Source organism: Thalia democratica, chromosome 2, assembly GCF_965202585.1.
Source record: "Thalia democratica chromosome 2, ktThaDemo2.hap1.1, whole genome shotgun sequence".
Classification (NCBI taxonomy): Eukaryota; Metazoa; Chordata; class Thaliacea; order Salpida; family Salpidae; genus Thalia; species Thalia democratica.
The window spans coordinates 33,761,197-33,833,285 of NC_139166.1; the positions used below are offsets into that span (position 1 = coordinate 33,761,197).

Consider the following 72,089-nt stretch of genomic DNA (forward strand, 5'->3'; position numbering starts at 1 on the left):
TTAACATGATAAAGTTTAATTTTAAATTTAGTTTTAATGATTACTTAAGTAGTTTTTAAAGTAGAACAAAGTCAAATTTTTTGCTATATGCTTAAACTGGGTCATTAATGTTAATACATTTTTAAAAATTAATGATTAAAAACTCGGCTAAATTCTATACAAAACTTTCATCGTCACTATGAATGAAACTTTGCTGCTTTTGTTTACGATAGCAGCTTCAATTCTACAACTCAATAGTTGTAACATTTTAAATTACTAGTTCACACCAAATCACTGATATTAAGTTTAATAAAATCGCTAAGGTAAACTAGATTAGTATTCATTGATATAATTTCAATACTTTTTATCAAAATTTTTTCAAACTGTATTCTTGCTTTCATTACAGTTTCGTAATTAAAAATTATAAAGTGCTTGAGTATCATGAGGTTCCACTCACTTTATGTTGCTACATATATAAAGTTGCTTTATATTGCTTTATATTGTTTATTGAACGATCAAAAATTTGCTCAAAAAGTTTGGTCTAAGGACCTGGTGTACGAAGGAACCTTTCGGTTATCGAATCGTACACCACATACTTTTGCAATTTCTTAGAAGGTAATAAAAAAATAATTTTGTAGTATAAACTTTTAAACCTTAAGAAATAAAACAATCAATAAATCTAATGTACAAATAAGTAACTCAAAAACTTATCTAATAACAAAATAATACAGTCTAAGCCTAAAACTTAAAAATAAGTAGAGAAAATTTTTATAACTGCTAGAAAACTAACTTTAACTAACTTATAAGATAAAACAAAAAATACAATAAGCAAACGAAAGAATACTTGAAAAATAGGTTAATAACTATAATGAAGGAAGAAATTTGTAAGCTGAAATATTTTTACGTTATTTTTTTCAGTATTTTGTGGTGAAAATTTGACTATTCATTTTTATTTAATAGTTTGACATTTAAATAAATTTATTTTCTGAACAAATAAAAAAATAATATATAACTTAGTTAGCATTTAATTTTTTGTTATTTTATAAAGAAGTGATTTCAACCTGAATTCAATTTAACTTTTATAAATTATAAAATAGTAATTACTGTAACATTTACACACTATTCATTTAATGAGAAAAAAAACAATAAAGAATAATAATAATGACAATAGCAATAAATTTATTTATATTTTAAAACATACTTCTTTTTTTGAAATACTTTTTTAAGCCTAAAACGGTAATTATTAAAAAGCAAGCAATGTTTGCAAAAATAAATAAAAAACATATCCTGGACAAGACGTTAAAAGGTATCCAAGAGGTATGCGACTCGACAACCGAAAGGTTCTTTGTGCACCAGGTCCTAAGTACCAATATTTTGAGCTTTTTGTCGTTCAAAAAACTTGTAATAAATTTTTAGGTTTCCTCAAAAAAGTTGATTAAGTTATTATACGTTAACTTATACCAGTGATCTCAGCTTACCATTTATATACTTTGCTCTCTGTTTAAAAAAATACATTTATAACTAAATTTTTACATGGGTATGCTAGAAAAAAAATTAAAAGAAGTTTATAAATATTTCGAAGCAAGTTCAAAAGAGTAATCTTGATAAACAATCTAAAGAATAAAACTATTGAGTTCAAAACAAATAAATAAAACACAGTAATCTATCCACAGGGGAGATTGATAATTATAATTTATTACTTTTGAGAAAAACAATTACTAAGTTTTACCGCAGAGTGGATATTAAACTGTAGATCTGTGGTAAAATAGTAATGGTAAAAATGACAAACAATTTAAAACTGGTTTGAATTAAGTTTTTTGTTAACAAAATTAAAACTAAAAAACAAAATCATTTAGAACTATATTAATTTATAAACCTTTAATTTAATAATTATTACAATAAAGGTTTATAATTAAATTATAACATTTAAACTAAAACAATTGAACCATAGTATATAGTGAGGTATTGATATCTAATTTATTTTTTCAAGGGTAGTTCCAGAGGATTTTTTTATAATTGCAAGGCCATCATTTCTATATAAGCCTATATTTGATAGACCTGTAATTGGAGATATTTCGCTTAGTATATATAAACCTATTAAATGACAGACCTCGGCGCCCTGGAATGAGCCCATAGCTATGTCAAAGTTATCGTTATTTGATTTTTTTGTTTTATTTATTTTTCAACAAACAGGAAATGGACACCCTTGTGCATACTTATTTTATGACAACATAATTCGGACCAAAAAATTAAAATTATTTAAACTGAACCACTGTTTTTTTATCCAAACAAATCAACTTTTGAACAAAAATTTTTGGGTATAAAATGAATATTTTTATTAACTCCTTAAAAAAAGTAAATAAACAAGTAGTAATGATCACTTATGACCTTGATAACCACTATTTATTAAAGGTTTTTATGTGAAGTTTAATAAGAAGTAATTAGTAAAAGAAGTATAATTAAAAGCAAGAGTTTTATTAGTTTTTAAATGCATTAGTGCTCTTATAAGTTAATAAGTAAAGTGTTTTTTATAAACTTTGGAAGTTATAAATATTAGTGATCTGAAAAGCTTTTCTTAAAATAGAAGATTTTAATTATAAAAATCACAAAAATCTTTAGGAGTTGGAAAAAAAAAAGGAATAAAGACAAATTGTTTCACTAATGAAAAATGGATCTCAAAAATATACTAAAATATCCTGTTTTACGAAAAATATACAAGCCATTTTATACAAAATTTCTTTATACGACTAACCAAGTTACAGTCAATCTTACAACAAGTTAATTTTTTTAATGGCTGATGTTCAACGAGCTATCAATAAAAAAGTTATTTTTTTATTAAAGATAATAAAATTTCAAACAGTGATAATATTAGTTGTTAATTTTAGGAAGAAAGTTTCAAGGTGCAATTTTTTTTTATTTGGAGATATAATATAAAATAAAACAACAAAACAATATAGCTATCAACTTTTGACAATTTGCTCAACTATTGAGAAACAAATGAAACAATCAACAATTTTTGAATATGCAAAATTTTAAACTTAGATTGTGTTTTGTATTTGTTTTAAAGTGTAATTCAATTAATTAATTTTTCAATGAAGTTTAAAATACAGTTAAATTCTAACTTCTGCAGTGAAACATTAATTATGTATTTAAAATTTTTTTTAGCCTTTAACATTATAAGTAATATTATTTATTAAACAACAAATAAAAGCTCTCAAAATGTTTGGTCCTAAGACCTTGTGCACAAAAAAACCTTTGGTTATCGAGTCGCACACCACTTGGATACCTTTTAACGTCCAGGACAAAACTTCGTATTTTATATTGTAGCCTTAGTTGGCCACAATAGAAATTTTTATTTTTATGCACTACACGCTATATGGAGTCCATAGCTAGGAGATAGTGTACCGCGGAAACGAAAAGTACTTAGCAAAAATTTCTGAACATACGCAAGTAGGCCAAAGATATTGGAACAAAAAATAACGCTTTGAAGTATTTGTAAATGAAAATTTATAGACATTTATCTTTTCTGAAGTTTTTCAAATCATATTTTTGTAAAAAAAAATCTATGTTATTTCCAGGAGTTACAAGGAGTTCTTATAAAACAGCATTTTATTGAAATGGTGGTGATGTGTGTTATTATCCATAAATTTGTTAGGTTTAAAAGATAAAATGAGACCGTTTCGTCCTAAGTTCGAAGATACTTATTAGCTATTGCTCATTTGTGTTCAATTATTTCTTATTTATAGTAGTTTTAGTCTAGTTTACTAAGGTACGCATATAGTTTTCATGTTTTTAGTTCATGTACATAAACAATAAAATTACTAACAAATGTTTTTATCCTCTTCTATTCCCTTTTACCCGTAGGAACTTTCGGATTGCGACAATAGTGCTAGAATAAATGTCTGTACCTAACATTTTTTAATATGATTGATACAAAATTTAAATACTTTTATTTCTTAGATTGGATAGTAATTTATTATATTAAAATTTTTTAAGTTGGTTTTTTTTAATTGAAATTTTTATTATCTTTGATTTTTTTTAATAGTGCAATTTAAGGTTTTAAAATGCATATGAAATTTTAGATTTTCTTATTTGCATCTTTTAAAGTTTCTTAACAGGTGTAAGTTGTTAGTGAACGTTAGTCCGTGCATACAAAAAAATAATTTTTTAACTAATCATTTTTTAATAGATTTTATCTAAATAAACAAAAGGGTTGATGATACCACTTTGATCATCAGACCATAAAGCCTTCGGTAGACTGAAACCGGTTTTGTCCTTATTAGAACTCATCAGTAAGTCACGACCGAAAAATCTACAGTATTGTTGCTTACACACTATGAACTAAAATGCAAGCTCAACAGCTTAATCCAAATGTAATGAAAAAAGATTAAAAAAATATTTTATTATTCATGGTTGCCACTGATCAAGCTGAGAAAAATTTCCTGACTTTTCCTGACTTTTTACCAAAATTTTCTTGACTTTTCTAAATAAGTTTTACTTATATAAATTGTTAACTTATTTTAATAAAATACTACCCAAACTATTTAATATAAAATCCTTAAATTAAAAATCAATTAAAAAAGAAATACTTAAGTAACTGTAAAAAAAAAAGACATAAAAAAGTAAACTATATATCTGTTGTATAAAATATTTCCTCTTATCATTTAGTATAAAATTTGTAACAAATTAATATAATATTTACTTTAAATACTTAAGTTACTCTACAACAAATACAAACAATAAGTAAACTTAATCTTGGCATATACCTTTCTTATAACTTAATTTATAAATTTTAACAACTTTGAAAAAATTAAAAAGAGGTAAAGTATACACATTAACCTGTTACATAAAATACTAAACTAACTGCTTAGTTATAAAGAACTCAATTATTTAATCAAAGAACACTTTGATTCTAAAATTATGCTAGATAAACTTTTGTGTATATATCACAGTTTCACTATGGAAGTGTCCGTGCTACAGATCATCAATACTAAAAAGCTTACAAAATCTGCTTGTTCAAGCAGGGTACTTAATCAATATGTAAATAGAAAATTTTTGCAGTTTTATAAAGGATATTTTACTAATTTCTACCAGGTGAAGGCATTGAAAATAAAATATCCTTTATAAAACTGCAAAAATTTTCTATTTACATATTGAACAAGTACTGAACTTTTATAAATTTAAATATTTTTGTAAATTTTTTGGAAAATTTTGGAATTTTTTCCTGACTTTAAAGGACTTTTAATTAATTTTTACCACTTAAAGGCTTTGGAAAACAAGGAATTTTGTAAATTTAAACTGACAAAATCTGAATTTTTTCAAATTTTATCAAATTTCCTGACTTTTTTTCAAAACCCCCCATTTTTTCCTGACTTTTGTCATTTTTTTAAATTTTTCCTGACTTTTCTTGACTGAGTGGCAACCCTGATTATTAATTGAAATTTTTTTTACATAAAAATTGTTCTTTTAAGTGTGGTGCTTTATGGGAAGTCTTAAAAACTTCTAAAAAGTTTTTTTTGTCATGTAGAGTTTATCAATTTGACAATTTTTAGACTTAATCGACTAACCTGTTTAACTATAATGAAATTAAACAATTTAAAAAAATTCTTATTAGCAAGGTTGCTAGGTTTTCAGAATTTTTACTCTTTATACTTTGCAACCGTTTTTTTTAGTTTTCAGTATGCGGTAAACTCAGTCGTTGACCGGCCAGAACATTTCATTTAACTCACGAAATTACTTAGCTGTATAGTTCATTTTGATTTTTTTTTCCTCACTTAAAATCTCAGATTACCTGGTATAGATTTCATACATTTGCGGGTCGCAAATTGTATTTTTCATGGGCTGCAGTTTTTCTATCCCTGATCTAGTTTAAGTTTCAAAAATTTTAAAGGGCCGGATTTACATGCTCCAGGATCGCAGTTTTACCTTACGCGGGCTGAATCCGGCCAGCACGTTACCCACTCAAACCAGTAGCGTGATTTTAACTAACTTTGACCAGAACACATTAAAAATATGTTTGGTTTATAAACATTAGCATGCAGGAAACTCTGCTTATAAATGCTAGATAAGTTTTTTCTCATATTAGACAGTACTTGTTGTTTTTTAAGTTAAACTTGTTAAAAGCAAAGCTTCATAATCAAAATTAACTTGCAATTACTTAATCGCTTTTGTTTATACTTTTATAACAAATTCTATCAGAAGAGAGTTTTTATAAAAGGCTACTAACTAATCTATACATTTGAAGAAGCTAAAAGCCGGCCAAACACTAAACATACAAATCTATTTGATCAAACTCTTGTTTTGAAAAATCTTTTTGCATAGACATTTCTTCATAACTATTATGTTAATAAATGGTATAGAACCAAAATTGGAGCAGTTTTACATTGTTTTATCAATGTATATAAAAATAAAATTTATGTAAAATCTTATTTTTAATTAAACAAAGGTTTAAATTAAAAAAGAAACACGAAAAATACTTAATTTTTTTGAATTTATTCAACTTTATCTTAATATACAATTATTTTATTTTCAATTAATAGGTCTCATAGTATTGCTTGCAACAAATTTAATTTATTTTTTTTCATATTTTTATATCATTTGTATTTTTTTTTACGAAACTTCTAAATATTATTATTGTTAGTCTATTTATTAGATTCTAGTTTTTATGATTTCTTTTATTTCGTAGTGTATAATTTAAAAAATACTAGGAATTGTTAGTAGTTAAATAAACTCAATCTAAATGTATGATCTTTTTACTTCTATGTACTTTTATATACTTCTTGTAAAAATTAAGTAAAATAGAAAATACAATAGAAAAATTTCAAAATAACATCTTAGTTAATGTTAAAAAACACAATTGAAAAGTAAAACCTTTTTCTATCCTATAAATTATATTCAAACAAAAACATTTCAAATTTATAAACAGCTAAATTAACATTATTGACTAAAATTTATTTATGTATTACAAAGGGTTGGTACATTTAAAAACCTAAAACTATTTCATAAAAAATTAAAAAGTCATACAGAATCATAAAAACTGCTTCCAAAGGCAAATTTTTACATAGGATAGTTTAACATGACATCTTGTCTAGCCAGTTCAATCAACATAGGATCATCGAAGAACTTATTGATTGATACATCTTCACTAAGACCTTTTCTTCTTCGCGTCTTCACCATAAACTCTCTGGCTAAATGAGCTGCAGGTTGAGGTTCTAAAGGTCTGATTACTACAGACTTGTCAAGTGGATCACCAGGAACAATCTTGTAAATTAAAAAAGTATTATTAACTATTTCAATACATTATTCTAAATTAAGTAGTTTATAGGAAGTAATAACTTTAAGTAAAATTTTATAACGAACTAAATAGCCTACAAAACAAAAATTTCAACAATAAAAACAATTAATGTTAATATAAACAATTTTATTCTTACTTTTAGATATATATATAAATAATAAACAATGAACTTCACCGCACGACCAACAACAACAGCAAAATACTTTTAGATAAAAAGTTAAATTTTTAAATGTTTTCTTTTATTTAATAAAACAGCAACCTTATTAATAGACTTAATTAAACTTATGTTTTCAACTAACAACTGTTTCTTAATATTTGTTTCTTACAATACACTTGGAGTTTTAATAAAACATACATGTTTAAATATGTAAAAAAAATTACTTCAAGAAATACTAAAAAAGCTTGTAACAAACTAAATAATGAAAATCTAACTTGCCAATGATGAAAGACAGACAAACAAAATGCTTGTCCTAATGTGTGAGTTCTTAAGTCAGTTTCAAAGCCAAATGAGTCAATTGCTGGGATGAATGCTTTTATTGTGTATAAAGGTGAACCCGGAACTGGTGCATCTTGTGTTACGTGACCTCTTTGATATTATTATTTTTTAATATGAAAGTATTTAATTACAATTTAATTTCAAATAAACTAGTAATGCAATAGTCTTTAAGAAAATTGTTTTTTGTGATGAAAAATTTTTCAACTTACACTGATCATCCATATAAAACTCTATGAATTTATTACAATTCATACAAATAATAAAATGTTTAAAAGTGAAAGATTTACAAAAGGGTAGCTGGTGCATAAACTGTTGTAAATCTTACAACTACCAAAACGGTTGTAATAGATAATATATAAACTCAACAAATATAAAACCTTCTTCTGCCAAGAACAGTGTATACTGATGAAACGCAATCTGCTGGAGCGATCACTTCGACAAACATGTACGGTTCCATCAAGCGGGGCGTTGCCATTAGAAACGCGGAATATGCCACCCTCCTGGCGGTGGGAATTATTTGTCCTCCACCCCTCTGTACCTGGTCATTGCTGATAACTGCGTCCAAAATCTTAAACTTCACATTCCTAATTGCTGCAATTAAATTATTAGTTATAGTAAATGCACAAAGCACATAAGTTCAGAACGTAAAACTACATTTATTCTAAATAAGTAAAAAAGTAAAATAAACAAAAAAAAAGAATCTTACTTACAAATGTATTAACAGCTTTATGTTTTTCAAACTTATTAGGGCTTTTTAAAAGGGTTTATAACTACAAAAAAAATCTAACTAATTTAAATTTAAAAGCATAAACTAGTATGTTAAAAAATGCTTTAAATAATAACACTGAATATTTTTATTCATTTTTAGCCTCTCTCATAAAGCATTGTTAAATATATAATATATATGATATATTTAAATGCACAAGAGTCACTTTTATATGGCGTCACTTAGGCGCTAATTATATTTAGGTTTATTGGTAGTGAACTTTGAATTTAGTTTAATTTTCAATTAAGTTTAGTTTTTTATTATCACTTGATTAATTTTTTATTATAATATATTCTTTTAATTATATTATAATTACATAACAATTTTAGTTTAATTATAACTTATAAAACGAAAATTCGTCTCAATACATAAACTTTTAATTAGTGAAAATGACTTAACAAAAAAAAATTAGAAAAATACGTCAATTGTTAAAACCAGAAAGAAAACCTTAATGAAATTAAAATTAAAAACCTTAATGAAATTAAAAATGACAATATAATTATTTCCAAACAAGAAACGTACGCTCATCACAGAGAGGTCCTTCCCTGGTTCCCCATTGGAATCCCTGAACAATGCTGTCTTTGACGTTAGATAGAAGAAGTTTGTCAACTTCTGAGGGCAGTGTATCATCCACTAATATGTTGGGCCCTTTAAATAAACAAATCATAAATAAGTGATCTTACTTAAGTTAAAACATTATTAAAGTACTTTGACTATGTCTTTTAAGTGACAAAGTTTTAATCAACAACAAAACTTTCTTACTTTTTCTAATAAATTAATCAACTAAAACCAATAGTATGAATATTTGAGTCTAAAAAATAAACAAGTTTTAAAATTAAGACTTACAGTGACAATACAACAAAGAGTGTATGAAACATTTAAATACAACCTGGTGTTTCTATTTTAAACCAGAGAGATTAGTTTAAGCAAGATGTAAAACTGGTATCAAGGAAAAAAAATATAGAAAATACTAATTAAGTTTAATTAATTATTAAAAAGTTAATGTGTAAATTTGAACACGTAAAAGTCTTATACACATAATTAAATTGAATTCTATTTATTTCTTTTAAGTTTAAATAAAACTAATTTTAACCGGCATTGTCAGGTCCAAAAGCCCAGATTGACCGAGCAGCAAGCAAATCCCATTGATATTTATTTTGGAAGAATTCACCAACTTCTTTTTTGTTCCAATCAATAGAAACAACACCTTGCTCGATATCCTCAGCAACTCCTTTCTCAAGTGGTTCCGCTATCATTGTTAGCTTGTTCCTGGTAAGAGAGACTTTCCATTAACTAAAATTTTACTTTAAGTGTCAATGTTCTTTTAGGTCTTCCTAACTAAATCATCAAGAAAATAGTTTTTGCCATTAAAAACACCTATAAAAGTACAAAGACTACAATGCTGCTTCAAGAGCATAAATTAAATGCATGCAATGTATTGAAACCTTACTTTATACATAAATGTTCCTAAAGTTATAATGTTAAATGATCAGAAGAAGCACTTACTTTTTATTAGGTGTTTCTGCGAAACACTTTAACGACGAAGTATCAACGACAGTTTCACAGAAGGCAACCACGGGATCTGCTACTTTGATGTCGATTTCAGCGTACATCTTACGTAGATCGTGCATCACTGAATCCAGATACAATTCTCCTGTTCCTAGAATCACGTGTTCACCTGATTCCTCTACCTATTTACAAACAATATTTTTATCCAAATTTAATGTTTTTAATTAAAAGTACATTACAAACTTTACGGTATTTTAATTTTTAAAACATTTAGTAAAAATAAACCGTAATGTGTATTTAATTTGAACTACTTTTATAGGCTTTTTTCAAAACTTGTTAGTCCATCAATATTGGATCAGCAATCCTTAAATAATTATTACCTTAAAGCAGTGGTCTTCAAAGTGTGCACCTATGCACACTTGTGTGCATAGATTTTTTTACTGTGCACAGAAATCTTATTAGATGAAAAAAATGTTTTTTAGATGACGTTTGTTTTGTCGTTTTCTATGGGAAAAAGCTATTTATAACTTAAAATAGCAGTTCAAAAACCGTTATTTATATACTTTGGCATTCAAAACACAAAAACTAGTATTTTTTAGTAATAATTACATATTTTTTATAGTCTAGTGTGCACATAATTTATTTCAAAGTAGTTTAGTGTGCACAGCTTTTGAAAAGGTTTAAGATCACTGCCTTAAAGCATTGTTAGAAGATCTTCTAAAACTTTATACTTTAAGTGACTAAACTGTATTTACACTACTTTGATAAACTATTCAAAATAAGCAGTTATTTACGATTGGTTATAACATAATAATAATTACAATACATATTTAAAGTAGCATTTAGTAAACCAAGATTTTAACAATTAGATATAACTAACAGCCGTTCGATGCTAGCTTACAAATCATTAAAAACATACTAATTTCAAAGTGTATAAATAAACCTTAATAAAACAAACTAAAATAATTTATAAGACTAACTATTCGGTATTAATTTAAACACTTTTTAAAGCAACATATTCAAGTTAAATTTTAGTTTATACTTTTGTTCTTGAAAATTCAAAACTTTAAATTTCTATTATCTGCAGCTTTCATTCATGATATTTTTAAGCTACTTGATTAGAATAATAAATAGCATCTAAAAGGTAACTTGGATAAAATCATATTTTTTTATATATAATTTTAAGAAAGTTTGTGATATCAATATTAAATTTTTATTCAATAATTTTTTCTGTTGTAAAAAAATATTTTTTGGTTCACTTTTAATTCCTTTTTATACTTATTATATATATTTAATTAATGACCTTTACCGCAAGATCAACAACAACAGCATCCGAGACAACCTACGACCGGTTTCGTCTTAATTAGGACTCACCAGGCAGGCATAATCGCGTGAAACCGCTGTTGAGATCTAACCAAGCGGGGTTAAGTACGAAGCACTGAAGCGACCGCTTGTGAGTAAAGTTGAAAAAAAAAATCATATTTATTTTTATCATTTATATTTGTTTCTTAATGATTAAAAATTTTGCTGAAAATTCTTTAATTTTATTGTAGTGTATTGTGTTATTGGTTTATTAAGTTTTGAAGCGTTTTGTTAGCTTTTTAGAAATTTAACTGCATTAATTAAATTAAAACTACTTTTGTGTTGAGAAGTGGGTAACTTTTGTTGACTTTTCTTAATCCGTCAAGCATTTTGGGTAGTTCTGATGGATTAACTGGTTCTACTGCTATCTTCACTACGGAGCTTGTACAGAATTTTAATGGCCTGAAATGATACGATTGGTTAAAAACAGTAACAATTTTTTTTAAATCCTGGCAATGAGAGTATAAAAACATTTATACGAAATAATTTAGTTGTATACTAATTTAATAGTTAGTTTAAACATAAAACCAACAACTTGAGTTTAAAATAAAGTATTTTACAATTACAGTATTCAAACTTTTTATATGTGACTCAATAGAATTTAGCTTTTATACCATATGAATAAATATTACTATTTTTTATACCATATTTAAATCTTAAAATTAAATTTAACTCATACCTAATTCTTTAAAAGCTTCGTTACAAACTTAATATAAGTTTTGGTCTAAAGTTAGTTTTCTATAAGTAATTATACAAACTTAAGGTTAAACTGTTTTCTTAAACAGAGTCTGAATGCTAAAATGTTTGGATTATGATGAGTTCACTAATGCACACTCTAAAATACATTGACTAAACGACCCTTTTATAGCTTTTTTAAAAAACGTCAAAACAACTAAAGATGATAAAACTTGAAGTTAAATAAAAATGAACAAATTAACTTGGATAATCTAAAGTTTGCTACTTAAATAAATTTTACAACTACTAAATATTGTTCAATACTGATTAAAAACATTAAAAAAACATAAAAAACAGGTAATTAAAAAATAAATCAGGTCAAACTTAAAACGATCAAGTTATTGGTACCATTTCAAAACTTTCTTGAAAAAAACTTTTTACAAAAATAACAAATATTAAAACTATAAATCAAAAAATGATATTACACTTGTGCGTTAAAAAGAACCAACAAAATATTTAACTTAAAAGTTTTTAAATTTTAGAAGTTTTAGAAGTGTTATAACTTTGTTCATAAAACAAAATACTAAAAAAAGGAATAACAGTGTAATCGATTCCACTTTCTTAGAAATAACGTTTAACAAACTTAAATATATGTGCATCTTGAACTTGTTTGGTTGTGATTGTGCTAGTTTTAACAACAGGTTCATCGACTCCTTCCATAAGAACCCAATTTCCTGCTGGTACTCTACTAACTTCAACTGTGTATCTGAGAAACGAATAAAAATGTAAAAGAGGATTATTTAAAAATCAATTCTCATTGAGATAAAATAGATAAAGATATTTTTAACTATTTTGTAAAAAATACATTTCTTAAATTTATTTACTATACCAACTAATATATTATAAGAGTTTATTTATTCTGAAGTAGTCTTTTAAAAACCACTACAAAACAAATTTAAATATGTGTTAAAATAAACATACCTGGCTTCAGAAACCCATAATCTTCCCATTGTAACAACTCTAGAATCTTCTTCGTCATCTAAACTGTAATTTTCACCAAGAACTTTTACAACTTGATCCGCTCTAATCGTTCCACTCATTACTCTTCCAAATACACGGAAGCTGACCCCGTCATCTGTTGAGTACATCTTACATGTGTGTATCATTAGAGGTCCCTGTAAAATTACACATACAACATTTAATTAAAATAAGGCAGTCAGACAAATTGTTATAAAATAATCTATTTTTTTGTGAAGTTTAGCAACTTAAAAATGTAAAAATTTCGAATTAATATTTTGAATACAAGATTAATTATTCTTATAAGAATAAATCATAGGCAGTTTTTAATAAAATCAATAACTTCTTTAGTAAAGACGAATTTAGTTTTCAGTCAGTTTTTTTTTTACTAATTCCATTATTTAGGTTTTATTTAAAACATTTACCACTAATAGTATTAAGAACGGATTTTTTTTTAATTTATATTTTTTAGTAGAATGAACGTTTTTGCTTTCTCATTTTATCCTAAATACAATGTTTAATCAAATAGTTATTTTTTAATTCAATTCTATTGTATCTCTACTCTGTACAAAAAAACTTATGCGAAAAATAAATAATTGCATATGATATTTTTTTTATTTAGTAAAATTTTCATTGCTTTAAATTTAAAAATTGTTTAAAATTCAAGGTTTTTAGTGATTTTTGTTCATAGTTCCAGGCTTTTCCGGGTTTATTCTTAATTTATCAAATTTTATGTTATTTACAGGCTAACCAAGTTGGCTCTGTGGAGATGATTTAGTCTATCTAATCATATTATTTTCTATATATACATTAGAATTTAGTTATTTAACTTGATAGATCAAATTTTTCACACTGAGCCCACCTTAAGGGCTTTATTAATAAAAAGGTTTATTTTAAGATGTAAAACTTGAAGGACTCGAGTTTCGTGACTATTCACTCATCAGCTTCAAATCAAGTTCAAAATAAACATATATAAACATTATATATAGAAACTGATCAAAACAATCAACATTAACAATACATAATCCAAGTTCTAAAACTGTCAAATGTGACCCAAACAAAAATTTATAAATAACGATCTTTTACTATACTTTTCAACAAATTTATAATAAATGATATCTTAAAGATTACTAAATATATAGACTCAAGTATTACTGATTCTTTTTAGTTTACAGTATCATAACTAACTTCTTTATCTTTTATAACATTAAAAATATCACTTGATGCACAATAGTTTTTTTTTTGAAAGTTACTAGAAATAAAACCTTATAGAAAGGGTTTTTAGTTTATATAGTTTATTGCAATTACTATTTTTAATGAAGGCAAAATAAAACAAGCTTGACTGTATTACAAAACTATTAGTAAATATAAAGCATTTTTTTATAGTCTATTTCCAAACTTGCTTTGTTTTAACTCAAACTTACTTCAGGGTCGCATTCATGCATAGCTTGCGCCAGTGATGAGTTTTGGGGTCCAGTGTAAGTGTGTTCTACTTTGCTTTTTGCGCCTTCCTTAGCTGATTTTATATGCTTCTCACACATGCTAGCAAACCCCGTAAAGTCTCCGAAGAATCTACGTAAATATTCTTTATTTTCATAGAATTTTTAGTTTTTTAGTTAAAATTTGAACTCTATTAAGTGACTTACGTTGGATGGTAATTAAATAATGTTAAGTAAATTTTTTTAAGTACTTAGTAAGTTTGAAACTGATGGCTTAAGTTCTTTGTATTAAGAATAAAAATATAACTTAAAAACTTGTAAACCCTACTAAAGTTACTTTTATAAATTAAAATCTAATAAGAACTTATAAATTTGAAAAGGCAGCACAAATTAAGCTAGCGAAATTTTTACAACTTAATAAAAATTAATTCAATTTGGTAAATTATATAATCTTTGAATAACTTTTTATATAATAATATTTTAAGTTTTACCTTGAACAGACAAGTCTTAATAAAGGTCGGATATTCAATTTCATCTCTTCTTTTGTAACATAAACTCCTAATTCGTCAAGAGCTTTAGGTAAACTTGTATCAACATCTCCTACAACCTAAGTGTATCAAATAAAAGTTAAAGCTGACCTCAAAGAGTTATACATATTTTTCTAAACTTGCATTAGTTAACATAAGAATTAATAACCCTACCAAACCGTTATATTATTAAACATATTTAGTATAAAATAATTTAGAAAATATTATAACAAACTAAAGTTAATGAGAGAAAAATTGGTTTTTATAGTCTTCAATAGTAAAAGTTAAATTCATAAAATCACTCTAATTTCATCGAGTTTAAGTTTGGATCAAAGAATTACAATCAACTTTAAAATACTTGTGAAAATATTTTGTAAAGAGGCTCAAGTATGAATTCAACAAAGCTTCGTGGTGCGTTGCTTTGAGGCGGCTTTTTCTGAAACTTTCTCCTAAATTTTTTGTGGTATGTGAATCTTTTTCAAATACAATAGTTTTAATAAACACACAACCGTAAACAGATTTTCATAACTAACATGCACAAAAGCATATGCGTTCAAAAACATATGTGAAAATAAGAGGCGAAATAATTTCATAAATAAAAGTCTATATTTCATCTTATATCATAAATATAAATATATATAATGTTTCATTATCGTAATATAAAAATAGTTCAAAAGAAAATTATTTTAACAAATAATAGTTGTCAATTATAAATAACTTTGGTTTAAAATATAAATTTATTTTTAATTAACTTTATTTCATCCTAGAAAAAATTATGATAAATTACAAAAAAATACTGATCTATAATTTACTTCTAAAGAATAAGTTAAATAATAATTTATACAAGTGTTTTTCAATTTGCTGTAACTTGAAAATATTCAAAGAAATTTTCTTACGTTTTTTGGTTTAAGTAGATATCACCCCAGAGTCGTTGAGAAAAAGCTTTGTAATCGAAACTACTGTGATGCTCACTGTAAACTTTGGCGAAACTTTCTAATGTAAAGCAGAAACCGTACTGTGAACTTGCGAAACACACGTTTCCATTTGTTGGTGAAATAAGAGGTGTGTCTTGACTGTCACTGTGGGTGCTGTGGAAATGGTAAAGTGATTTCAATTAAAAAAACTTGACTCGCTTAAAAACTTTTGCAAGAGTAATCAAAAAACATAGTTCAAATATTTATCAATTTAAACAAAGACTTATAGATGATAATTAGGAAAAAAAATTCTTATGATTTTCAAAGCAAATTAATTTATTAAATTAAAGTTTTAAGACTTTATTATATCATTATTGATTTTTTAACGTTACATAGAAATTAAAAGATATGTAGTTAATTAAAAGTAAAACATCTTTACTTACCAGTAAAAACTAAGTATATACTGATATTTTTGTCTAGACTTAGTATATAAGATTACATTCAAATTTATTTTGACTTGCGAAAATATTTTAAACCTAAACAATTCAAGTTAAATTGAAATATTCATTAATTTAAGACATAATAGAAGCTAAAATTCCTTTTAAACCTTATAAGAGAATTGATTTCATCAATTACATGTCTGATTTTGTAGAATGCATCATTAGGAGGTAGTTTCAGTTCTAGCATTAGTCTGTCGATTTTATTGATACAAACTGTAACTGACATTCTTTCCTGAGTATGGTAGTTATATTAATTTATCACTATCATATCGCTGTGATAACTATAAATTTAAATTCATTCACTTTGTCACAATACGAGGTTGCGTAAGGGTATGAGGGGATATAAGAAGATAAAAAATTTATTTATTTGTTGTTTAAAGATTTATTGTTATTTAAATGCGAACGAAATTTATTGTGAAACACTAACTATAAAAAGTAAAATGATTTAATAAATGAAACTGTAGAAATCTAGACTTGAGGTACATTTTTTGATACCAAAACTTTAAAACATAAATGAGCGAGACAACAACTAATAAACATTCTTAGAAAATAAGACAATCAAGCGCCTACATATTGTTTTTGTTGTCTAAAGATATGTTACCGAAAATAACACACACCGCATCAACTGACTCTGCCAACTGCCCGAAATTGAAAAAAAAACTGCTTTATAATCATTGCAAAAAATATAACTCCTTGTAATAAAATAGTTCTATATATTTGTACAAATGTTTGTTTAGAAAAATTTCAGAGAATGTTTATTTTTGGTATATTTACAATTACCACCCGCGACCAACTCCAACCCGCACAATACCCACTTTTTTTTCACTATCACTGTTACTCCTAATCCTTACCCTTGGTCGGTAAGCGGTTCTCGGTTTTAATTGGGTGGGAATTGTGCAAGGGTGAAATTAACTGAGAGATGGAACTGAGCGGTTCCTAATTTTTAAACATAGCTCTAATTCTGAAATAAATCTTTCTAAAAATTATTAAAGACAGCATGCTATCGGCCCATGTTCTTGTATATAATTTTTAGAGGCGCAATGCTAATAAACTTTTCCAATGAATTTAAATTTTAAATAAGAAATAAATAAGTTAATTTGTTTTTAAAAATATTGTTACGAATAACAATCATGGAACTATTTTATGCAAGACATGATAATTTTTCAAATTACTTTGTCTTCAAAGAATTAGATTTTATATTTATTGACTTTTTTAGTTGGTACACTATAAAACTTATTGTAACCAATTTTATAATTGTAATTTTAAGTTATGTAATTTAGATTTTCGAACAATGTCATGTTGTATAACTTTTTCTAAAAGTTGGTATAAAAAAAATTATTGTAATATTTTATTGTTACAATTCAATAAGTTAATAACTTAGTTATTTACCAAAAATAAAAAAAACTGTTTTGAAAAACCATTATATAGTTTTAAAGACATAATACTTATGCTTTTCCCTCAAAAAATTCCAATTTTTTATTATTATTTTAGAAACTAAACAAACTTGAAGTGCATGTTTAAGTAAATGGTCTGTGTTGAGCATAACTCCTTCAGAAGCATCAACAAATAGAACAATTCCGTCGCTTAATCTTAATGAGGCTGATACCTACAGAAATAAGGTTCATTAATTTTGTAACTTTTGACTGAAAAAAATCTCAAGATTTCACAGCTTACTAATCAATTTTTAGCAAACATACATGCTTCTATAGTCTATATTGTAGAGTCTATAACCATTTATTCAGTATTATCTTACAAACTTTCAATAAAACCAAATTAACTTTAGATTTTATAAATAGGTTAGAAGAATGACACATACATTTGTACACTTTAAATGTTTAGAATAGATAAAATAACTATCTAAGTCATGTATAAAGTTTTGTCACTTAAATATGTTAAGAAAAAATTCAATTTTATCAAATATTAATTTATGTTTTATTATTTGCAAAAATAAGTCTTATAAAAAACCCCGATTAACCTCATCAGAAAAGTTGACGTGTCCTGGAGTATCCATTATATTAAAAAGAAAATTCTTTCCAGTGTTGTTAGGAAGCACCAATGTTACTGGCTGAGCTTTTATACTGAGACCACGTTCTTGTTCAGACAAAAGTGTGTCTGTATACCTCAACTGTTGATTAAATTTTTCATTTATTTGTAATATAATACTTATTTTCAATTACGTAGAAAAGATTAATGAATACAAACATTTTTTGTATAGAAACCTACTTCAAACAGCATTATCATAAACCATACATTATAAAGCAAAATTTTAACAAAATGAATTTTTTTTTTTAAATAAAGAGATATTAGTTTTTATTAATTTTTTTTTACAATAATTTTTGTTTTAATATTTTTCTTTATAACTAAAATATGTGAATATCATATGTTTCTATTTTATTTTCTTAGAGATTCAAAGATATAAAATTACATCTTTTATGTTATTTTTATAAAAAACACTTTCAAAATAAAGGTGGGTAAAACTTATATTTTACAAACATCAGATTTTAAATAAAATTAAGTTTACAATGTTTTTACTTCAATAATTTCGTAAATAAACTTAAGCTACTATATCCAATTTAAAATTAAAACGTAACTAAACAGTTACGTAGATTTAACTTACATCTCTAGTTTCCTTCTTTTCAATGTCCAGGTGTGTTTGCTCAATAAGACAGTCAACAAAGCTTGTCTGTTTTTATATATTATTTATAAAAACTTTAATCAGTTTATATAATTACACAAAGTTAAGTAGGTGGCATATAAGATTAAAATGCCAGAAATATCACTAAGACCACTTAAGTAGAAAATTTAAATATAAAAGTTCAATTTAAAATAAATAAACAAAATTAATTTTATGCAGAAAATGAACCCTGATACAAATTAACCACAAGAAAATACCCTTTTAAAATCGAAAACTATCAAACACTGATAGAATTAAATTTATCAAGGAAACTAGTTTCTCACTGAGCCCACTTAAAAGGGCTTTTAAATAAGCAATTTTATTCCAAAATGCAAAAAAAAAATAGTTTTAGCTATTTTTGTTACATTTTAAAATAAACTATGTATTTATAGCTATAATATACAACTTATACAAAATAACAGCTTTTATACACTGCTGACAGCTGTTTCGACACAAAGCGTCAGTTATCATTATGTTATATATATATATAGTTTGAAAAGTTTGAATAATAACCTTATTTAATATATATATATATATATATATATATATATATATATATATATATTAAATAAGGTTATTATTCAAACTTTAACACCTTCTACAGAGATAATTCATTGTGTTTTAAATGACCGCCCATGGCGCTAGAGGATTATCAATTTATCAAAATCACTTTATAAACACCTAAAAAATGTATGTTTTTTTCGCTCATTATATTTAACCAATAAACTTTATTTGTTTTGATAAGTGACACATTTTGCATCAAAACGACTGTCAGTATTATAAATATCTATCTTTTCAACAAAAGTTACATAGAGAACTTTGGCAATTGTCAATTAAAAAAGAACATTTAGTTTTTTTTTCTAATAATAAGTAAATGTGAAAGTAGAGAAGCTTTCTACAAGGAACTTTCTGCTCAAAAATATGTCACATGTTTGTTTTTATTTTTGTGTAGTTTGTATGGTTTGTAGGTAGATTTTAACTAAAATGACTGAAGATTCCTTCGCATAAAACATATGAATGTACATCTTTAAATTTCGCATTTTGAAATAAACTTATTCAAGTAAAAAATCCTTTAAGTGGGGACAGATAATTATTTATTTTAAAACTTAAATTTCAACCTAAATCAAAGCAAAAAAAAATAATAAAACTTTACAAACTTGCTGATAAATTTTAGGCAGTGCAAGATTTACAAATATGCAAACATTTATTTTACATATAAAAAAAAGTATACAGTAAACTAAGTTTGAATAAATACTAGTCAAAAATCAAAAAAAAATGGAACATCATCAAAAGCAGTAAGTAAGAAAAAGCATAAAACAAACTTTTCCATGGTGCAAATGACCAACGAGAGCAACATTTCTGATAAGATCAGGACAGTCCATAAGATCTGACAAATACTCCATTTCATATGAAGTACGAGGAAAATCCTGCTTAACAAGTGAAAATTTTTTGTGCTTTACTGGAGCAATAATCGGTTCTGTTAGTGGTTGAGCGTCTTCTTCTTGAACTATTGTCTGAATTAAATAACATGGATTAAAAACATAGGTAGAACCAAAAATCCTTAAATTTTTAAGACTGAAGATTTTTTAAATTATTTTGTAGAAGTAGGAAAAATACTCCTGTTTTATTTCTTTAATACTTATTTATGAATTTTTACAAGCTTATCTTTTAATCTTTTCTTTTATTAAATTTAAATGAAAAACTTACTTTCAATAAAAACTATTTACTTTAGTTTCTAAATCTAAATAGTTTGTTTTATCAAAAATAATTCTAATTTCTGCTTTAAATATGTATAAATGTTGTTCTAAGTGGAGTTAACTAGAAGGGGGAAAAACTTACTTAAAAATTTAAATAGTAACCAATAAAGCAAAAATCAAATGGTAAAAAAAAAAGTTAGCTGAAATTTACAAAATTTTAAAACCAGAAACAGCTCAAACTCATTTAATCTTAATTAAAAACTAGCCTACAAAAAAAACTGGCCTGAGTCAGCCTGAAAGTATGGCAATCCTGAGTAAAAAAAATAATTACGAAATATAGACTTTAAACAGAGCAATAAAGAAGTTTTTTTTCTAAATAAAATTTATAAAAACATTCTTATAAATAAAAACAAATTATACAGTAATCTTCCTTTATTCTACCAACATATGTTTCTGTGTGTCAACGAATCAACACACTTCAACTGGGTTGTTAATAGGAAAGATAACATATGTTGGTAGAATAAAGGAAGATTACTGTATAATTTGTTTTTATTTATATTCCAGTGAAGTTACTTTACTAGGATCTTTTATTAGCAAATAATTAAAACTATATTTTGAACAGTAAAAACATTCTTATAATTTTTTAAGCACAAAGTAATTATTTTTTAAGTTGAGTTGTTCTTATAAAAATAATGAACTTTTAATTCTGTTTAGATGGACATTAAATGTTTGTTATTTTGAAAAGCTTATAAATATATTGTACATTGTTACATCTAGCCTATTTAAAAATTATATATCTAGAAAATAGAGTTTGTATAAAAACATAAATAAAAAACTCAACTTAATTGCTCTAACATTTATAATACAATTATTTTTAAGCTAACTTCAACATTTGGACCATAAACTTCTTCAGCATCTGGGTAATACTTTTTGTCTTCATGGAGTACAACTTGCATTCCTATATAAACAGTTTTACTAAATTGTTAACTTTTATACATAAAAAAGTATCTTGTTTTCATACACTATTGTATACATTTTTGTTACAAAAAATTGAATTATTAATTTCAAAACTATTTTAGTATATGTGTTGATAACATAAAATCAAACCTGAAAATAACTTTTGGCTTAACTTCACATAAGTATATTTACTAGGTACAGGTTAAATTTAATAAACTGCATTTAACTAAAACTAAATGTAGAATCTGCTACAGCACTTTATTTTGCTTCATGATATATATTAAACAAAACTTATAATTTTCTGTAATTATTAACTAATAGTATCAATTTAAAGTATGGTAAGTGTACCACTTATTAAACTTTTAATTATAATTTTTAAAAATTAGAAAAAATTTAGTTTATTATGTTAAAAACTAAGCATAAAAACTATAAAATATTTATCCTTATTCTACAAAATATTAAGTAACTTTGTTACTATCTGCTTGATCCAAGACATTAATACATGACGGATTTTAAAGTATTATTATTAAAGGATTAAGTATTAATTAAAATATTATTAAAAAACTTAAAAGGGTATTGTTATTTAAATAACCTCCTTCATCACTTAAATCTTCATCCGAATCAGCTTCGTCTGAATCTTCTTCTTCAATTTCTTCATTTTCTGACTCTTCATCTGACTCAAGCTCAGGTCCAATGTAATTTCCAAATTCATCGTAAAGTTCACCGTCCATTGTGTTTTAAGAGAAGTTAATATCCTTAGGTAAAACACTAAATAAATATAAACTATGGATTTAGTATATTTTTGTGAGTTGTTTATTTACATTAACTGTTTATGAAAAATACTTTCATTTCTAGTCTTTACCTTTTTAAAACATTTAGAAATCTAGTCTAAATTATTGGTATTCTAAATAAATTACTTATGTTGTAATTGTATCTCTAAAATCTAGTAAACTTTAATCTAATTTAAAATTAATAAAACCATTACCTAACATCTTAATAAATTTTTAAAATAAAGAAATATATGAAAGCTATTAAAAGTTCACAGTGTATTATTAAAACTTATTAAACTACTTATAACAATTATTTTATAATAATATCAATTATAATTATACATTAAATTTTCGTTAGGAATATAAAAATGTTACTGATTATAGGAAAATGCTAACCTAGCAAAAATTTAAGTTATAAACAAGTATTAGTTAGTAAAGAATAAAAATATTACAAAAAAAAATTCAAAATAGCTGTTGAACAAAAGTTTGAGCATTTTTATCTTTTTTTTAACAGACTCATCAACAAAAATAAGTTTGAAAACAACTTATCAAAATTATATGAATAAGCTCACAAAGTTATTACCAAGAATTTAGATTTTATAGACATGTAAATACCTCATATCTACAATCTACATAAATATTTCTACAACATATTATCAGGGTTAACATACTTGGAAGTCTGGTTGACTATAAATTAGCCTGATTAACCTGAGTTTGTTTAAATTTATACAGGTTTGTCACTAATATTAAAGAAAAAATTTAGTGAAATCTATGACAACAACTATATTAAGCCACTGTTCAATTCATATTCTTTTTTAACTTCATTTACAATTCAATTTATGTGATGATATTACTGTATGCAGGGTTGCCACTTGTTTTTTCAAAAAATTTTCCAGGTTATTTTTGCCTAAATTTTCGAATTCCAGGTTTTTCAAGGTTTCCAGGTAAAGTGGCAACCCTGTGTATGTTTTTCATCAGAGATATTAGATTGAACTTTTTTAGGATAGAGATTGATGTTTCAGTTTTTAGTTCTATGTTATATAGCATACAATTACAATACAAATACTTTTTGCATGTGGAGCAAAAAAAAAATTGCAAATGTTTGACAATGTTGTAAATTTCATTTTGTAGTTTTAGTTCTGCACGACTCTGTGATAAATTAAAAGAATAGATACACTTTAGCGTTTTTAATACCCAACAAATTTCAGCTGCTGTACAAACTATAGAAAAAAGCAAACTATTTTCAAATAAATTAAAGCAAATGAATCTAAAGATAATTAAAAACAAGGTGTCAAGACTAGGTTATTTTTGGATAGTTAAAATAATCTTTTATACTTAAACTTACACTTTTTTATTTTTGAATCAGCCATCTGAAGCTTTCTGGAGTTAAGTGCTTAAAAAGAGTTTTTTTGCCTATGGTAGATAAACAACCTGTAAATTAACATTATTGACAAAAGATTCCAATACTATCAGGTTTTTTTTTTATCCAAGCTTTAAAATCATCCTTACCTAGCCAAATTCATTAAAACATTTTAGATTTATAACTTACTATTCTTTTTTTTCAAACCTACAGAATTTCACATTCTAATTTCAAGTAAAAAACAATATTATAATATCAAGAAAATGATTTAATTGACAAAAATTAGTAAGTACATACTTAAGCTGTGTTATACAAAAAATAAATTTTTAATTAATGTATAGTTTTTATTAGTATATAGTTGTAATTTATTATCTAATCTAAACATCAATATTTCACATACAATTTTTTTTAATATTCAAGTTGTTTTCAGGTTAACTTTTTTTTTTCAAAACTCCAGAGTTTTGGAATATTTTATTGAGTATCAGACACTAAAACATTCTATAGATTATTGTCAAATTTAGATTATCAATATTTTTCCAGGTATTTCCAGGTAAAATTACCACCCTAGCTAACATAAAACTCTACAAAACAAGATAAACTTGTAACAAGGTTGAACTTCTAAGGCTTTAATAGTTGACCTTATAAGTTTCTAGTGAACATATAAGGAGGATGTTTAAAAAAAAAGGTATTTAAGGACATAGGGATCCGACATTTTTTTTTACTTTAAATAATATTTGATCTTGTATGAAAGCTTGAAGTATAAACTACAAGCCAGTTTCGATAGAACTAAAAAATCTTATTTATCTTTTCAGATATTGTAATTTTTATATATAGTTTTTGATACAAACATATGGACTGCAATTTTTTTGGATTAATTTTCTCAGAAATTTAAAAATCACTAAAAATATATCTTCTCCTTAATTTTTTGAGCTAGAGACCTCAAACTTTCAGGAAACATTCTTTTTATAATTTGAAAGACTTTGAATGATAGAATTTTTAAAATATTAAAAAATAAAAACTTTATATTAAAAAAACTAAAAAATTAGGTGGGTTTTTTTTTAATAAAAATTTTATTTTCCAAATTTAAAAAATTTCTGTATTCAATCTTTTTAAATTTAATAATACACTTTCTGTGAAAATTTGAGGAATATTGTTCAAAAAATGAAGCAGGAGATAGATTTTTAATGAAATGGTCTTTTTTTGAGTTTTTAGTTTGTGCCTTCCATTAGGAACCTATTGAGGTCACCAACTTTGATCGTTCATATCTCAAAAATTACTATGAATTTTTTCAAACGGTTAAAGATGTCTGATAGCTCAGATAAAACTCTATAAAATAAGATCAACTAATAAAAATTAAGGTGAACCCTCCCTATAACCTTAATTGATCAAAAAATAAATAAAATAACAAAATGAAATAGTAAATTATAAAAAGTAGAGAAATCTCCTTTAGTATGACCAAAATATGTTAAAACCAGAATTTTTTTGCAAGGTTTTCTAATTTCTTTCAGGATTTTTAAACAACAAGTTTTATTGTCTCTTTTTTTAGTAGAAAACTGAAATTAATGTTAAAAAATGCATTTAATAGTATAGAACTATTGAAAATGCACTGTGATGTTACTTTAAATGTTTTTTTACAATAAAAATTCTTAATAACTTTTGTATTTACTTTGTGTATAGTGGTTATTTATTATCTAATCTAAATTTTAAAAACTTACATTTTATTTTTTGCTTGAAAAGGTCGCAATCTATTGCCACCAAAACCGGTCGCGAAAAAAATATATAATTTGCATAAAACTATTTATAGAACTTACATTTAAAAATTGTTCAAAATTTCAGTTTTTATTAAACAGGGTGTTGCCACTGTTTTAGTCAAAAAAACTGTCTAAAATCATCTTGAATATTATTGAATTGTTAATTATGTTTTTTATGTTTCAAAATTAATAAAACCAAGTTCTTCAATAAAATTGGTTATAATAACATAGTATTGAAACTAAACCAACTAAATCTCATTTAAAATCTAGAAAAAACCTAAACTGAGATTTTCAGATATAACTTAAAACCATTCTGGGTTTTTTACAAACTGAAATCTTAAAAATCCGGAGTGTGTGGCAACCCTGTAAAAGTATTAAACTCTATGGTTTTCTGGGTAATTCTTGTCAAGGTTTTCAAAATCCAGGTTTTTCAGGATTTCAGGTTAAATGGCCACCGGTGCTAGCATTTGGTAAATTTTTGCACAGAAGTAAAACATAATTACAGTATTTTTTAAGTTTTAATTTAACTTTATCTATATGAAATATTGTTATAAGTAAAAGTAAAGTATGTAAACTAAAATTTCATTATATTTTGAAACAATTTAACTAATTTATTTCTTATTTATTTTAATGAAACTATCATAAAAGACTTTTATTTTGTAATCAAACATTTATCTAAAAATCAAATTTTAAAATTGCAAACAAAATATGACTAATATATTTGTCTATTAGCCACCAGTTATATAAACATATTTACTGTATTTTAGCACTTTATACATTGATTTATCAAAATTTTTATATATTTATTAAAAATAAAAAATCTAATTTATTTATTATAGTGACCATTTTATTTAAAACTAAATTTTACTATTCAACTATTATACTAGTCAAAATACTATTCTAAAGTGGATTAATATGCTTTAAAAGTTGTTTAAATTTTAGGCTCTATTTCAAAATTATAAATGTTATTTGAAAAACCGGTTATGCTAGAAGCTAATTTGAACAAAATTTCTTTTTCAATTTCCATTTATATGTTAAACCAACGGTAATTACCTAGCATGATGTTGCACCAATATCAAATTGAAATTATATAATGTTTGATGTCATTTTTAACAATAATTTTAGGCTAAAAATATACTTTGTTTTAAACAAGCTATATAAATAAATTGTAAGAATTAAGGGCATAGGGGAGTAAACACCCTTTTTGGTTTTTGGTCTTATTTTATATAGCTTTTACTAAGCTACAAAATGCTTTTTACAGATTTAAAAAGTTCAAAATATTTTTTGAGATATAGTTGGTCAAAGTCAGAGGCAACAATAGGTTCCTTATGGGAAGTGCAAACTAAAACATCAAAAATAGACTACTTCACTAAAAATCTATCTTCTCCTACATTTTTTGAGATAACTACCTCAAATTTTCAGAAAATGTTCCTTGATGTATTTAGAAAATTCTGTCGGAAGGAATTTTGAAGAAATTAAAAAATTAAAAATTTATATAAATAATAAACAAAAATTAGTTTTTTTTTATTTTTTTTTGTTATAAAATTTTAATTTTTTATTTTTTTTAATTCTGCTCTGACAGAATTTTTAAAATATTGCTAGGAACATTTCCTGAAAATTTGAGGTAGTTATCTCAAAAAACGTAGGAGGAGACAGATTTTTAGTGATTTCTAGCTATTTGCCGTTTTTGTTTGCGCCTCCAATAAGGATCCTATTGTTGCCTCCGACTTTGACTGGCTATATCTCAAAAATTATTTTGAATTTTTTAAATCTATAAAAAGCATCTTGTAGCTTAGTAAAAACTATATAAAACAAGATCAAAAACCAAAAAAGGGTGTTTATCCCCCTATGCCCTTAAATTTAATTATTATAAACTAAAATATTTAATCAGTTTTATTTTGCAATATTGAAGTCGATATAAAATATTGTATTGATATAATCACTTTATAATGTAAAATAAAGCAATTAAACATTAAAGTATTATAAGTTTATGATGAATAAGTTTAATGTATTTAAAAAATATAAATGTTTAGCCTAAAATTATTGTTAGAAAAGATATTAAACACAATATCCAATAATTTTGCTATAACTAGTGATCATAAATAAAAGGAATAAAATATTTTAAGAAAAACTTTATAGGCTCATCTATTGCACCAATAATTAACTATTCAAAACTTTCATCTAACTTCTCTTTAAGTATCTTCTGATAACAAGTACAATACAAACAGAGTCTAAATTGTTTTGTTCTAATAATTAAGGCCATAGGGGGGATCCGACTTTTTTTTTTACAAAAAATAACTTTGGCTTTTATATGAAAGCTTTAAATACAAACTACAAGCCTGTTTTTATAGAATTCAAAAATATAATTTAACTTTTGAGATATTTTATTTTTTGTAAAAAGTTTCCGATACAAACGTATGGACCGCAAATTTTTCGGGGTCAATTTTCTCGGAAATTTAAAAATTCACTAAAAACCTATCTGCTCCTTCATTTTTTGACCTAGAGACTTCAAATTTTTAGGAAATGTTCTTTTTAATATTTTGAAGAATCTGAATGTTGGAATTTTTGAAATTTTGAAAAATAAAAATTTTATCCACAAAAAAGTAAAAAAAAAAGGGTAGTTTTTTAACAATATTTTTTTTTTTACTCAAAATTAAAAAAATCCCTACAATAGATCTCTTTAAAGTTTAATGATACACATTCTGTAAAAATTTGAGAAAGATTACTCAAAAAATGAAGGAGGAGATAGATTTTTAGTGAAATAGTCTTTTTTCGCATTTTTAGTTTTCACCTTCTACAAGGAACCTATTGAACGCCCTTTCTTTGATCGCTTATATCTAAAAAGTTACTTTGAGTTTTTTTAAGCGGTTAAAAGTGTCTGATAGCTCAGATTAAATTCTACAAAATAAGATCAAGTTGTAAAAAACAAAGTGGACCCCCCCCCCCCCCCCCCTATGGCCCTAAGTATAAAAAAGCCATATAGTTATTTGTCTTAACTAAAAAAGATTGCTGAATTTACTGAAATGTAAAGAACTTAATTAAATTAAGATGTGCAAATTAAATACTTTATTTACAACCAGGTTTTGGTGACAAAAAAAATGAGACCTTTTCAAGTAAAATAAAATAGTGAACTGCACATAAACTATTTTATTTTACTTGAAGAGGTTGCAACTTTTTTGTAACCAAAACCTGGTTGTAAATAAAGTATTTAATTTGCACATCTTTATCTATGTATAAAAAGTCTGGTTATTGAGTACAAAAGGTCCTCACGCACTTTGATATTCATTATTTTATGTATTGATAGTTGCTATTTCATAATTTGCTTAATAAACTTTATTACTAACTGTAATGTTTAGTGTCTTTATTAAAAAAAAAAGATGATGTTATTTCAAATTTTAAAAATATTTTAACTGCAAACATTAAGATAACCTACAGTTAAAAAAAATATAAAGTTAGCAGTTAATAGTCATTAGAAATTGAAATAACATCACTTCATTTTTTTATGTAAAAAAGACAAAGGTTTACAGTTAGTAATAAATTCTAATTATTTAACCCTGGTATTAAGCAAATATCAAAATAACGAATATCAAAACATATAATTTTAAACATCAAAATGCATGCCGACCTTTCGTACTCAATTACCAAAAAGTAAAAAACATACTAACAAACCAACATATTAAATGGCAACAGTTGTTGTTGGACATGGTTATGATTTTTTTCTCATACATGTCAGTTTTTAACCATTAAAAATAATAGTTAGAAATAGTTGAGGCATTTTTTATTTACATTTATATTTTATCATTATTAATAAAATTATTACTTATCAATTATTTTAAGAAAATTTAAATCTAATTTTTACAGACTTTGCAGAGTTAGAAATAACTTAACTTATTTAATATTTTTCTGGACATGATTAAAAGGTACCCGTGGTGTGAGACTCGATAACCGAAAGATTTTTATGTGCACCAGGTCCTAGAACCAAATATTTTGAATCATCAGACTTAGTATATATATAAATATATATTATTAATTAATTTTATCAAATTTCCCAGACTGAAGTTTTTACCTCATATAAAACTGAATTACGAAAATGTACAATGCAAAGTTTAGTTATTTCAAACTATTTCAACCAGGGACAGTAAATGTTTAGTTATTAGGAAAGGTGTCACAAAAGCACAGCGTCAGTTGTCACTTAAACACGGAATGGTGAGATTTTAGCACGGAATAAAACTAAATTTACTCAAATAAATTCATTTAAATGACTTTTAATTACTTAATTATAAAGTTAATAAACTGATAAACGCGAAAATCAGTTTTAACATTTTAAAAGTATTGTCTTCAAAATATTCTATAAAAAATTATTAATACTTTAAAGAAAAATATATTATAGAAAAATATTAATTAGAGTTTGTTAACCTTTGAAGTAGTTTAAATATAACTTTTATAGCACATAAATAAGAGTGAAAAAAGTTGCAAGACACGTGCGAGTAAAAGTAAGAGAAACTTATTCTTAACATTTTTTGTAATATGATATTAAAGTTTTATGTATTACAAAAAATAATTAAATAATTAATTATATTGAGAAGTTTTTAAAAACATGTACTTATTTCTAGGTCCAAGAATTAGTTTTATGTTAAAAATATGTAAGTAAAGTTATGATTTTTTAGAATTATATAGTAAAACAAATTAATAAAATTTGTAATTTTGCTTTTATCCTACTATTAAAAAGTTAAGGTTTGTTTTAAAACAAGATAAAGTACAGTTTAAACACGAAGTTATATCAAAGCTTAAACTTGTAACACTTCTAAAGGTTCTTAAGTTTTAGTTTAAATGTTGTATAGTTCGGTTTTAGATTTTAAAATATAATAGTACAAATGTTTTATAAGCATAGAAAAAGAATCATGCAAAATAGATTCCGTGCTTAAGTGACGCCACGCTTTTCTGACCTGTTCCCTAGTTATTAACAGATGAAAGTTAGTCGACAAGTGATAAAAAACTATATATACAGCCTTAGTATATATATATATATATATACTAGAGTCCAGAGTATACTCTTATAAAGACTTACTCAGTCGTATGCACTTTAAGCCTATAAAGTTTAAACTGTAGAAGTCATCTCTTAAACACAATAATTTAAATTGTTCTCAGTTTTTGATTTTTACAAAATTTAAAATAACACTACGTTTTGTTTTTCCTTTATGGCAGCTCAGCAACTCTTCGGAACATTCTGCGCTTCTCTCATATGTAAAAGATGCTATGATGGTCTATAGAGCAGGTATACTTGTATTGTATATATAATATTCACGTCAAATATTTCTGAACACTTGCTTTTAGTACTGAAGTATTCAAAAGAAGAGGTTAGACCATACTAGTTAAAACAAGTTGCTTTTATTACTCTAGCTAGGGTGTAATTTCAATGTATACAAACAAAAGTCTATACTTTTCAGTAGTCAATTGGCATAACATCTATAAGCATATTGACTACTTTGATTCAGAAACATTTTAGTTGGTAATTAGTTATATTATTTTTACATAGAGTTTTTTTAAACAGTCTTTATTTGTTTTTAAAGCTTTAATAAACAATTTTCTAAGTAGGTAGTTGAGAAATAAGAACATCGATAAACTTTTATTGGTATTTGTTTTTTTTGCTCTTGTTTGAAAGTTAAACTGTTGGTTTTCTGGGTTTAAAGAAAACCATTTGTTTTAGTTCGTATAATTTCTTCCAAACTTTGATTCTTTAACAATGTTTTTCTAATTTATTAAAGCTCTTCGTTTAAATAAACAAATGTCGTACATAAGTTTAATGCTCTACTTAAGTAACAATCAAACTGATCTAATTTCCATCATTTTAGGCAAACTCATTAGTATTAAACTAGTAACTTAGTATCTATTACCTTTATATAAACATTTGTGGTGAAGTCTGCTTGAAACTCTTTTAGTTCGGTTTCTAAAAGTTATTAAATCTTACTATTGGCAGATCTGTCTAAAAATCTTTATAGCTTAGAATCGATGCTAGCTCAAAAACAAAAAAAAATAGTTAAACACAAGAAACTGCAAATAGGTGTATAGCCATTTTGACAATATATTAATTTATTTTCATTCTTAACTTTATTTTACACAGTTTACTTTTTTATAACATTGTATAGTTACATCAATTATTTTTTTCTCTCAAAATTTTTTTTAATTTATTCAGCTTTTGACAAACACTTGAGAACAGTTCAAAACGTTCAAAATAATAAACTACTTTATTAATTTACTTAAATAAAAAATAAAGCGATTTTAATTTACAAATGGTTTTTTAATTATTAAAATATTTTCATCTAAATAAATTACTTAAATGTTTTGTACCTTTTAAAATAACTTAGAAAACTAATTCATTATTTAAAGTAATATGTTTGTTTGTTTTTAGTTTTAAACCGTTTATAAAGTTTAACAAAAATAAAAATTGTAAAATACAACCTTATTAGAATTAACATATAAGAGATCGAAAACACTAAGGAATATATATAAAAAAATAAAAAATACTTTATGAAAAAATAAAATAATGAAATCCATAAAACAGCTGAATGTGGAAAATGTGCATTTTTTGGAAACTTTGAGATTAATAATAAAAAAAAACAATAAAAAAGAAATAAAACAAAACAAAATTTAAATTGCAAAGATTATGGAGTATATGCTGCAACATGCAATATACGCAAACAAATATATAAAGACCAAATAATAAACAGTTTTACTAGATGATGGAATACACAAAATAACATTTTGAAAATAATATAGTGAAAACAAATCATAAACATACAGACCAATTTGCTTTACTAATTCATTATAAAAAAAATTCACAATGAAAACATACCAAAAAAATAGAAGGATATAATGTACAGTTTTTAGAAAGACCAGAAAGCAACTATTTAGATTTTGTGGAGCAATTGTGAATTCAGAATACTAAATCAAAAATTAATTTAAACAATGTGTTTAAATGATTACTCAAGCAACTTACAAAGATTTTTTATTTAAGTTCTATTTTAGGTTTTTTTTTTAATTTTATTTACAATTATTGTTTATAAAACAAAAATTTCCTTAGTTACAGTAAAGTACAAATTTTAAGTGATAGTTTGTCTACTTAGATGGAAAAAACAATTATTATTATTTATTTAATTTAAGTATATTATAATAAACTACAAGTTTTAGGAAATTGTTTAACAATTTTACATATTTAAGTACTATTTTAATAAATTTGATTTTGAATTTATAATTTAAACATATCCAAACTAAAAATGTACTTACTAATTATCTCTAAAAGCAATTTATTTCTAAACTGAATTGAAAATGTTTATATAATAAACGAAAGGATTCTTTATCTGTTGTTTTTGTAAAATAATTGAGAGAGTTTATTTTTCTAATGGTTTTTCAAACCAATTTTATTACTTGTTTATAGATTATGTGTCAAAAAACTAAACATTTTGTGTGCTTTAATATGAAGTACTCCAAAATCATAAACAAATATAAACAAAATGTTTGGAATTTTTAGATTTTATTTAAAACTACTAAACATTTGTAATACATTCAGAAACTTTTTCCTAACCTAGCGCTGTATTTTTTTTGTTATTTTTAACCATTTTAAACTTTTCTCAAACTTAAAATACACATAATTAAAATGCAAACATTTATCGAAGACATTTTAAGTAGCATTTAAACAAAAACTTTATTTCTACCTAGTCTGATGTATTGTTTTTTGAACAATAAAAAAGCGCTCAAAAAGTTTGGTTTAAGGATCTGGTGGGTGCACGACTAATAGAATTCGGACAATTCAAACTCCGAACGTTCAAATTCTTTAAAAAAAAATAAAAAGGGTCACAATTAAAAAATTAATGAATATTTTTAAAATATAAAAAGTACATATGTAGATCCTATTAGTATCTAAAAGTCTTTTTTTTTTGCAAAACATTTAATATTTTTCGAGATATGGCTTAAATAAAGTAAAAAACCGAGTTAATTTTAATAATTTTAAAGTATCTCAACAAATATTTAAGATTTTGCAATAAAAAAAAAAGTGGCTAGTAGATTTTAATAAGATCTCCATATTAATTTTTTATTTTTATCACATTTATATAACTTTTTCAGATATAGTCTTTTAAATATTTTTCAAGAATTTAAGTTGTCGGAATTTGAGATGTTCGAATTTTGGTTGTCATGTAACCGAACCTGGTGTACAAAGGAACCTTTCGGTGGTGTTGACTGTTTTCAGTTTAAGATAAGTAAGTACATTGCCTGTTAAACAATAAGAGTCTTATTGACAAGTTGAATAGTGAATTTAGAAAAATAAAAATATTTTAGTCTTCTAAAGTTAATTTTAGTTTTTTTTAATAATCTATATTTACACTTGAGAATATTAAAAAAAATCTTTGTATCAGTATAAAGTAGTTTGTTATAATTTATTGCCGTAAATTTTGAGACTTATTAAAAAAAAAGTAAAGTTTTCAGTTTCCGCTAATCTTAAAATTTAAAGAACATTAAAAAAACAACTATAAAGTAAATTTTAAAGTTTATAGTGAATAAAAACCGAGAAGTAGATAGTGTAAATTCTTTGATTATTAAAAAATTTCAATGGTCAAAGTGTTTAGCAAAGATATCGTACTATGTAATAAAATTTCTAAAAACAAATTAAAGATTTAACTATAAACTTTGACAGTTTTCTAAAGTTTATTTTTATTATTTGATTGTATTATCAAGCTAGTTAAATTTATAGCTCTCTATAACAAAAAAAAAGTTACCCTCTTAAAGTATGTATTATCAACAAAAACGTTGGCGAAAGTCTATAGAACCAAAGCCTGAACTTTTATTTGTCGTGAGACAAGCTCAAGCTTACAAAGTTGATCATACCAATTCGATCATCAGACCACAAGATTTCAGTAGACTGAGACCGGTTTCAACCTGATTAGGTACGATCGTATTCAAATCGAGCGTACCAGATGTTTTGCCCAATGGACAATGTATTGAACGTTGCACGGCAAAAGACAATGCTGACGTCCCTGTCAGCCGGAGTTGTTACTTAGTTTTACGCGGACCTGGCGATTAACTGACTTAACGCGTTATAACAATATCGTTGACGGTTGCTTAAGCCAATGTTTAGAATTGACTTAGCTATCATTTAAACTCAGCCTAATTAAGTAGTAAGATTGTTAGAATGCTTAAACTAATAGTATAAAGAAATCGAGTCTTAGAAACAAATTCGTATTTACAAATTAATAAAGTGCGAAAGAACAAAATACAACAAACTGCACAAATAAACTACTTTAACTCAAAAGTCCATATAAAAAATAGTCGCCATCGTTGCAAAGTCTAACGATGGGAAATCAACACTTTGCAAGCAATAGAAGCGTACTCGGCTAAAGTCACTAAAACTAAGCCGCCTTCGGGCGTAGCTCTGCTCTTTTAAGCTAAATAATGAGAGAAAAGAAAGAAAGCCACTTTCAGCTGCTAAAACACTATCCAGCAATCGGTCGCTTCATGCTTGCATGTATAAACCGTTTGTAGATTGAATATTGCAAATTTTTTGTTTGTGACTGACTGATGAGTCCATATTAGGATGAAACCGGACTTAGTCTACCGAAAGCTTGTGGTCTGGTGATTTAATTGGTATGATTAAACCTTTTGAAGTATTGGTACTATTGTTAAAATATTTTTAAGGAAAAAATAGTTTCTTTCCACACTCACTTACATTTCTTTATCGTTTAATATTTTCTAATTAAAGCTTTCATATTGTTTTAGACTATACATTTTTTTAAATTCTTTAGGTTTGTGTTATTAATTTACAAAGTTTAATTTAGATACTTATAGTCAAAAAAAAGATATAATAATCAAAACAAGAGTTTATAAAGGCTTACAGTCATGAAATAATACTAAATACTAGTTAGATTATAGTTAAAGTTTGAAGTATATTCAAAGTATAGAATTTCTACAACTGCAAAATAAAATTTTTAAAGTTTTACCTCCCCCCCCTTTTTTTTTGCTGCTTACTTGTTACTCTTGTCCCTCGAGTTATTGCCCAAAATGGCGATACCGCTTTTAAAAAACTCTGATTAAATCAAAAGAGTATTAAGTAGCATCAAAAATCTTTAAGTAGAACCTTTAATTATACCATAAGAAAAAGATTAATGTAAGTTATTTGTTTTACTTCATATGTAATAGTTATGAAAATTAAGCCCGTACAGTATAACGTATAAAATGATAGTAAAAAAAAACCGGGTTTTAAAAAACTACTCTTTTATTTCGACTATATTGAACTTAAAGTAAACAATTCTCGTTTCAGCTTAGACAAGTTAACAAAAAAAAAGTTAATTGTAGTAAATTGGCCAATTTTTTAAATCTTATTTTGATTAGCATTTATTTCGGCCATCATTCTTAAAGTTGAGGTGATTTCTGCCATCAGTAATAAATTTGAAAACTTTAACAATATTTTAAATACTAATGACCCCTTGTGTTGTTTTAAGAAAGTCTTCTATAGTGATACAAAGTTAATCATTATTCAGTAACAATCTGATTATTTTATATCAAGTTGTCTAAACTGAGACGAGAAAAAATTTACTTTATACTTACTTTATATAGTCGAAACAAAAGAGTAATTTTATTGAAACCTTTTCTTTTACAAAGCAAAATCCAAAAAAAAAAAAAAAACACTTTTCTATTATTTTATTTTTGGTTTTGTTATTTATTATAACTATTTTGTTTAAGTTGTAATCACCAAATACCGTGTATTTTTATACTCGTTGCATAAAAAATAACATATATATATAAATATATGTATAAAATTATTTATTATATTTAAAACCTGTACTATTTTTCTCTACATAAAACTAGTATACTTTTTAAATTTTGTGTTTTTATTATACAATGAAAGTTACAAATTTTTGAATATTTTCTACTAAAACAAACAAATTAATAAAAGTATGCATACTTTGCTAGCATTAAAAGTACTGTTTTTTAAACAAAAACTGTTTTTTAATTTTGTAGTATGTAGTGTTGATTTTCTTTTTTAACGGGAGGCTTTACTAATATTATTTGCAAAATTTTTGTCTGACTAATAAACTTGTGGTTTTTTTGGTTAAAATGTTAGAGTTAAGGTAGATCTTTGTTTTGGGTTAGAGCAGTGGTCGTCAATCTCATCAATTTCTGTGTACACCAAGCCGCAAAAAATAAATTCGGTGCACCCCAAGATCTAATTTAATTAGCGCCGCTAGTGGTGGGACTACCGAAACACTTTTATTAGTGCATTTCTCCTTAAAAGTCATAACTCAGTTTGTATTTAAATTGCAAACCATTTAACAACTGAAGCTGAAATTTTTATTTGATCCTCTCTTTAATTGACCTCTTTATTTGTTTTACCTGATTTTCACAATTGTATTTTAGTAATATTTTTGGAGTGAAACCATTTGTTCGGGTGAAGTTGAAGTAGGATATTGTTATTCTCTTTTCGGAAGCACCGGAATTATAAATTTTGTGTTATAATTTTTGTGTTTTTATGTTAATTTTTAAACTTTAATTAGTTAAACTCAGTTTTTTTTTTTCATTGTTAATGTACAATTTTGGTTTATTTTTGTCTTTTTGTTGTATGTCTTTCTGTATAAGTGGCCTAGGTTTTGATGCCTGGGTCCTTCGTATGACAATAAACTTACAATAATAATAATAATATGGCTTTGTCTTACATACTTTTATTAATTGAACACTTCTCCGCAATAACTACAAAATCCCCAGTTCAGTATTCTTTAAATATTTTATAAAATATTAACTACATACCTAATCTAACTCTATGTTTTTTTTGTAATCTCAACATTTCGTGCACCCCTAAATGAGTTTCATGTACCCTAAAATTTTCGTGCACCCAAAAAAAAGTTTCGTGTACACTAGTGTGCACCAGTGTACACCTTGACGACCACTGGGTTAGAGTATGCTTTTAGGTAAGGATTAAAAAAATAGGATATATATATAACAAAAATATTTGGTGACTTCGGCGGTTAACAAAAATCTTTGTCCGTGGCGTATATACTAACTTAAAAACAATATGTGCAAAAGTAAATTTAGTTGGGCGTAAAATTACTTTAAGTTTAATTGTTAGTACAAAAAAGTGTTAATGTCCGACAGATCCTTTTGTCGTCCCAGGTCATTGGACTAAAGACTTGTTTTGACCATCTTCGTTTTTTTTTGTTTTTAATCAATAAACTAACTGTAAAATGACTGTTCCATTCCATTGCACTTTTGCTCTCGAATACATGTTTCTTGTAATTGCAGGTAAAAATTTTATAATCCCTGTAAGTTTCTTTTTAATAAAGCCCTCCTGCGAGAAAATGTTAGTCACTCCTAGTATGTTGAATGTAAATTCTTAGAATAAAGTAATTTATGTTTTTTAATATTTAGACTTAGTAATTTATAGAAAGTTTTTTTTTAGTTTTTAATTTTAAAGGATTGTCAATAAAATAGAAGACCAATTCTTTTAAAAGTATTATACTTTAACAATCAATTTAATAGATATAGTTTTCATAATATAATTATCAATTAGATGAAAATATTTTTATGAGTTAAAATATTAGATAAAAAATTTACAGAACCCAGAAGTAAAAAGATCTGAATACTTAATAAATTTGTTTTGTTTATTTCAAATTTGATACTCAAATGACTGTTTGGCGATTTTTCATAGAAATCTGACAATCATGACTGAAAGAAGTAACTTAAGTACGCTCTGTAGTATACATACTTAAATGACTCATATAACTATTAATTTTATTAGTTTTGCTTGTATTTTAGCCTAAGGATTAACCTGAAATTAACTGAAATTTATTAAAAAGACAAAAAAAGTTATTGAAAACAAGTATAAAAATGGTTTCTGCAGAATCTTGATATTGTGATGTTTAGTAATTAAGTTTTAGTTTTAGTTAAAAATATTTAGTTTTATGTTTATGTAAAGTTTATTCAACTCATTTACAATATTGTTTTATTATTTAATTTTTTTATAATATTTGTCAAGTTTAAATTTTTATCTTTTTCTAGGTTAGCTTTTAAGTAGTAGGAGTGATTTTATTTAGTTTAAACAAACTCTATCAATTACTAGTGCTAGATTTTATTGATTAAACCTGAATTGTTTACATTTATTAAAACAGTTAAGCAAATATTAAATAATTTTAAATATTTACCTACCTATCTAAAAACTCGAATAAAATAAATAATACTTTAGTGTTTTCAATAAAACTTTATATCCAGTTGACAACAGAGGAGATGATACTTGCACAGATACAAAAAAAAAATATATGCACTAATATAAATACATGGTGCTCTTACAGTATTATCATTATACTAAATATTTTATTTATATTGAAATTACCAATTCTCCCCTATTATTTAATTTTGAGATATTTGTTGCATTTTGTATAGTTGCTCTTATAGAAAGGGCAAAAACTTTAAAATAAGAAAAATATGATCATAAAATTAAAATCTAGAGGAGGATGCGGTGTGGAACCCATGGTAGGCTATGGTTTCTATGGTCTTTATTGACAGTAATGGGTTAAAAAAGAGTGCATACCATTTAAAAAATAATTTTTTCATATTGTATATATAATTAAGGGCATAGGGGGGGGGGGGTAAACACCCTTTTTTGGTTTTTGATCTTATTTTATATAGTTTTTACTAAGCTACAAGATGCTTTTTACACATTAAAAAAGTTCAAAATAATTTTTGAGATATAGCCGGTCAAAGTCGGAGCCAACAATAGGTTCCTTATGGGAGGCTTTTACTAAAACGGCAAAAATAGACTATTTTACTAAAAATTTATCTTCTCCTACGTTTTTTGAGATAACTACCTCAAACTTTCAGGAAATGTTCCTTAGAATATTTAGAAAATTCTGTCAGAAGGAAAAACAGTTTTTTTTTTGTTTTTTTGTTATAAAATTTTAATTTTTTATTTTTTTTAAATTCTGTTCCGAGAGAATTTTCTAAATACTGCAAGGAACATTTCCTGAAAATTTGAGGTAGTTATCTCAAAAAACGTAGGTGGAGATAGATTTTTAGTGATTTCTAGTTATTTGCCGTTTTAGTTTGCGCCTCCCATAAGGATCCTATTGTTGCCTCCGACTTTGACCGGCTATATCTCAAAAATTATTTTGAATTTTTTAAATCTGTAAAAAGCATCTTGTAGCTTAGTAAAAACTATATAAAATAAGATCAAAAACCAAAAAAGGGTGTTTACCCCCCCTATGCCCTTAAATTTTCAAGTTTTTGTATAATTTATTTATGTTTTCATTTGTTAAAAAATAGCTCAAAGTATTAATTACAATCAAATGGTGTGTACTTGATGTCTGAAAGGTCTTTCTCCACACCAATCTAATGGACCTTAGTTGTGAGTTAAAATAACTGTTTACAATTTTATTACTTTCTTTCTTTCTAGTGCTTATTACCATGGTTGTCAAGTTTCTACCAGCAAATTTCTAAACTTTAAGCATGTATCTTATAAAATATGTCTCATAATATTTAAAATCAGGTTATTAACTTTTGATCAGCAGAATTGAAAAACTTATAAAACAAAGAGTTCTAAAAATACTAAAAGATGATGCTTATTGTTTGGAAATTTGCTAATAGAAACTTGATAACCGTATATATTAACCATGAGTAAATAATTTTAGTTTTTCTGAAGTTTTCCAGTGTTCCCTCTTATAAAATATGTCTCATAATATTTAGATAAGGTTTATTGATTTTTGATCAGAAGAAATCCAAAACTTATAAAAACAAATAGTTCTAATAATACTAAGAGGAAACACTTGAATACATCAGAATAACTAAACTTATAAAACCCATAGGAAACAGGATACAATTAAAAAAGTTCTATTTTTTAAAAGCAGGCAGTCATTGTGTTTACAATTGTGTATAAAAAACATATAGTGGTTTATAAAAATGATAATAACGTGCAAATATGAACTCAGTATCTTTTAAAACTTATTTTTTTAATAGACAAATTTTTTTGTAATTTTTTTTTTACAATAGGTAAATAAATTATTTCTTGAGAGGTGAAACAATTTCAAAATAATCATGTCTTTAGTAGTTTTAATGTTTACATGGTTGCCACACACTCAAGGAACTCAGGAAAACGCAGGGAATTTTAAAGTTATAGAAAATCTCAGGGAAACTCAGGGAATTTTGATTCTTTTTTATTAACTCAGGGAAACTCAGGGCAGTTTTGGTTTTTTTCTAAAAATTTTAGTGAAATTTTAAATACTCTCAGGGAAAATTTTTTTAGATCTAGATTCTAGAATGAGATTTAGTTAATCCAGTCTCAATATTTTGTTCAAAAAAGTTAATTTAATTTATTTTTAAGTGCTTATTTAGGAATTTTTTAGCCTTGCAGCTACTTCTTCAATATATTTATTGATAAGTAATAACATTTTTAAGAATTAAAAAAAGACAGGGAAACTCAGGAAAGTTTAAGGTTACTCAGGGAAGTTTCTGGTTACTCAGGGAAGATTTTTTGACTCAAAGAGTGGCAACCCTGTGTTTAAATTATTTAATGAATTAGTTAAAAACTAATCACTATATGAAACTGATTTTAGCTAGTTATTTAATAAAAAAGTGCATTTGTCATTACAAAAAGTTATCTTTTAAGTTTTTGTTTCTAATTATTTTTGTATTAAATGTTTCACATTTTAACTATGTTGATCTGTAGATGAAATCGATGAATTAAAGTTAAATCAGGATGGACATTAGCCTGGAACCTTGTAAAAACCTAGAATTTGAAAATTTTGACAAAACAAATTAAAAAACCTGGAATTTTATGCTTTTTAAATTAACATGGAATTTTGAACTATTTTTAATGTAAAAAAAATAATGTAAGATAAGAAATATACTATAATAATTATACAAATTTTAAAATTTTATTTATTTACAACACATTTAAAGTAACCTAGCAGTAGTATCTTTTCAGTAATTTGAACACATTTTTAGCTTCTAATTTAATTTTATCTGAAAAAAAACAAAAAAACTTATAATTTTAAAATCTTTGAAAAAAGTTATAAAACCTTGAAGAAATTTCTAAAAAAAATAGCTACCCTATTAAATTAAGGTTTAGCTTTTATTTTAGTGCTAATAACTTCTTAATAATTTATAAGTTTTCTATTTTTAGTGAATTGATATTACTACTACTCACACTTTCCTACTCAATCATAGTCACAAACTTTTTGTTAAGTCAAAAAATCAGGTTACATAGTGTGTAATTCTACCTGCCTTCTTATAATTAATATTTAATTATCCAAAAATAAGAAAAGTGAAATGGTTATTAATTTCAATATCTCAACATTTTGCATTTTAACGTTTGGTTTAAATACAGTTTAGAATTTAGATTATTAAAAAGAGATGATGACAAATGCTAGTAATGGTGAAAACAGAAACAGGGTTGCCTTGCACTCAAACAAATTTAAATTATTCAAAGATTTTAGGCCAATTTAAGCTAGTTTGAACTTTTTGAAAAGTAGGGGTCAGTGAACTACAGTTTGCAGGTCAAATGTAAGGTTGTCACACTTTTGGGATAACTCAAAACATTATGAAGTTTATGAAAATATTAAGATTTTAAGAATATATTTCTGAACTCAGGCTGAATCAGAATAAACTTGTTTTTTATAGAAAACTCAGAATAGTTTAAGAAATAAAAAAAGTAAGAGGATAAATATTATTGCAACATTTTCTTATTTTATATAACTAATTTTGTTCAAGAACTTGATTTTTATTGGTTTTGAAATGCTTTTTAGTTTTTTTTAGGCTTGCAGCTAGTTTTTTACTTCATTTAGAAATAATATTGTGTTTGTCCTAAAAGCAAAAAGCTTTCTTAAGATTTTAAAAACTCAGAGTGAATCAGGATAGTTTAAGGTCACTCAGAAAACCGTGCAAATGCAACCTGTAAAGCAAAACTCTTTGGACGGCAAGGTACTTTTCATCAAAAAACATACTTTTTTAAAACAATAAAAAACGTTTTATAGTAGTAAAAATGTAAAATAAACCTCAGTTTTAATAGCTAGTTTATATTAGTCCTTAACTTTTGCTTCAATTATCATGGTTTTGAGTTAAAATAGTATTATTATACTGATTACTACAACTATTTAAATAAATTTGGCTTGTGGAAAACTTTATTTTATATACTGTGGTCCACAAGTAATTTTTATGATTGGCCAGCAACTTATATAACTACTCTACTGACTCCTGCTGTAGAGGGTGCTTATAAAGTTTACAATCTTTGAGTTTTCATTTGAAAAAAAAAGTATACTATTGAAGTAGTACAAAAACACCTTGTGCCAAATTTTTGATAATTTAGAGATAAAACTTGAATGTTAAAAAACTTGGTTTTCTAAAGCAATGTTATAATGACCCATTAAAACTCTGCAACTTCACAAGATATCACAAAAGCCTAAAAATATTTTTATTTTATAAACAGATTCATGTTTAAAAGCATTTTGAAAGTTTAAAGACTAAAAAATCTTATAGTTTCATATCAAACTCAATTACTCAAAGTTCAATATTAATCTAAAAAAGCACTTAAATGTGATTAATTTTTCTAAAAATCGAGTTTAAAAAAAGAGTAGTTTATCACAAAATGAGATGACAAACAGCTTGCACTGTTAAAAGGTGTTTGTATACATTTACTTAAAGCAAAGTTTAAGAAGTTGTAACTTATGAAATATATAGGCTAAAACCTTTAAAAAAAGTTATATTCTTCTTACATTTAAAAGCATTTTTGCCAATTTTTAGTTGCTTATAAAAAAATTGTTAGTTTTACTAATTTGCAAACAGCTTACTTTCTTGAGAAGCTTCTATGTGCATTTGTTTGAAATTAAGATTAAAGGTTTGTAATATGAGAAATAATTAGCTGAAATTCTAAAAATCTAAAATTCTACCATTTTTAAAGTTTCAGTGGTGTAACATTGTTAGTTTTAAAACTAAATATAGAATAGCTTACACAATCAAAAGAATACTTTGTGCATCAATTTGAGGTGAAGTTTAATTGCTGTAAATATATATATAAAGTCAATGAGTTCAAAATATTAGGAATGGAATTTAGCTAAAAATCTATCTTTATAGTTTTTAAGTTATCTATTTAAAATTTTATTACTTGACTCCTTTTAGTTTTTTAATTTTGTTATATTTAAAAATTAAAGCTTTTTTATAAGATCCTATATTTTTTAATTTGCTATTAGCCCCTACTCTTTAAGTAGTGTTAGATCCATTCCTTAGAACTTTTTCAAGATGCTATGTTGTTTTTAATAAATAGGGTATTAAATTAATTAAATTTTCAGATAGTTTGTAAAAAATGTTAACAGAAAATTTTGAAAATGACCCTGAAAAAGTAAAAGTAAAAGTTATGCAACTAAATCTTCAATGCAAGAATATTATCCAAAAAATATGGGATTGCAACAAAAGCATTGTTACTCTGAATGACTTAAACAAACTTTATAGACATACAACAAAAGATTTACAAAAAGCCATAAACACTGTAGATAACCTTTCTAATGAGGTGGATAAAGAGTCAGAGCGCTCAGAATTGAAATTGTTTGTACACAGTCAACTGCAACAGTATGAACATATTCAATCTTTAGTTAGAAAAGCTAATGTTTCCAGTAAGCATGCTATTGATAAGAGAGAAAAAGATTTATTATTAGGTACGCGTGAAGCTAGAGCTGAAAAGATAAGGCAAAGAAAAGTAAATAAGAGTTTGATTGATTCAACATCTGAAGCCACAAACCAGTTAGTTGAAGCTAATAGAAAAATGGAAGAAACTGTTAGACAAAGCACTGATGCTCTTGAAAACCTTGAAAAGGGTTCAAATTTAATAAAAGATACAAACAAAGAGCTCAAAGGCCAAGGTAGTCACATAGATACTACTCATCGATTGTTGTCAAAATTAAGCCGGAGAGAAGTTACTGATAAAATCTTGTTTTGGGCAGCTGTGCTTTTGTTTTTTGGAGTTGTATTGTATATTTTAAAAAAACGACTAATTGGTTAATCTGTGCCCTATGCACTTTTAGAATTCACAAGGCAAAAACAAGAAACAAGTATTGTACATTCTAGTTTCTTTTATATTTATAAGTATGCTTTCTTGAAATTGTTTAGTCTAAATCTGTAGCTCTATATTAATTTATAATTTAACTTAACCTTTTTTTGATTTTATATAAAGTTTAGATGGAAAAAAGTTAAGTAGTTAGTAATTTTGATAATTGGAAAATTTTGCACGATTATTGTATATAATCATAGTGATACTTTTAATATAGGGTGTATTATTTGTTTTTTTAGCTTCTGTTAAATTCTTTTAACTTCAAAAAACTGATTTTATTGTGAAATATATGTTTATTTTCTTATCAATTTTGTGTATATTTATTTTTTAATTTATTTAGGGTTGCTACTTTACCTGGAAAAACCTGGAATTTGACAATTTAGCCAAAAAAAACTGGAAAACCTTGAATTTTTTAACAATTTCAACATTTCAAGTAGTTGAATTTTGATTTGACATAAAAAATCTATCATATAAATATACATTTTTGTCATCATTCAATTTTTTTTTTAATTAGCTTTACAGTATCCTTTCAATACTTTTATACTGTCTAACACAGTTTCTCACCTTAAACTTTACTTCTAACTAAAAATAGACCCAAAAATGTGTACTTATGAAAACATGGAGGGAATTTTGAAAACCTGGAGAAAATTTTCAAAAAGCTAGCGGCAACCCTGTTACTAAACCTGATTAAAAAAATTTTTTTTTTATACTACTTACTAGTTTTAATATTCTTAGAAAGTTGTTGCTTATTGATGTATACTGTAATGTGCAATTTTAATATTATTATGTATAACTTATACATACTTTGATACTATAGTTATACTTGGTAAATACTAATGGTTATAGTATTTACAAAATTTACTAAAGTATATTTTACACTATCTATAAGAACTTTTAATCGATTTTTTTCTTATACCTGAAAATAATTGTAAAAGCTATTGATTTTTCTAGCTAAAGTTTTAAACATTTCAATTATATAAGAAAATTTTTAAATTGAATAATTGAGTTTTGAATATTTTTCAAATAAAATTAAAATATAGTTTAATCTGTTTTATATTTGAAATAAATTACCCTTTTATCTATAAAGAGCAAATAGTTGCTATATATAAAGGTACTTTTAAGTATGCAATAAATTTTAGCATTATTAAATTCTTTTCTCTCTTAGCATAAAAAGAAATTCCAACAAGCTTAAAAATAACAAAGACCTAAAGACTTTTTTGAACTCTAGCCAGTTATAAAATATTTTTCTAAACTTAAATTAGTTTTAAATAATTTCTTAGACTTGCTTTGTTTCAATATGTTAAAAAAAATTAAGATAAATGAAATAATATTTTAGAGAATAGAGTAGTAATATATACTTACAACTTGCTAATAACAGGGTTGCCAAAAACCTGGAATTTGACTATTTAGGCACAATAGACCTGGAAAAACCTGAAAATTTTGTAAATAAGTCTAGAATTTTCAACAAATGTTACTAAAAAACCTGGACTTTTAAATAACTTATACACTAAAAATTTTGAAATTTAGATTAGATAAAAAATAACTAACATATACAATAATTTTTCTCTATAACTTTTTTATTTATTTAATAATAAAATACATTTAAAGTAGCATTGCAGCATCTCTTCAAAATTTTTTAACACAGTTTTAGCACTATATTTAGTATTATACTAAAAATTGACAAAAACTTTTACAACCTGGAAGAAACTTATAAAATTTTCCAAAATAAATTGGTAACCCTGTTATAAACGTAGACTCTTTCTCGTTTGTATTTTGCTTAAAAGGGTTGCAAAGTTGAATAACTTTTTACTTTTTTAAGAGTATTTTGGTCTAAAAATTTTTCTTCTCATAATTTAATAAATCTAAAACTAACAACTAACAAGTTTGTTTTGTGCAATTAAGTTATTTCATTAATACTATTAATGCAGATTTAAGTATAAAATGAAAGAGCTTTATATAGCAAAAAACTTCAGTGAGCTTCAAGATAAGGCTTACTTTAAGTACGACAAATTAAATAATGCTAAGTACAACTTAAATTTTGCTAAAAGAGCATTTCTTCAAGCAACTGAAGCTTATATTGCTGTTGACAAAAAGGATGAAGAGCGTGCATATGTCTTGTACATGAAATACATTGATGCTATGACACAGTTGCAAAAAACTCCTTATTTTAAAAGGAAACCAGAAGAATTTAAGCAGCTTGCAAACAAAAAAGACTTACTTACAGCTCTAAACAGATCAGAAGAGTTAAACAAGAGTTTAAAAAAAAGATATACAGAAAGAGAAGTTAAGTTAAAACCTGAAAAAAAAGAATCTAAAACATCTAGCTTGAATGAAAGTAGTCAAGAACAAGTTATAAAAGACCCTTTTGAAAATTTTAGTGTACATATTGAAACAAATGACTTCTACAGGTTAGTTTTCAAATTAAAACTTAATATTCTAATCATTGATATAAGAAATAATGACGATTTTTTAAGCTCTAGTTTAAAGCATGCAATTAGTGTTAATGTTCCAGAGTCTGTTATAACACCAGGAACAACAACTTCTAAATTAGAAAAATCCATAAAAAATGAGTATTTTGAAAAATGGAAAAAGCGTGACAGTTATGACTTAATTATAATGATGGATTGGTTTGGGGATAAAAACTGTCTAGAAGGTAAAGCTAATCCAATGAGAAGTTTGAAAGACTCTTTATGGAAATGGGAGCTTTCAAAAAAATTAAAGAGGGAACCACTTTTTCTTGTTGGAGGTTTTAATGAATTTCTTGATTGTTTTCCTCAATTTGTTACTGATCACAGAGTTAAGCCACCTTTTAAAAGTAAAGAAAACTCAAAACCTGTAAACAGTTTGATTGATTTTGAGTATGCAGCCCTTAACAAATATATAAACAAGGAAAAGGTACCAGAAAAAGGAAGAACTGCAAATGATGAAAAAACAGCTCAACTTAATATTACTGGTTTAAAGTTAAATGAAGTTGATATTAAAACAGTAAAAGAAGATTCTATAACTGAAAAACAAAATGAAAACTCTATAATCAAAAGTAATAATAATAATAGTACAATACCATCCATTGATAGATCAATAAAACCATCAAACAAAATGGAACCTTCTTCAAATCCAACAGTCGAAAATAGCTATAAAGATAAGGGGATGTTATTAAATAAAGAGATTAATAATTCTAAAAACCAAACAAAGTTACTTGAAGAACAAACAGCTGAAATAGAATTAAAGTTGCAGATTTTAAAGCAGTCTGAAGATGAAAAAAAGAAAAAGTTTTTGATAAAAAAGGAAAAAGAGCAAGAGTTATTAGAGAAAATGAGGCAAATAAAAAACAATAGTATTCCTGATAATGTATTTATAAAACCAACTAATCCAAAAGTTAGTTATAAAGAAGATGTTTTGATAGAACCAAATGAAACTAAAACATCAATAAGATATCCTACTGATGATTCGAACAATAACTTGAACTTATCTAGTCTAGAGGTTAGTAAATTAGTAAAAACAAAAGAAAATAATGGATCAGTTATTGCCAATGTTCCTCAAATACCTAAATTAGATCGATCAAAAAAGCCAAGTTTAATTAATGAATCAAGCTCTGAAGAAAGCCTCAAAAATAAAAGCATTGGTATAAATGATAAACTTATTGCTGATTCATCAGTTGAGCCTAAAATTAAAAACCTTCAAATTTCTAGCTCAAAAGAAACTGAGTTTAACAATCAGATTGTTGGTAACAACAATAAAGTTTCCTTGACACCTAAACGCTCTTCTTCCCTTTCAAGACCTACTAAAAGCATTACCAATACACCTAACATACCAAACAGGTCCTCAAAACCAGTTTCTATTGATAGTTCTAACAACAGTTTTATAATGGCCTTAAATAAGTCCTTGTCTGGGGTTTATGGGAATACAGAAAAAGGAGTTTGTGGCTTGAGAAACTTGGGAAATACTTGTTTTATGAACTCTATACTACAATGCATGTTTAATACTGTAGAGTTGGCTGATTATTTTATAAATAATGCCTACAAAAAAGATTTAAACCGTGTTAACGTCCTTGGCAAAGGAGGTAAATTTGCTGAGTGTTTTTCAGTTTTGTTAAGGGGTGCTTGGAGCGGCCAATACAAGTATTTGATACCAAAAGATTTTAAGTTTTGGGCTGGAAAAGTCAACGAAATGTTCCAAGATTATCAACAGCAGGATGCACAAGAATTCTTAATGACTCTGATTGATGGTTTGCATGAAGACTTGAATAAAAGTCCAAAAAACAAAAAACTTGTTGAAGAAGACAATGACAAACTTAATGATACCGAAGCTGCCAAGTTAGCTATGGAAAATCACTATAAGTTGAACCAGTCTGAACTTCATAATCTTTTTCTTGGACAGTTTAAAGCTGTTGTGACATGTTTGCATTGTAAAAGAACATCAAGAAAATTTGACATGTTTCTAAATCTATCACTTCAATTGCCAGAAAGGACTTGTACTTTGAGTGAACTTTTATCAGACTTTGAAAAGCCAGAAAAAATGGTAGGAGAAAATAAATGGCACTGTCCAACATGTAAAACAAAAAGAGAGGCTCTGAAAGTAATTAAAATTTGGAGACTTCCACCAATACTTGTTATCCATTTTAAGAGGTTCAAAACAGATGGAAAATGGAAGCAAAAAGTCCATACCAATATTAAATTTCCCTTGAGTAATCTTTCAATGAATAGGTTTGTTGAAGGTCCATCTAAAGTTAACAACTACAACTTGTATGCAGTTTCATACCACAAAGGAAATGGGATGGATTCTGGTCATTATACTGCAAGTTGTAGAAGTATTATAGATGAAAAATGGTATAATTTCGATGACACTGATGTTTCAAGGGTAAATGGGCCAGATTTTTCCAGTGCATTTGTTCTGTTTTATTCAAACTTAGAACGTTCTACTTATAGGCAGTCAAGACTAAATACATCAGTGGCGTCTATACTTAGTTAAAAAATAAAGTATTCTTTAACTTAAGCTTTTTATTAGTAATTCTAAAGATTATATTTTTAAACAGCAATTTTCAAAAAAATGTTCAGGCTTTTAATTTATAAATCTTGTTTGTAAAATAAATATTTTATATTTGCTAAGTTTGCTTAACACTAATTATAATAAATATTGTTCTACTTTTTAAATTTTGACTGTAATCAATAAGTTTTTGTCTTATGTAAAATTTAAGAAACTTTATTTTTCACTATTTTTATTTAAGCTCACTTATTGATCATCTTTTCTTTTTATAGAAATAGTTATAGTACAATTCGTCTAACTATTTAATACTATTTTTGAAAACATTCATACGTCTAAAACTTTATTTTTCTAGAGTGCAATACTTTTGATTTATTTGTTTTTTTGTAATTTAAAAAAATAGATTTAAAGAAACACTTATTTTATTTTGTTTAAACGACAGTTAAATTGCCTTAATACAGTTCTTTGAATGCTTTTTATGTTGAACTTAAAATGTTTTTTTTAATGCTTCATGCAACAAAGTTATTTTGACTCCAACCTTTTCCTCTGCCTCAAAAGTAAATAGATTGTGTTTTTAATTTTATCTATTGTCAACTAACATGGTTAAAATTATTATCTAAGTTAGCATATTACAGTAACCTCTCGCTTATTTACGTACATTGTGTCCACAGAATAAATGCGTAAAGATACGAATCGTAATCGTAAAGATACGAGAGGTACCAAATATGCTTACTATAATGGCTGTTTTTTTGATAGTGCTTCTAGTTAAAAGCAGACTGGGAACTTTCCCATATTTAACAACTTGTTTACTTTATTTATAAATATGAAAACAAAAGATAAAACTATAAATATTAAAAAAAAAAAAGGATTTTAATTTATACAAAATAAAAATACTTGTAGATAATTTTTACTAATTTTAACAATAAGTAGGTTTTATCTTTATTTATATGTGAATTATTTGATACTTAACGTTTATATTCTATTTTACTTAGCAAATTCAATTTATAGTTAAGCATTTGTTTACAATTAAGAAATGGTGTGGTGTCTAGTTAAAATTTGTTTCTATAGCCTTTTACATAAATATGCATTTGGTGTTGTTACGGATTTCTTCTTTTGAACAAAAATATATAAAGTATAAGAAAAATGTTTAATAACTGTTTATGATACTACAATAGGCTCCTTATGGAAGGCACAAACTAAAAATTCAAAAGTATTAGTTTTATTTAAAATCATCTTCCTTTGTGTTTTTCAAATTGTTCACTTCAAATTTTTAAAAAGTCCTCCTAATATTATTTAGGAAATTCCTATTGTAAGAATTTTAAAGTACGAAACAATGAATAGTTTTATTTATTTTAAAAGTTGTCTTTTTATTTAAGAAAAAAAAAATATGATAAGAAAAATTTAATTTGTTGATATATAGGGCAAGAGCTTATATGTGTTTTAAACTCTCATTAATTGATTAAACTTTCATTATTTAACACGCATAATTCTTTAAGAATTATAAATTAATCTCTTATTGTTAGCAAAATTTCTGATATACTGAGTCAAGGAACATAAGTTTACTAAGTCTAAAGATATAGAGAGATGAGTTTGCATTTAAAAACATAATTTAAATGAAATACAATACTATAAAATAATTTGAGGAATATTAAAAAAAATATATTTTGAATTTTTTAGAATTGTTAAATGCGTAACTAAACACTAGTGTGTAACGTCACGATTGCGTAAAGATGCGAGAGGTTACTGTACTTTGTTATCCTTTTTATTAAATAAGCATGTAATGAAACTTAGTGATATTCTAATAAGAGTTATACCTGTCTTTGAACTAAGTTTGTTCGAAAACTGAATTGAATTATCATTATGCAATTTTAATCTTTTAACTAGCTAATAGAAACGCTACATTCTGCTCTATTAGTTTCTTGTTTTTTAGTTTGAAATGTTATCATGTGTAGTTTCTGTATAATTTTTTTAGAAACAACCTTTTAACTTGTTTATTTTATTTAAAAGTATTAGTAACACTTGAATAAATTTATTGTTTAATATTTCAATACGATATAGAATTCTAAAGAGAATAAACTAATTTACTACCAGAACTGTAAGATTGAATCCAATCAAAAAGTAAATAATATTTTTCTGTATACGAAAGCTAAGTTGTTCTTGTTTAAAATAAGCTTAATGAATAGATAAGTTGTACAAAAAAAGTTAATTTCAGACCTTCTCAACAGTTTTAATATTTTTATCAATAGCAGAAATTTAGTAAAGTTTATCATAAAATAAAAAAGTTAACAATTTGAAAAAATTAGTTATAAAGTGTACACGAGGATATATTTATGAATGAATTTTAGATGGCTAAAAAAAAGTTCTACACAAATGAGCTTTCCTAAAATTACTAAGATAAGCTTATTAAAAGTAATGCTATAATGTTCTGTTTGAATTTTAAACATATATTCTGGTTTTAGTGTTTGATAATATAATTTGTAGAAGAATTTTCTTATAAGGAGCCAAACTCGGTCCGTAAGAAAGGTTATGAGTGTGTTTCTTAAGGTCTGTTATCCTAAATAGTTTTGAATTTTAGACTTTTGTTTTAAGTTTTTCCTTTAAAATTCATTCATTTAAAAAGCTATTGATTCACTTAAGTATGTTTACAACACATAACTAATACTCCAAAGATTTATTTTAGAGAAAATAAATTATTTATAAAACATCTTTGTTTTACACAATTAAAACGAAAACGCTACAATTATAAAATAAAGAAATTTCTTTGATTAAAATTTGCAAGTATATACAAAGGCGACAAAAAATTTCTTCACCAAAATTATTCCTTAAAGAGAATTCTCGAATAATTTTTTTTAATGAGAATTTTTTTTTCTTACACGAATTTCGGAAAAACACATTTATATAAATAGAAAAACTGATTTTGAATGCTAAAGATTTTAATACTTTTTCCATAATTATTTAAGTTCAATAAAAACAAGAACTATTTTTCGACAAATGCGATCCAATTATTAATCATCTTGACTAAAAAATACTTTTACTTGTCTAATACTTTTGTGTCGTATCTAAACCAATTTTATTATAAAGTTTTAGGTGCAGCTTAGATTGATGTAAATTACTTAGGAAAAGTATTTAAATCTAAATATAATTTTATAAGTTGACAAAAAAAGATTAAATTGTGATCCGAATAAATTAAAAGGTAAAATAAGATTTGTTTTGAATAATTTTACAACGAATTATTCACTAAAAAACTCAAATATAATTGTACAAAATTAGTTATGAAAGTTTTGGTATATGTAATGCTAACTTTAAATTAAAAATGTACATAAAAACTAAGTATAGTAAAAACGATAGAAGTTTATTTTGAATTAATAAGTTATACAGAATTCCTTGTAAAAACGAAAACTGGAAGAAAATAGGCATTAATTATAGAATTCTTTTATATGTTGAAAATTTTCAATTTCTAATTAAACTTTCTAACAAAGGTCTAAATGGAACAAGTTCGTTTGAACATAATAGCAACAATATGCAAAGTACTCAATTTATTGAAAACCAAATGACGTTTCTTTATATTAAAATAATGGCACAGTTTTAAAAAATGTTATCGTTTACATTTTTTGAATAAAACAAATTTGTCTTCTATTCTTTGAAGTACTTTTATTTTTAACAGAAATAGTTTATTAGTTTAACATAAAGAAATGACGTTAGTGGTAACTAAATCTAGTACTTAGTGGTTAAAACTATTTAATATAGGTTGTCCTTTACGTAAAACATACATAAATAAGACATAAGAAAAGTATGTATTTAAGCTTAAAATTATACTGACGAATTATGTAGATATTAGTGATGTACCGGACCCGGATCCGGACTTTTTTTTCAAATTAGAATCCGGCCGGATCCGGACTTTTTTTTCAAATTAGAATCCGGCCGGAACCGGATCCGGACTTTTTTTTCAAATTAGAGTCCGGCCGGAACCGGATCCGGACATTTTTTTCAAATTAGAATCCGGCCGGATCCGGATATCAGACAAAAATGGCAATACCCGGCCGGACCCGGATAGTGAATTCGGTACATCACTGGAATAAACTAGCCTGAGTCAGAATGAGGTTTTTAAAAACTGAAAAAAATTACTTTAATCTAATAATCAGTAGAACAGCTAGCAAAAGTTGACAATTTGGTAGTAAAGTTGTGGACTGACTGTGGTACACTTAACTTATTAGTACTACCCATCATAATCAAATCCTACCTTATTTAATTAATATCTTACAAATACTAAATTCTAACTGAGACTACTTTCTATAATCAGACACGACAGTTTTGAGTAATGAATCTTTTATATAAAACACATTAAGAAATACTAGCATATACAAAGTTATTAATTACTTTGGTAACACTTTTAAAACTGGAAGCTATTTAAATCTATATCAAAAGACTTAAAACAAAAAACCAAAAATTAAATAAAACTTTTAGTAAACAAGAAACTTTAAAATTTTTAATAAACTAACAAACTATAAACCTGGCTTAAATATTTAAACAATTAAACACCTGTTGAAATATTCACATTTAAAACAAAACACTTCTTACTATAAGCATTCACAAAAACGTTCAAGATATTTTGTTGCTTCAAGCTACACACCAAACTTACTAACTGCTTACATATAAACTGCCTGTCATGTTCTGATATTTTGCTGCATCAGTATTTAGTTTGAAACAATTCGTCATATGATTCTCATTGGCTCGTACATTCAACCGTATTAACTCTAAATATTCTCTGAGCTCAAATTTAAACAATAAATAATGCAAGTATTCATTCCAAAGTTTTCAATTTTACAACATATGTAAAGAGTTGCATTTCATAAAATGTTTATTTCATAGTTTAAATGTAAACAAATGTAAATTAGTCACGTGTACAAAATGAGCCAATCACGGTAGGTGTTTAATTTTAACTGACGAAAATGACTCTTATTAGTTTACACATGCTTTGTTTTTGAAAAAATAATTTTCAGTATGCCCTTTTTTACTAACTAGATCCGGGTCCGGCCGGATCTCTGTTAGGATCCGGCCGGAACCGGATCCGGACTTTTTTTTCAAATTAGAATCCGGCCGGAACCGGACCCGGACTTTTTTTTCAAACTAGAGTCCGGCCGGAACCGGATCCGAACTTTTTTTTCAAATTAGAATCCGGCCGGATCCGGATATCAGACAAAAATGGCAATATCCGGCCGGACCCGGATAGTGAGTCCGGTACATCACTAGTAGATATGTCATTATTTATTAATGTCTTGATTTAAATGTTTTTATCTGACTATACTTGCCATATTTAAACTTCTTAATTAAATAACGAGAATAAAAATAATGTTATATATGTATTTGTATGGTGCAAAATCTTACAAAATACTAATATTACTTGTTTTCGTTTGTTAACTTTTATAAATAGTTTGCAAGATAGATGAAGTTGTTTAGCTTAGATTTCCTATTTTGGTTAAAAATAATTTTTATGCTCACAATATATTTCCTTTAACACTTGCTGAACGGTCATAACTTATCTAATTATTATGAATTTCCTCTTAATTTTATTTTAACTGACTTTGTCCTGGACAAGACGTTAAAAGGTATTCAAGTGGTGTGCAACTCGATGATCGAAAGGTTTTTTCGTGCAACAGGTCCTAGGACCAAATATTTTGAGCCTTTTTTTTTCGTTCTATGAACAATAGTCGTTTAATGGCATTTATTCTTGGTTCTGATTAGATGTTTTATTCAAAATAATCCTGTTGTCTAAATTCAAGATTGTCTTTAAATTGAGAGCACAACAGATCCCATTTTTTAGATCTTTTAGTTTTTGTTGAATAATTTTAAGGTATTTATAGTAATTGCCAAAATGCTCTATTCAGATCAGCGATATTTATATTCGTAATTTATTCAAAACATGATGAGTTGGTTTTGATTAATTTTGATAATTTATGAGATTTATTTTACGTAGTGGTTTTTAATATAGCATTTTAAGAGGTTAAACACCAGTCATTTTTTATTTTGTTTAGTCCTAAATAAAATAACAACTAAAGTTTAAATATTTATTAGATTTATTCAGTTTGACTTTACAAGAAAAACAAAAGTTGTTTAGTTTATAAATTTCAATGCTACCATGAAAGTAACTTCATTGAGCAAACTTTAAGACATTTTAAAAAACGTATCAAGGAGAAATTTTCAAAAGCATTCTATCGTACATTGATGATATATATAAGAAAAAGTGCTGAGAAGTCATAGATGCAATGAAAAGATCGTTTATAGCTGAACACGAACAACTTTAAGTTGGTGACAACTTTGAAATGTCTAGGTTTAGTGTTTTCAGACATTGCTTGAATTTAATTAGAATTGAAATAATTCAATTATCAAAAAGGAAATAATTTGATCGTACTGTTTCCTTATTTAATTTAAGTTAATTTTGCTTTAATTTAATTTTTTTTTTTTGGTTTAACTGACTGGAAATTTGTTTGATTAGTTTAAATAACTTTGTGTAGTATAGGTACCCTGGTTTGTTTTACTGTCTGCCGTTTTTTAATTTTTTTCTAATAACAATTAAAGTATTTTTTTGGAAACTTAAAACTAAGCTATTATTTTATTGATTTAAAAATATATTTTATCTTTATCAAATTTTTTGTTGGTGTTTTTGTACTTATTTTTTGTGTTACTTTAAAACAAAGTTGTTTAATATTTTATCCAATACAAACGCATTTTTTCCTTTAAGATATACCTTAATAACTAGCTGTTTCCTAGATTATCTAGATTGTCTTGGGCATGACGTTAAACTGTTCTGGTGTATGACTCGATAACTTAAAGGTTTTTGTACACCAGGTTCTTGGACCAAACCTTTTGAGCGTTTTTTTTTACGTTAAGTAAACAATAATATCTAAACAAGCAAAGATAATTGGAAATTCAAAACAACTGTTTTTGCACGTAAGTTTTCTGATATGTTTCTAAGCCTAGCATCGAAACTTTCTAACGAATAAAGCTAATCAAAAAGTTGTATTATTTCTTTATCATATGTATATTTTTTAAATTATTTCTTTGATTAGTCACTGTTTGTGTTTACTGTTTATTAACAAGTTTAATTTCCGTTAACTTATTTTCTGAATTGTTCAATATACATAGAGTGCAATGTCAAAGGTACAAACACAATTTACTAAATTGAGATCTGTTATAAAACAATTTTTTTATAACTTTTTCAAACCCCTAATTTCATCATACATCAAAATAGTTTATCAAAGACAAATTAGAAGTTATCGCACAAAAAAATGTTTAAGAGCTTGATTTATAAAAAGACACCACGGTTATCGAAATGTATACTTCTTATCTACTTAAAATGTTTTAATCTGTATGAAAATATATTTTAATAAAACTACCTAAAATATAAAATAAAACATTTAAAATTTAACTAAATATCAATTAACTGATTAATAAAATACATGTAACTACCGATATTGTTTTTATCCTACTTTAATTATTAATAGCAATAAACTTTTGATGTTATGTAAATTCTTCTTTCTGACTAAAGCTAACCAAAGTCTCAACAAAGTATTTGAAGTAAAAATTTACACGAATATGTTAAACTTAAAAATAAGTTATGACAAAATAGCTCTAGTCTAAAAGACTAAACTTAGAAATATTTTTTAACATTTAAAACAAAAACCTAAATGATTTAACTAACCCTGTGGTCGAAAAATTTTTTTTACCTATATGTAAAGCGTACAAACTTTCTTAAAAAAAAAAACTATTTTTGAATGTTTGTTGCACATTTTTATAAATATAAACAGTTGACTGAAACTTTGATAAACAAATAAAAAAAAAACAACAACTGTTATATAAAATAAGTATGTAGTAATTAGTTATACAGAGTATACTTTAGAAAATTTTTATTGAAGTAATTTTGTTAGGTTATACAGATATATGGATAGAAATAAATCTACGAAAAAGTTATTTAAAAGTTTTTATTTAACAGAACTAAAACAAATTTCTAGTTGATTTAACAAAATTAAAAGCTATAAAGTATCGAATCAAGCTAGCAAAAGGATTTAAAAGGCTGATTAGGTATGAATTTGTATTTAAGTATCAAATTTAAGTTTAAGATTTCAACTCTTACGAAAACCAATTATAGAAAGACCCAACAAAAAGAATGAAGAACTCATCTAAGAATATACATTCAAAAATAAAAACCCTTGAACTTTTGAAACCTAAAAAACTTGCTGATAAAACTTTTGAAAAATATTTAAACTACAGTCTGTTTGCAGTATTAAATTGTTATTACGGTTTTGACAAACTAGTATGTTTACTTCGGTTATAATTTTGTGTAGTAGTTTATCTTTACAGGTATACAACCAGTTATGTTGTGTACGACTCGATAACCGAATGGATTTCGTACACCAAGCGCTTAGACCAAACTTTTTGAGCGCTCTTTCTTTATCGTTCAATAAACAGTACAATTCAAGTTATAGTACTTTTTGGTAAATTCATTTCCTACTAATTTAACTATCATAAATCAATCTTTTTGTCGACCACTACGGGCAAAAACTAGATTCAAATAGTTTACTACTAAATTTTATTAAACATTTTCTGTAAAAAGAAACATAATTTTCCTAAGCTTAGTATTAACAGTATAATAAAAACAACTCAATATTTTGTACTTTTTTTAATCATAACGCAATGTTTGCTCATCTATCTTTATAGTTTTACGAGCAGCAACAAAAAAAAAACAAAAAGTGTTACAATAATTGACTTTTGGTCTAATACTTTATTAAAAGTTTTTTTATTATGGTCATTGTAAAGTGCTTGTTGAAGCATTTTGAAAATCAAGTACTTATGACTCTAAAACAGATGATATTGCTAAAAGCAGTTTTAGTTTATGTCAAAGTTAAAAAATTCTTTTTAGTTGTTGCTGTTCGTAAAACCATAAAGATAGGTAGTGAGAGAAAAGCATTGCTTACTTTTTTAAAACAAAAAGAAAGTTCTTCTAAATCTTGCTTGACAAGTTTTGAAACTTTGAATACATGATCTAATCAGATAGAACGAGGGCTACTAGAACTCTAGAAGTCAATATTTCAACATTTTTTTTTTAATTGTTTTAACTTTAAACTTATATTTAAGTAATTTTTTAGCGTTTTTTTAAATAAATCTAGCAATTTTGATCTATTTAGGAGACTGATTTAGATTTTTAAAATATATGTAGTTTGATCAAGAACTATTTAGATGTAAGCTGTTTTTTAATCGTTCGTTTTTTAGCAATTAAGTTTGATTGAAACAAACTAATGGCAAAGTTGTAATAAACAACTCTGATTACTGGATACCTTATAAACGTTTGTTTGTTTTATTGATAATGTTAAGCTAAGATACTTTTGTTAAATTAGTAGACTAACAATAGCAACTCTGCCTGGTAGCAAGGTAAATTATAAAGGTTAGAGTTGAAATAAACACCAAACATGACTAAGTTTAATAAACAAAAGTTTTTAAATCATATGAATTTTTTCTACTCTAACTTGTACCTTTTTAATTTATAAAAACTGCCTGTCTGTGATACTTTAAATTAATACGCTTAAACTTAGTTGACAGCACCATCATACTGTAATCACTTTAACTCATTTAGCCTATAAATTAGTTTGAATAAAACTTAAAAAAATTTAAAATCTTACACAGCCGCACCCTATTTTGAAACTTTCCATTTTTTGAAAATAAAATTTAAAGCACATCATATTACCTTTAACTAATGCACTTAAATTAGAAATTGAGTGTATTTGAGAATTTTATAATTGTTATTTTAAGGAAAAAGCAGAAGTTCTGCTCATAAACTACGAATAGGTATACTATTTTCAGAAAAATGTTAGAACTTATCTGACATAAATCAAACTGTTGTATATTTTATAAATAAGAGGCTTTGTAAATAATAATAAAAAAATTAAACCTTAAATTGAAAACTATTGTTAGCCTTAAATTAAAGTTTCAGAGCGCTGTTATTTTACTCAAGTTTATATATGTATAAAGTATTTGCGCAAACTGACACATTGTTGAGGTTTTAAAAATCGAAATTCTTTGAATTTTAGGACGTGTAAACTCACGGTCATATTCCCAACACTCTGCCTCTACTCCTTCAGAGAGTTCGAACCGACATGGCGCGATCCTGACAAACCTTGGTCAATCGACAAAGATCTTCCCTTCAAATGTGTTACCTGGTAAGTTTGAGTGACATTTATTAGTTAAAAAGTAAAGTGAAATGCTTTATGTGGGTGTTAAGTAGCAAGTATAAATTTGAAAAAAAGGCCTTTAATTGTTTAGCTTTTGGCAGTTAATTTACCCATATTGGATTTGACTATCAATTAAATTTTTAAGTATATGACGTTAAATTGTGAATATATCCAATGAAGTATTAAGAGTTGTTAATATAAAATAGCCGAACACGTTTAAAAGACTTTTAGAAAATTTTTAATTAGTTTGGTTATTATTTAAAAATATTTTTGAGATGAAAAAAAAAAGTTTGTACTCAATATATTCCTAAAAAAACAATTAAAAACTAGTTGAAGGTCACTGTCAGGAAGATTTTAGTACATCAGAGGCAACTGCGAAACTTCTAGTTTGCCGTAAAAACAAAAATGTCTTATTTGGATTCTGTTTGGATCATCGGAGTCCTTCGACAAAAACCCAGCACTGCTGGGAGTGACATAAGTATTAAAAATTTTATAGTTGAATGTTTGATTATATTAAGCAACAAAATAAATAAAATTATTTTTAATAGTTTTGTTTTAGGTTCTTGTAGCTCCTGCGTGTTACTCCCGGCAACTACTCGATATTTTTTGCCGACGAAATTCCTGAAATGCTCAGGAAGGAATGGCCCATGATAGTTGTAAAGAGCAAAATTAATTTTGTAGAGCATCACCAGATGAAAGAATGTTTAACATATGCTCGTGTATGTATGCACTTTTTGTAGACTAATTATGGTGATAATTGTAAGCAAAGTTTAAAACCTCACTGTGAACTTTCTTGCTTAATTAAGGAAATTTTTCATATTTTTAACAGTTTTACTAAGTATAAAACATTTTTGAGAAGTTTTTTGTTTTAAAACTTACAAGAAAGATTTTCTTAGAGATTACAGCTATTTTTTATTTTATTTTACTATAGATAAGCTTTTATAAAAGCTATAAGTTTTTTTTTATAAATATTATAATTATAACATTATAATAAGTTAAAAGTTTTAGAATCTATTGTGAATAAAGAGTATTTTTCAGAGTATATGCAAAATATAGAGCTTTATTTATCATTTTTAGCTTTGAAAGCTAATGGCTGTTTCTTTTTCAACTAATCATTAAATTTAACGTTTAACGTTAACGTTTATCGTTGTAGACTAATTTTAGTCCGATGTTTTATTACGAAAAAAAAAAATTCAAGTACTTATTCTAAAACATAAATAAAGTACATAACCATTCGACAAGATTTTCGCAATAGTTTTTTTCTACTAAGCTGTAATAGACATAGACATAATTCTTTATCTTATCAGGGCAGTAAACTGTCAACATATTGCCTATTGACTTGAAAGATCAGGCTCATTATCTAAGCCCTAAGGTACCAGGTAGATCTGAGAGACTTTTTACTAAAAGAACAATTTAATGATTAAAGTATAGATAGGTCACAAAGGGATATCATTTTCATCAGTATTAGGATAATACCGATAATTACTAGACCTAGTGATAGTATATATATGGGGTTTTGATGACATAAGTCCAGTCTAGACTGTAGCAAATACTTTTATCTTTGATTTATATTCAGACAACTAACAACAATTCATTTAATAAGTTAGTATTGCTTTTATATAGGTAAAATTATAAGTCCTTGATATAATTGCTTAAAAATTTTTAAGTATTTAAGTAAACTTTTGTTAAAATAAAAGTTGAAAATATCTTAGCTATTTTGTTTAGTTATTTTCTTCTTATATAGAAACTTTTGTAGTAAACAACTTTAGTGTATTTCTTTTACTATTTGCTTACGTGACTTATCCTGTTATAGCTGAATCTATGTATATATATCTACAGCTGTAAACAACTTAGAACTAGTCAATTGGCTTAAAGTCAATGTTTTAAACAATAATTATTCTAAAACTTAGTAACCATTTATATATATTTTCATGATAAGTTATCTGAGTAAAATACAATATTGCGTTTTTTTCTCTTGTTATGTATGTTCTTATTTTTGTTATAGATTTTATTTTTGTAAAAATACAAATTCTAAATGCTTAAAAATATTTTTTTTATTTTGTTTGTTTTATTTTAGGTTGTTAACTTCTAGATAGGTAAAAACAAAAAATATATTTATATGTAGTTGATGTAAAGAACTCAAGTTTGATTTTAGTTATAAAAACTAAGATTTTAGGATGTTTTAATTGCCGATTTTATTTCTAAAAAACGGGTAGGAGTTTAATATGCACGAAGGGTCAAATAGGCACGAAGACGCTTTTGCACGAAGACACTTTTGCACGGGTTGAAATTTTTTTAATTTTATTTTTTATTTTAACTTTTTGTTATTTTTTTTACTATCACCTTTACCCCTAACCTTTACCCTCGGTCAGTATTTATTTATTTTAATTTTCTTGTTTTTATTTTCTAGCAACATATTTATTGGTTTTTTTTGTTATATAGTTTTCTATCACTCTATTACCTCTAACCCTTACCCTCGGTTGGTAATTTTTTTTTGTCTTTTCATTAGTTTTTTTTAGTCAATTTTTTTTTTAATACTTTTTATTGAAATTTTTATTTTTTGCTATTTTTTTTACTATCACTGTTTCTCCTAACCCATACCCTCGGTCGGTAATTTTTTTAGAAATTAATTTATCTTTTTATTTTTTATATTCTTGTTTTTTTACTTGCTTTTTCTTTATTTTATTTTATTTATTTTTTAACTTTCGTGCAAAAATGACTCTTTGTGCAAAAGTTACCCTCCGTGCAAAAGTGACCCTTCGTGCAAAAGTGTTTTCGTGAATATTTGACCCGTTTCCCTAATAAACAATGTATATTTTTGATTTAAGTAATTTTTAAATTTTTTAGTGACTTTTTCTTTAGAAAAAACTTTTTCCGAAAAAAAGGTACATAGTATAAAAGTATATTTACTATTTTCTCAAACAAATATGTGATTCATACAAATTATAATTGTAATTAAAAGCTTATTTTTTAAGTATAGTCAAAAGACCCGAAATTAACTGCCACTCATGAATCATTTGTTACATTAACCACTAAAGAATGTAGTTTTTCCTTTTGTAACTTATATTCGAAACCAATAAAATAAAATTGACCAGTTTTTTTCAAACTAAAAAATTTAATGTGTTGATAATAATTCAAAATATTTTCTAAATAGTTTTATTTTGACCTGACAACACTTTTCTTCAAAAACCAATTCTTCAACCAATAACTTGTAATTTAAACAAAAACTATTCTTTACTAACAATTATAAACATTTTTTAAGAAGCATGCAGAGTTCTTAAAATATTGAAAAAAAACAACATTAAATTTAGTTTTTTTACCATAAATTGTAAAAAAGATTTAAAACTGATAAAAGTATTAAATCTTATATAAATGTTATATAAAAATTTAGCCTACAATATTAATCATAAGTTTAACGCTAAAAAACCTCATATTTAAAATTTATAATGTACTTAACTTATAATAAATAATAAGTAGTATACATTCGTTTATTTAGTCAGTTTATATAAAACTATTTTTAACAACTAGAAAACAATCTTAAACTATATAAATAGTCTTGAAAATAGCTATAATGTTTTAATAAACAATTGTTTTAAATAAAGAGCCTTTAATAAGTGAAAATTTTAGAAAGTTAGAAATAGTAATAAAACATTAAAGTAAATTTTTTCATGTATTGTCTTTGAGGTTAAAAATAGAGTTCAAATCATATTTTTAAGTTAAGTTATAAGTAAGCACTAAACTTAACCGTACGTCCTTCAACAACAGTTCACGCGACATTCTACGACCTGGTTTTGTCCTCATGAGGATTCGTGTCTAGCACTTATTAATTGAAGGACAAAAAATCTTAGCTTTGAAGAATTTTGCCGAAATAACTTTTATTAAGTTATAAAGTTTGATTTTTTAGTTAGTGTACTCTTCAAAGGAATTCTATTGCAATTCACTTACACCAATCTTATACAGCTGAATGCCAAATATGAAATAAGTAACTAGCAAAAAAGTACGGCTGTTGATAGTTGTAAATGATACAAATATTGAATTTTTTGAAGTAAGTATTGTAAAATGACAGTTATATATTAATTTGAAACTTGTTCGTACAACTCAAAATTTGAGATATTCCAAATTGTACCAATAATTTTAGCAGTTCTATTTACAGTTATTCGTAAAAAGCTTTAACACTTAGTAAAGTTTTTAGTTCAACTAAAGGAACATAATAAATTTAATAATAATAATAATAATGAAAATAATAATAATAATAACAATAATAATAATAATAGTAATAATAATAATAACAATAATAATAATAGTAATAGAAGCAAAGTTAATAAAAACACTTTTGTTACAAACTTAATCCAGTTACGAAATAGTATTTTCTAAATTATTTATGCAAATTAAGAAGCTGGTCAACTTTGAAAAGCTTTACATATAAAGTAAAGACAAAGACTAAATTTTGTGTTTTTAAACGGAACCATACTTCAGTGGTAACTTAAAAATTGTTAAACCGTTTCTGTTAAACCCACAAGAAAATAAAAATCAAACAACTAAGTAAGAAACGGTTGTAAATTTTATTTGTGTATAATTTTAATTTGAATGAAAAGTAGAAAATTAAAAATAAATAGTAATTTGCTGTGAATTTTCTGTATAAGTTGAAACTTTAATTCAAGTAAAATAGTTTTTAAATACCTGCTAATATTACGATTGAACTCATTTCGTTAACTAGTTTCGTTTGTTTGAGATGGTTGTAAAAGTTCTTACAAAAAATAATAAGTAAAGTCACAGTTTTGGATCGTTTCATAAAACAGTCATTTGGCTTTTATTACGAATAATAAGTACTAGAGATAAAGACAATAAGTAGACAATGGTAAAACATTAGCGTTACAAGGAAAATTTAAGGAGTTGTCGTACGGTGCTTCCTCACTTATCCAGCCATGTTGAGTAAGCTTTTTTTTGTAATTTTGGTCGGATAAGCCTTTAGCCGGATAACTAAAAACATTGTATTTTTTTCTTATGAACTACTTCTTAAAAATTACGCATATCTTACAATAAAATAAACACTAAGTATTTAGCTAGTTTACTTTATTTTGATTTATTTTAAAGAGACAAAAATCAGACAAATAAAAAAATAAACAGTACTTTAATTAAGTTTAAATAGATTTAACGAATACAAATTACGCCGTAAACAGTTTAAGCAATATCAGAACATTTTCTGAAAAAAAAAAAGAAGGTTTGTTTGACAGAGCCTTCTCGTTTCTTAGCAGAAAACTCCTGGAATCGGATAAGTAGTGACTTGAACCAGGGAGTCCGAAAACAACGTGGATGTTTAGCCTTAGCAATCAACAATTAACTTTCTTGTTCCACTGGCATTTGCACAGGCATTTATTATCACCCGTTTTTGGCTTTCTTTGTTCCATCTGGCTGGTTGTGTACTTTGTTAAGGTACATCCAGGCAACATTCTAAAGCAAAACCCAGTTTCATCACAATTAAAAGTTTGATATTTGGAGTAGTCTCATTCCTGAAGATTCATTACCAAGTTGATCAGCAGGTGAGCTACTTGAACTTGATTTCTCACAGCATACTTTGAGAACCCGCAAACCAAATCTTCATGGAAACCCCTACTTGCTGAAAAAGGTCTAGAGTAGTGCTTCTGAACCTTTTTCTAGTGGCGGAACCCTTTTCCAAAATTAAACTTTTCCGCGGAACCCCAAATTTTAATTTTACACAAAAAGTTTAATTAAATAATCGTTCTTTTTTAAATTTCGAAAGGCTTTGCGGAACCCCTGAGAAGCGTCGCGGAACCCTATTTCAGAAGCACTGGTCTAGAGAGTTTACCGTAAATTAAACGGTGGAGCTCAGAAGCCTTTTCGACAGTATTAGAATAGTTACTGGACGTCCCTTCTCACGTTTCTGACGAAACCAAATGTAAAGGGCGCCGTCTAGCTTGTCAAAATAGCCTCCCTGTATTATTTTTGGCAATTTAGAGGCTCCAGCTAGTCCCAGCTCCTCCTTTTCGGATTAAAACTTTTTTAACTTTCCTCGCTTCTCAAAATATCGTTCAAAGTCAGCTTGCCTATGCTATACTGGCTTAATATAGAAAATTTAAGCACATTGATTTTTGCAGTTTGCAGACTTTTACTTTGTTTTCAATTGTTTGCGGTTTTTTTTTTTTGCTGTCTTCTCCATTTTTTAAACCAGGTTTGTTGACTCAATCAAAAGTATGTAATTTATTCAAAAAAAGTAAGAAAAGCTTGCAAATCAACAATAAAAAAGGTTTTTATCTACTGAAAGCGAAAACTATGAACAATAAAACATTGATGTTAACTTCAAATTTTAAAATCCTACTACCAAAACAATGTTTTACTCGTTTAAACGATTTAAGCAAGATTTTTAATTTTTTATAATATCTTATTAAGTAGATACTATTAAATATAATGTTATACATGCTATTCTCCTTACTAATAAGTTGAGAATTTTATTGTAATCTTAAAAGTTAAAAGTACACAAAAAATTTATTTTAGCTGATTGAAATAAATCTAATTCTCGACCAAAACCGGCCGGGTAAATGAGAAACCGGATAAGTGAGGACCGGATACATGAGGAAGCACTGTGTTAATATTACTGAAAAGGCTGTTACAGAAATTAATTGTTAAAATTTATTAAAAAAATTATGCTATAATGCTACTTAAATATCGGTATAAAATTTGATGTAAGTAATTAAACTTACAATTTTTATAAATCATAACAAATAGAGTCTATCCAGTAAATAATCTACAGATACAAAAAGTATCATGAATTTTTTGTACCACAAAAAATTATAATAATAAAATAAATTTATTAATGAAGGAAAAACGCAAGTCAGGTGTGACCTCAGTTGCAGCACTTATGACTGGAGTCAAGCCAGAAAAAAAGTTAAACTGTAAAACGTTCAAATTCATTTTTTATATTATTTTAGTAGTAATTTTAAAAAAAGAGAATTGGTAATAATATTAACAGTGTAGTAAAGGTTAACTATAAAAGTTCTTATCATACACTAAAACTTTAAAACAATTCCTTTGATTTTTTATTGTACAAATGTTTGTATGCTTTATTTTTTTCGTACTTTTGTTTTCTGTGGCTACAAATTTTCAATAAAAAAAAATTCGTAACCAAAAGCAATGTATTAACATGTATAAAACCCTACAATTTTTTTACTAATTGTCTCCGTTAACAAACGAAATATATTTATTACACACAACTTTACTTTCTTGACAAGTTTTCGTGGTGCTTATACCAGTTTAAATGAAAACTTGTAGTTTAAAATTTTTGTTGTATAGTAAACTTAATTTACCATTTGAATTAATTTATTACAGCATTTTCAATAACTTCAAAGAAAAAGACTCTGTCCCCAAAAAATGCTTAGAGGGGTTAATCAACTTCAGGTTGATCAAAAGCAAGTGAAATGGAGAATTGAAAATAGTTAGTTTTGTTTTTAAACACTACTTAGTTTATAAACTTTATATCTAATTTTTAAACTAAAACATATTTCTTTATAAATCGTCTATAAATTCCTAATATTCGAAAAGTTTTTAGTTAAAATAGTTTTACTATGTAAATTTTAACAAACTAATTGTCGCATTTAGTTTAGTTTTTAATTGCACCTTTTTATGAATTTTTATTTTGACTTTTTCTCTCTTTAGACTTGGATTCTAAATTTTGACTGTTAAGCTTTTTTTTGCTCAATATAGTTTTAAATCAAGCACGTGGTGTACGACTCCATGACCAATGTCCTTAAATCAATTTTTTTATGCTTTTAGTTTTGTTTTTCCTTTGTGTTAAATAAACTAACTTATTTATAAGCTTAATACATACAACTATATTTATCTAAATTTATTCACTGAAATTCATAAAATCTATCTAAATTTTTGAAAGGTGACCACCAGAACTGACAGCTGGAGAACATTAAGGGGAGTAAAAAATGGAAGGATCTTCTCCTATGTCGGTTAACTGAAAAATGGGAGAAGATTGACTCGCTCGTGACGAAGTTCAACTCTCTCGCCAGAGCCAGGAAGTTAAAACAAACTCCAAGAGTCTTAAAAAGTTTTTCTTGATCAACTTTTTGATCGAATCAGGAGCCAGTCGTGAGCGGAATTAGATAAATATTAGAAACAGGCTTATTAAAGTATACAAAAACAATTATTGTTTAAATTTATAAGCAGTAAAGGTTACATTTTCATATGAGATAAAACATAGCTAAACTTTCCTAAGAAGAAACTCAAGATATAATAAAAAGTAAAAGTAGATTATTGTTTAATTTATGTATTTGTAAAATTTTTTTCAAATAGAAACAGTTTTGATAAATATGTTTCAGCGGGAGAAACCCAACCTACTACTAAAAACGTTCCAAATCTAAATTCCCTGCTAAACCTGAAGAGGTACCTTCAGTTGTCAGCCTTCGAGAAATAAACACCACAATATCACACGCATTTGAAGCCAATTTAGCTTTTGATTTTTTAAACTACTTGAATAATGAGGCTATAAAAGAAATATTGTAAAGTACAAACAAAAGTTAGAAGACGGACACCAGTAAAAAAGTCAACAAGGCAGTATCTGTCTATGTTACAGACCTTCTAAAAGCTAGCAATGAAACAAACAAAAAGAATAAAAGCATTAGCAAAGGTAACATTTCAACCATGCGATAAGATGAGCCAAAAAAAGAAGATTTACATAGGAACTTCCTCCTCTTAAGGGAAAGTTACCTAACTTAAACACAAATTGATTTATCAAAAGTAAATGTTAAACGTAAACTCAAAATCAACGCTAAGCCAACTAAATTATTTTTGTTAAGTAAGTATTATGTCAATAAAACGTCTTGCCTTGTTATTTCATTGTTTTATTTTCTGTACATATTTAATAACATATTTCCATTATGAAATAAGTTTTATAGAAAAAAGACTAGATTGTTTGGAAATTATCAACTATATTTAAAGATAAAAAGTAACCAGTTAGAAAACACTTATAAAAATAGTATTTCAATTAATTGTATAAGCGTGTAGTAATGCTTTTAAAATTAGTTACTTTTTCAAATGCTAGTACGTTTAAGCTAAAATGTATACTTATAATACTAAAAAAGTTAAAGATTTATAAAAACTAAACAGTTTTCAGATAAGTAAAACTTAAAGTAATAAAATTTAAGAAAGGAAATATACTATCACACTGATTAAAAAAAAACCATTAAACTAACTAATTACAAGATTTTTTTATAAATTGCTTGAATAAGTGCTTTACTACCAGATAAACATAACTATTAGCAGTTTTTCATAAGCTTATCACCAATATAGCTCTAGTAGTTTCTTTTAACAATTGTTATTAATGTAGAGCAAGTTAACCCATTTTTTATTTCTTATTTTTCATAAAAAAGTTGTGCAGTTTTATTATTTGGCCATAGTTAAGAATTTGTAGATTAGAAGGTCTTATAAACACTAGAACTAGATAATACAAATTATCAGTATACGTAACTATATTCAAATGATCATACTGAAAAAATAAGTTTAACGGAATTTTTTAACTCAATAGACTTTTAAACTTGAAAAAACCTAAAACAATTTGCCCCTACATTTAATTAATAAGTTTCACTTTGTCGTGAAACAATTTTTTCTTCACCGTTGCATAAATTTATAAACAGTTTAAGTAATCTTGTTTTCTTTTGCATTGTGTTTAAGGGCAAAATATTTTCAAACTAATCATATTTAAATAGTTTTTTTTTTGTTAGTAACAAGGTGTTGTAATATTATTTTTACCAAAAAAGATTAAAAAATACAAAAAAGAAACAGTGAATATTTATGTTAGAACTTAGTAATACGTGTATACTAAATAATTTTTGTTACAATTGATTACACACTTTTTATTTGTAAGTATTTTGAATCCTTTTAATTGTATCATCTTTTAGAATATTAATTCTTGAGCAACGCACAATTTTAACTATCAAATTCTTAGTTTAAAGAACGAAAATTTAATAAAACTTGTACAAAACACATATATAAGAAAATAAACTTTATAATTAAAGCCGACAATTTCGTTATATATTTTAATCTTACCTTTTCTTTTTAGTCAGTCTTTTTTGTTACGGTCGTATTAAACTAGTTATAAATTAAAATCTTAACAAATTGTTTAACATATTTTTCTACTCAAGTTTTTAGGTTTCCAGTGTTTCACTTTCTGTATTGTGTTTTGAAAACTGCTGTTTATAACGAGGTTAACACTTTAAGCGATTGAGTTTTTTAAATGGTTTTACTTCTGTACTTTTAGTTGAAACTTTTTTGTTTTATACTTTTTAAAATGTAACTTTGTTTTAAGTTGCTAAAGTTGGCTCTTGTATTTTGTTTACATTCTTTCGGTAAAACAAACACTTTTCACTGGGTTTGTCTAACTATAGACAAATAATTTATAGAGCTGTATGTTTAGTATACTTTTAAATATAAGACTTAAGTTTTAGGTTGCTTTAAACTAATACTCTTAAATTGTATAGTAACTGTTTTTTCTTTTGATAACTGTTACGTGATGTTAAAAAACAAAAAAAAGTTACTCTATTAACAATTTAAAGTGATTTATAGTATTAGTCGCGAAATAAGGCCCGCGGGCTGGGTCTGGCCCTTTAAGCAAACTTTTTTAACTACGACTTAATTTTTAGTTATTGAAGTTTGTACTAAACAAACAAATTCAACGCGTAAAAATGAAAGGCAAAGTGTTTTACAATACACACATGTGCATTTGCAAAGGTGTATAGTTTGCAATGAAATAGTTTTACTTTGCATAGAAAATTTAGTAGGATAAAGATAAATTCTTAAATACCGTTAATTAAGTCTGATGTCCTTAGAGAAAGCCAGTTATATCATGATTAGAAAGTTCTTAACATGTTATTTATATACTCAGACATTCTAAACATGAAAACATAGTGTTTGTAATAATATTTAAATTTTTACAGTCTCGTGTGCACATAATTTGTTTTAGGACAATTTTTAAAAAATTGAAGACTATTGGTTTAGTTTGTTAAAATATATTTGAAAAATTCTGCCTTTTGTAAAATGTACCTTTGACGGATTCTACTCATATGACTAAATGTATAATTTTTTTACAGAACTTCACTGTATTCCATTGTTGGTTTTTTCATACCTATGAAAATAATTCTAAACGCTATCTGATAAAATAGTTTATTGATTTTTAGTAATGGTTTTAAAATTGTGTTTATGGCCGGCGTACCTATCTTTTAAAAACCTTATTTAAGTTTTGAATTCTTACAAAAATATTCTGCTAACATTCCAAACTAATCTTAAGTTTTTTAATTTCACTTTATAAAGTACGAAGACCGTTTTAATAACTTAGTCTTAATTTGTTATATATCTAGTTATCACTAACTTTTTTTTTGATATTTTTCATTAAAAAATGAAAAAAACTAAGCAAATTAAGTGCTATAGTTGTACAGTAAATAAAAAAAGATTTATTTTTTATCTTAAGAAATTATAATTACTTTAACAACAGGTTTTTTTATTCATCTAATGCAGCTTTTTAACTTTTCTATATCTGTAACAGTATTTTGTTATAATTTTTCTCTTATATGTAGCTCTTTTACTAGATGATTAGCCAATTGTTTTTTTGTCCCTGCTCTAGTGGTTATGTAAATTCAATTTAGTACAGTTTTGGTTAAAGGACAAAAAAATTCAAGTTAGTCATTTAAATAAATTATCTATTAAGGTGATCAAAAAAGTTATGTTTGCTAGTGAATTAAATATATTCACTATCAATTATTTTTTCTTTTGAAAGTATTACAATTTATTGTATTTAAATAGAAATATTATTATAGCTTTAATTTTTTATAAAAAAAATACAGATTTAATTACTTTATTCATAATGATGAAAGCTTATACAAGTAATTGTTCATGATTATCATTCTTTGAAGCAAAAAAGCTAGCCGGAATTTATGAGAAAGAGAAGTATTAAGACTTAAATTTAAAGAATTTCTTTTAAAACAATTTAATTAGTTAAAAAACTTATAATATTGGAAAACATAACTTTTAATACAAAAGAAAGATTTTAAAGTCATGAAAAATAGCCTGAAATTTTGGAAAAAAAATTATAACTATCATAAATTATTTTACA

At 25.6% G+C, this 72,089-nt stretch overlaps 3 protein-coding genes across 4 annotated transcripts; 2 read left to right on the forward strand and 1 right to left on the reverse strand.

Moving 5' to 3' along the window:
* Positions 1 to 6,626: 6,626 nt before the first annotated feature.
* LOC145829394 (116 kDa U5 small nuclear ribonucleoprotein component-like) lies at positions 6,627 to 22,567 on the reverse strand. 2 transcript variants are annotated; one of them, XM_082937172.1, is made up of 20 exons: positions 22,399 to 22,567; positions 21,734 to 21,807; positions 20,475 to 20,666; positions 19,096 to 19,161; positions 18,454 to 18,603; positions 17,983 to 18,084; positions 16,586 to 16,710; positions 15,961 to 16,152; positions 15,423 to 15,513; positions 15,029 to 15,144; positions 14,523 to 14,670; positions 13,063 to 13,256; positions 12,725 to 12,847; positions 11,682 to 11,808; positions 10,042 to 10,226; positions 9,629 to 9,804; positions 9,058 to 9,183; positions 8,147 to 8,360; positions 7,706 to 7,859; positions 6,627 to 7,239 (listed from the first exon to the last, which is right to left on the reverse strand). In XM_082937172.1, exons 1-20 carry the CDS (start codon positions 22,535 to 22,537, stop codon positions 7,036 to 7,038), a joined length of 2,898 nt encoding a protein of 965 aa, XP_082793298.1. In that variant the 5' UTR covers positions 22,538 to 22,567; the 3' UTR covers positions 6,627 to 7,035. The 2 variants fall into 2 exon arrangements, with proteins under 2 accessions (XP_082793298.1, XP_082793297.1); XM_082937171.1 differs by having other exon boundaries at positions 15,423 to 15,537.
* Positions 22,568 to 43,615: 21,048 nt separating this feature from the next.
* On the forward strand, positions 43,616 to 45,698 carry LOC145829340 (vesicle transport protein SEC20-like). The gene is made up of 2 exons (XM_082937106.1): positions 43,616 to 43,701; positions 44,005 to 45,698. Exon 2 carries the CDS (start codon positions 44,019 to 44,021, stop codon positions 44,709 to 44,711), a length of 693 nt encoding a protein of 230 aa, XP_082793232.1. The 5' UTR covers positions 43,616 to 43,701; positions 44,005 to 44,018; the 3' UTR covers positions 44,712 to 45,698.
* A 996-nt stretch (positions 45,699 to 46,694) lies between these two features.
* LOC145829993 (ubiquitin carboxyl-terminal hydrolase 8-like) lies at positions 46,695 to 50,558 on the forward strand. Its single transcript, XM_082937884.1, has one exon. The coding sequence runs from the start codon at positions 46,701 to 46,703 to the stop codon at positions 49,725 to 49,727; it is 3,027 nt and encodes a 1,008-aa protein (XP_082794010.1). The 5' UTR covers positions 46,695 to 46,700; the 3' UTR covers positions 49,728 to 50,558.
* The last annotated feature ends 21,531 nt before the right edge of the window (positions 50,559 to 72,089 follow it).

Excerpts from the sequence above, each read along its gene's own strand:
- LOC145829394 (XM_082937171.1), bottom strand. The coding sequence starts at position 22,537 with ATGGACGGTGAACTTTACGATGAATTTGGAAATTACATTGGACCTGAG. Across the intron at positions 19,162-20,474 it reads GTCATTTGCACCATGGAAAA|ACAAGCTTTGTTGACTGTCT; the intron begins GTTTGTTTTATG and ends ATATAAAAACAG. Across the intron at positions 16,711-17,982 it reads TACTTAAACATGCACTTCAA|GAAAGAATGTCAGTTACAGT; the intron begins GTTTGTTTAGTT and ends TACCATACTCAG.
- LOC145829340 (XM_082937106.1), top strand. The coding sequence starts at position 44,019 with ATGTTAACAGAAAATTTTGAAAATGACCCTGAAAAAGTAAAAGTAAAA.
- LOC145829993 (XM_082937884.1), top strand. The coding sequence starts at position 46,701 with ATGAAAGAGCTTTATATAGCAAAAAACTTCAGTGAGCTTCAAGATAAG.